At 35.8% G+C, this 72,089-nt stretch overlaps 1 protein-coding gene across 2 annotated transcripts; it reads left to right on the forward strand.

Moving 5' to 3' along the window:
- The first annotated feature begins 46,568 nt into the window (after positions 1-46,568).
- LOC120086883 (signal peptide peptidase) lies at positions 46,569-54,723 on the forward strand. Of its 2 annotated transcripts, none has more exons than XM_039043699.2 (12): positions 46,569-46,981; positions 47,228-47,348; positions 48,293-48,408; positions 48,518-48,669; positions 48,789-48,874; positions 49,524-49,651; positions 49,951-50,001; positions 50,751-50,837; positions 50,977-51,046; positions 53,682-53,818; positions 54,030-54,107; positions 54,307-54,723. In XM_039043699.2, exons 2-12 carry the CDS (start codon positions 47,309-47,311, stop codon positions 54,385-54,387), a joined length of 1,026 nt encoding a protein of 341 aa, XP_038899627.1. In that variant the 5' UTR covers positions 46,569-46,981; positions 47,228-47,308; the 3' UTR covers positions 54,388-54,723. The 2 variants fall into 2 exon arrangements, with proteins under 2 accessions (XP_038899627.1, XP_038899628.1); XM_039043700.2 differs by having other exon boundaries at positions 46,669-46,981; positions 47,200-47,348.
- The last annotated feature ends 17,366 nt before the right edge of the window (positions 54,724-72,089 follow it).

Consider the following 72,089-nt stretch of genomic DNA (forward strand, 5'->3'; position numbering starts at 1 on the left):
TTCGGAGATGATGGAGGGGAGTTGTAACTTCCCCTCCAAACCACCTCACTCTCTCTCACATAAAGAGAAGGGGGAGAACTTTTTCTGAATGATCATTAAAAATACTTCAACAAAAAAAAAGGTTTCTCTCAGCTAAAATTCTTCATCTCCCTCACTCAAAAACTCTCCCGCATAAAGAGAAGGAGAAGAATTTTTTCTAGATGATCATTAAAAATACATAAAGAAAAAAAAAAGAGAAAGGGTTTCTCTCTGCTAAAATTCTTCTTCTCCCTCGCTCAAAAACTCTCTCTCACAAAAGAACTCTCCCTTTCAAATAAGGATCTCACAATCCTTGTTCCTTATCCAGAGAATAGTAAGGAAACCGAGTGGTGGTGTCTTTTTTCGTGTGACTTCTCTTTGGTGAGTTCTAGAAATAGTTACGGTGTTCATGAGTTCAAGAAGAAGTTCTAGTGTTCATGAGTTCATGACAAATGAAAGGGTCAGCATTGAAGAAAGTTTTCACGGAGGTATTTCCCTTTCTTTTTTATCACATGCTTAGTATAATGTTTATCTTGTTTGCCTTGTGTTTTCTATGTTTCATCACTGTTTCCAAAATGTTTTTTACTAGCACACGTGTTTACGTGCTTCTGCTATGAAATTCCATTCCTTCACTATAAAATACAAGCTTAGATTAATTGATGGCACCCTAGCTCAATAGCGATGATTTACTTCTGGCGTGGATCCGTAACAACATCATCATCATCTCCTGGATCTTCAATTCTATTGCACAGCCAATTTTTTCTAGCATTTTCTTTGTTGAGTTAGCTCGAGCAATTTGGCTTGATTTACAATAAAGATTTCAAAGGAACAACGCTCCAAAAGTTTTTCAGCTCAAAAGAACGCTAGCAACATTGGCACAAAATCAAGATTCAGTTGGTATGTATTTTACGAATCTCAAAACCTTAATTGATGAGTTGGATACATATAGACCTGCCTGTACTTGTGGTGCTTGTTAATGTAGAGGAAATTACGAAATGGCTACTTTCTTGCAAACAAAGTATTTGATGGACTTTCTAATGGACTCAATGAGTATTTTTCTTGTGCTCGAGCGTAATTGCTTCTAAATGATCCAATTCCATCTGTTACTCGTGCATTTTCTCTTATTCTTCAAGAGGAACAACAACAATCCATTGGATCTTTTTTTTATTTCAATTTCGCCTGCGGTAGCACTTGCTGTTTCTTCCAATTCTCCGAAGAGTTCTTCTTCAAATAAACAATAGAAGAATATCCTATTTGCTCCCATTGTGGCATTTTAGGACACACTGTTGATCGATGCTATAAGGTTCATAGATATCACCTGGTACAAGTCTAAAAGTCTAAACAGCAGCAATGAAACAATAATACCAGTTCTTTGAATACTGCAAATGTTGTTCAAACAACCAATTCTTCCAACATTGCTCAAGCAAGCCCTATTATGAAAATTGCAAATGCTTTTTTTCAGGGCCGAACCATTTTGAATTAGATTCAATCTCAACTGTCTGTTGGAGCTTCTCAATCAAGAACCTCCTCATCTACCTCGCATATTGCAGGTATTAATTCCTCAAATTCAAGGATTGTTGATTCAGGAGCATCAACTCATATTTGCTATTCCAAAGACTTTTTTATTTCCTTAATTTCTTGCAATGTATCTATTACCTTACCAGATAAACTTTTCAAGTTAGTCATTATGGCATTGTTTGCGTCTCTCCTTCATTAATCCTCATAAATGTTCTTTATCTTCATAATTTTTCTTTCAACCTCATGTTAGTAATTGCACTTACGAGGGATCTACCAGTTATTCTTGAGTTCTCTACTAATGGTTGTATAATCCCGGATAAGTTCACTTCAACAAGGATTGGCAATACTAGATATACTCATGGGTTGTATTTGCTTGGTTTACTAAAATCAGTTGCTAATCAGAATCTGGTTTATGTTGTTATTGATGATAAAGTTGTTCTTTGACACCAAAGACCTGGCCATCTGTTAGTTCATTGCGTGAATTTTTTGAAAGCTTCTTTGAATTTGAAGTCTTCCTTTGATAAACTTTCACCTTGTAATGTTTGTCCCTTAGCCAAACAAAAACATTTACCTTTTGTTTACAATAATAATTTGTCTCTCAATGCCTTTGTTCTTATACATGTAGACATTTAGGGCCTTTTTCTACTACTACTCATGCCAGATGTTCTTTTTTTCTAACCATTGTTCATGATGCAACTCGTTTTACTTGGATGTTCATGCTTAAACATAAATCTGATGTGTTCTTTATTAACCCAATATGGAAAGCCAATCAAATAATTTAGGTCTGACAATGCTCTTGATTTTTTTTTTTACTGATTTCTTTAACAAGAAAAGAGTTCTACATCAGTTTTCTTATATCAGTTGCCCTCAACAAAATTACATTGTGGAAAAAAAACATCAACATATTCTCAATGTTGTCTAAGCATTATATTTTCGGTTGGGAATGGTGTCCTAAATCTCCTTGTAATCTCGTAGTTTGTAAACGCTGTATAAATATATTGTTATTAAGAAAATAAGTGTTATTTTATAAGCATATACTCAATCTAATAAACTAAGAATCGAGGTTATTTTATGTAATTTATACAAGTATGTAAAGACATACAAGTGGATCTTGTTTAAATGATACTAAATGATCTGTAGTAGATGGATAAGATTTGGTACCTTATCCTGGTGACACTACAGATATGGCCCGCTTTGTAGGTATTACAAGTATTGTAAAGTGCTACAAATAATCTGAACCTGATCATTCATGTGGAGACATGCGAGCGGGGTATCCTATATAAAGAGTTTGTATAAGACCGGATCACGAAATGATTAGTCTCTTTATATAACACCGTTAATAATAGAGACTTACATTTCACTCGGATGATCATAGGTGACATGACCTGAATCTTGAATGAGTTGTGAACTCCTGCTTATGAAGGCGGTCCTTTAATTTATATGGGCGAGAGTGGCCAGATTGCCAACTCAATAAGCCTATCATTTTGGGGATTCGTCTGATTGGGGAGATGGGAACTCAGCTATACAAGATGGAATTCACTCCTTCCCCGATGCAGGGGCAATAGATAAATTGCCCCCTTAAGAGTTGATTCCGAATCTTGAATATAATGGCCACACCCTCTCCTGGCCCAAGAGGACTTGGTCATAGTGGGACTGTGACTTATTATTCATTAGAGAAATCGGTGGTACTTAAGAAGTTAGATGTAACTATAGGGGAAAAACAGTATTTTGGCCTAGCTATACTTACGAGCAATTTGTGAAGGGTCATCATAATATTGATTGGTTATATCCAATGGACATACAAATTTATCTGTAGTGCAAAGAGTGCAGCTGTCGATCTTTAATGGAGTGACCGACAGTTAACAGATGTTGGATAATTTAATTAAAGAGTTTAATTAATTATCCAAATATCGTTGGAGCTTCAATCTACAGGTCCATAAGGTCTCTACTGTAGCTCAACTGGGATTTAATCTTTGGATTAATTTGAAGTGTTCAAATTGATTGAGGGAATTAATTATGTATGATATAATATTGTATTTGATACATTATAGGAGAAATTTAAATATGATTCAAATACCAATTATATGAATGGGATTCATGTAATTAAATATAAGTATGATTTATATTGAGAGGAATTCTAAATATCATTTATATGGATGAGATTCATATAAATGGATTTAATATAAATGTGATTTATATTAAATATCACTTATAGTTAAGAGAGAATAAAAACTATAGTTTATATTATATTTGATGCAATATACAACTATAGGCTATATGTTATATTTGATATAACATATAGTGTATATATAATAAAGTAGTTATTTGTTATTGATTTATTTAAAATTAATAAAAAGGGAAGGAGTTATAATTCCCTCCTCACATTCTCTCCAAATAATTAACAAGTGATATAGATGTGGGTGGATGAGATTCATTCTGTTCCAAGAGAATTCATACAAAGAAAAATTCTCTGAGAAAAACTTCCTCCAATCCTCTCCTTCTCCTTCCCTCTACCAAGGATTCAAGCAAAGCCCACAACTCCTGCTTGAACCCCTTAATCCCATAAGAAAATACGGAGGGTTCTCGATTAGTAGTGTTTGTGCGAGAAGAAGAAGTTCCAAGAGGAAGGTATTCCGTTCGTGATTGTTTGAGAGATTCGTGAAGAAAGGTTCTTCAAAGGTGAAAACTCTTGAACTTATGTCTTTTTCAAAAGCATACTATAATTTATTGTTAAATACATTTCCATTGTTTGTTTGCTATAAATTTTTTTGTATTAAATAATTAATGGAATTCGGACGATCCGCTTCCGCTCAAGGATCTCCTCATGTTGAGATTTCCTTCATTTCCAATCCAGAGTGTCATTGTCCTTTTGAGGAGAGTGCATACTCATAGCTATCTATATCATAAATCGAACACTATCTCGTTTATTGAATTAGAAATCATCTTTTCAAATGCTAAATGGTACCATTCTAGATTACAGTAGTATGAAAGTTTTTGGAACTCTATGCTTTGCCTCAACATTGCCTCAAAGACGCCACAAGTTCCAGCCAAGGGCTATAAAATCAGTATTTGTTGGCTATCCTCAAGGAATGAAAGCATACTAACTTTATGATGTTGAGCAACAAAAAATTGTTTATTTCACAAGATGTAATGTTTTATGAAACTACAATTCCTTCTCATACTCTAACAGATCATGATTAGAAAGATGTAGATCTTTTTCCTAGTTTTGTTTTACCAAAACCATTTACTGAATATGTTTCTCAACAAGTCTATCACCAGTAGAGTAATGTTAGTCTTCAACATATTCCTGCTCCTATTTCTATTGATAATTGTTGTTTTAATATGACAAAAACAAAGGATTCTGTTATTGCAAAGTTGAAGCAATGAATTATTTAGTATAGCTTGTTGAGCCAAAGACAATAGAAATCTGTATTACAAAGAGGAACATAACAATATTTAAAGCTTAACATAATAATCCTCTAATAAAAAGTCCTACACTTGCTCCACAATTATAGAGTATGAATAACAAAGTAACTAATCCCTAAAAATAGAAACAACCTTTGACACAATTAACTTAAACAGAGTGGACTTGTTTCAATCCTAAAGCAATTTCTTAACACCCTTTTTGCTTTAAGAGCTGCAAACACCAAGTCTTGACCTTAGAAACTCAAACTTGCAAGCAAACAATGGTTTTGTTAAAATATCTGCAAATTGATTTTCTGATTTGCAGTAGACAAGAGTTACATCTCCATGTTTCTGTACTTCCCTTAAGAAAAATAACTTGATGTTAAAATGTTTAGTCTTCCCATGAAACACACGATTTGAGAGATAGCAATAGCAACTTGGTTGTCAACAAGAATCTCTGTGCTTTCTTTTTGCTCAAAATCAAGGTTAAATAAAAAAATTTCTTAGCCATAAAGCTTGATTAACAGTAGTTGTTGCAGCAATAAACTCTGCTTCGGCAGTGGATTGGGCTACAGTTTCTTGCTTCTTTGAGCTCCATGAAAAAACACTAGAGCCAAGAGTAAAACTATAGCCTGAAGTGCTCCTCATATCATCAATTGAACCTCCCCAGTCACTGTCAGAAAAACCAACTAGCTTGAACTCCTTGCTTCTTGTGAACTTGATACCAAAATCACTTGTGTCTTTTACATATCGTATCACTCTTTTGGTAGCCTCGAGATGTAATTCACTTGCACAATGCATAAATCAAGATAAAATACTTACAGCATTCAAAATGCCTGGCCTTATTGCTGTGAGATACATCAAGCAACCAATCAAACTTCTAAAATATCCTTCATCAACTTTGACAGCACCATCTTCTTTGCATAGCTTCTCCTTTTGATTCGTTTGAGTTCTTGTTGCCTTGCATTTATCCATTTGAAACTTCTTCAATATTTCCTTTACATATTTTTTCTGGCATATGAAAACTTCATCTTGCCTTTGCTTAATCTCCATGCCAAGGAAGTATGATATGAACCCCAAATCTGTCATTTCAAACGTCTTCATCATCTCTTGTTTGAAATTTTGAATACGATCTGTGTTGTTTCCCGTAACCAGCAAGTCATCAACATACAATAAAACCATAAGAATTTCAGAATGTCAGTACCATTACGTTTAACATACAAGGTTGTTTCTGATAAACTTTTCACAAAACCCAAGTTTAGCAAATATTCATCAATTTTGTTGTACCAAGCTCTTGGAGCTTGTTTTAGTCCATAAAGAGCCTTCTTGAGAAGATAAACCTTATCTCCTTTATCTTCCTTCACAAATCCTTGAGGTTGTTCAACATAAATTTCTTCCTGTAGGACACCATTTAAAAAAGCTTATTTGATATCCAACTAGAAAACTTTCCAAGCTTTTTGTACAGCTATTGCGAGCAATAACTTGATTGTGTCTAATCTAGCAACAGGAGCAAAAGTGTCAGAGTAATCAACACCAAAGATTTGAGCATACCCTTTAACCACAAGTCTGGCTTTATGTTTGTTGATCGAGCCATTGGCATTAAGCTTGGTTCTAAACACCCACTTCACCCCAATTATCTTCCTGCCTTGAGGTCTATCTACAAAGATCCAAGTCTTGTTCTTCTCTATCATTGACATCTCCTCTTCCATTGCAACCATCCACCTTTGATCCTTTTTTGCTTCTGCATAGTCAACAAGTTCACACACAACAACATTGCATCTTTCATAAACATCTGAGAGTAACCTTGTTCCTCTCACAGGTACATCATCCACTGTTTCATTTTTCCAATCATCTTCTTCTTCAATGCTTGAACCAAAGAACTTGAGTTGCTCTGTTATGGTCTGATTCTTCTTCTTTACTTCATTCCAGCTCCATTCTTCATCCTCTAAGAAGTGGATGTCTCTACTAACAACAATATTTCTAGTTTGTGGCTGGAAAATTTTATAGGCCTTGTTGACAGTACTATAGCCTATAAAAGTACCTGATGAAGCTCTCCTATCAAGCTTGTCACGCTTGCTCCGTGGAATATGAGTAAAACACCAGCAACCAAATACTCTAAGAAATTTCAACGAGGGTTTGTAACCATACCAAGCCTCAAATGGTGTTTGTTCCTTCACTGCCTTTGTCGAAAGCCTGTTTTGAAGAAACATAGTCGTATTTGTTGCCTCTGCCCAAAACTTCTTTGGCAAATTTTTCTCATGCAACATGCATTTTGACATCTCCATGATGTATCTATTTCTTCTCTCACTAACTCCATTTTGTCGGGGTGTGTAAGGGGCTGTAAGTTGATGCTCTATGCCTAAATTTTCACAAAACTTGTCAAATTCATCGAAGTGTACTCCTTCCCATTGTCGAATCTTACAATTTGAATTTTGCAGCCACTTTCATTCTCAACTCTTGCTTTGAACTTCCAAAAAAATTGAGCTACTTCTAATTTAAACTTCAAAAAAAAAAAAAAAAAACAGCACATCCGGGTGAAGTCATCAATAAAGGCAATATAATAGAGACTACCTTTTAAAGAAGGTGTTCTTTGCGGTCCTACAACATCTGTGTGGATGAGCTATAACTTGCAAGTGGATCTCCAGGTTGACTTCGGGAATGGCTTCCTGTTTCGTTGTCCAAACTGACATGCTTTGCAGCTTGAGATTACATCACCAAGCTTGGGAACATCAAGTGCTAGCTCATTTTCTTTTAGTTGCAGCAAACCTTGATGATGATAGTGTCCAATATTCTTGTGCCAATCTGTGTGACATCTTCCTTGAGAAGAAAAACATATTGCTCCTTCTCTAAAGGATTGAGTCAGAAACTCTTTCCTTTCATTTTAACTTTGAAAATTTCCTTATTAACTGCATCCTTAATCAAACAATATTTATCTTCAAAAGTAACTTTAAAGCCTTTTTCAATAAGTTGACCCATACTCAACAATTATGGTTATTGTCGGGAACAAAGAGAACATCTTGTATATGCTTTGTACCTGTATAACTTGTAATCGCATCAATGCCTTTTCCTTTGACAGAGATGTAATCCCCATTGCTGATTCTTACTTTAGTGATGTTAGTTGGCTTCAAATCTCTAAACAATTCCTTGTCATAAGTCATATGATTGGTGCAGCCACTGTCAATTAGCTAGCTTTCATTTGATTCACTGCCCATGAAACATGTAGCCACAAACAATTGATCCTCCTCCTCCTCCTAATCAACAATCTTAGCCTCTTCACCTTGTTGTTGATTCTTGCTCCTGCAAATTACAGTTTCATTCCCCATTTGGTTACATTTAGTGCACTTGGCGTCTGGTCTTCTCCAGCATTTGAAAGGAGGATGACCCTTTCTATTGCAATGTTGACATGGAGGATAGGACCCCTTTTTAACTCCTACTTTGTTGTTGGCTGAGGATTCTCCATTAAGATTTTGATTCTTCTTATTGTTCCTTCATTCTCATGTTTGGCTTGCAAGGCTCCTTCAACAACACCATCTAGCCTCATAGCTCTTTTTTGCTCTGTGCTTATAAAGCATTGAGAATTTCTGTAAGAGTAATTTGAGTTAGATCCTTGGTATTTTCCAAAGCTGAAATAGATGCCTCAAAATTTTCAGGCACTGTTACAAGAATCTTTTCAACAATTCTTGAGTCCTTAAACGTAGAACCAAGTAATCTGATTCGGTTTTCTATGCCCAATAACCTATCAGAATACTCTTTAATTGATTTTGTTTCCTTCATCCTCTCCAACTCGAATTCTCGAATCAAATTTAACACACGCATTCCTTTAATTCTTGCATCTCCCTCATACTCTGACTTGAGATAATTTCATATCTCATATGCTAATTTTAGAGTCATAATCCAAGTGAATATAGTATATGAGATTGCAGCAAACAAACAAGCCTTTGTCTTGGATTTCCTTGTCTTTTTCTCCTTCTGCAATTTAATCTGTGTCATGGTAGGATTGTTTGGGAGGTCAGAAATTTCATAATCCTCTTCTACAGCTTCCATATATGCCTTCATATGAACTGCCCAAACCTAGTAGTTGTCTCAATCAAACACTGGTGGAGAAATTAAAGAAAAATTGGAACTTGCTTGAATGTCCATGACACAAAAAACACTCACTCATAGATCCCTCAAGAATGAGGCTCTGATACCGATTGTTATTTTAATATGAGAAAAACAAAGGATTTTGTTATTGCAAAGTTGAAGCATTGAATTATTTAGTAAAGCTTGTTGAGCCAAAGACAATAGAAATCTGCATTACAAGGGGAGCATAACAATGTTTAAAGCTTAACATAACAACAATCTAACAAAAAGTCCTATACTTGCTCCACAATTATAGAGCATCAATAACAAAGTAACTAATCCCTAAAAAATAGGAATAACCTTTGACACAATCAACTTAAACAGAGTGGATTTGTTCCAGTCCTAAAGCATTTTCTTAACAATAATATCAATCATAATTCTCCTTGTAATTTGGTTGAAGATGAATCATCTAATGTGAATGATGAACAACCTTCCAAAAATCCCAATCAAGTCTAACTCACTGTTGAAGACAGTAGTACTGCTCCTGTTGAGAACACTTCTATTATTCATAAAAGTGTTATTTCTCGGCCTTTGCCAAGAAGGTCATTGTGTGTATCCAAACCTTCTTCTTATCTACAGGCCTATCACTATAATTTGTTTACCATGACCCCGACAAACAAGCCTGCTTCTAGATATCTAATTGATCAATACCTTTGCTACAATGCTCTGTCTACAGAATATAAGTATTATGTTATGCAAGTCTTCACACACCAAGAGCCTTGTTTTTATCATGAAGCAGTTCAGTTTGATCATTGGAAACTTGTTATGAAGGCTGAATTGGAAGCTACGGAAGATAATAGCACATAGAGTGTTGTTTATTTGCCTCCTAGAAAGAATACCGTTGGTTGTCATCGGATTTATAAAATCAAACATAAAGCAGATGGACCTGTAGAACGTTACAAAGCACGCTTAGTAGCAAAAGGATACACTCAACAAGAAAATTTAGACTATTTATGGAATAGGTTTAGTATTAAGATTTTGATTCTTCTTGTTGTTCCTTGCATTCTCAACAATAATGTACAAAAAGACTATATTGCGAAAATGATTAGTTTGAAAACAGATCTTACTTTAGTTGTCTCAAAAGATTGACCATTAATTCAATTAGACGTCAATAATGTCTTCCTATATAGAGATATTTTTTAAGAGGTATATATAGATCTACCTTTAGGGTTCCAATTGAAGGGGAGAGGATGGTTTGTATATTAGCAAATCAACTTGTGGTCTCAAACAAGTGTCAAGACAGTGATTCGCCAAGTTTTCAAGTTCTTTTTTGTTATCATTGGGGTTTCAACAGTCAAAGGCTGATTATTCCTTATTCATAAAAGGAAAGTTGAAATCTTTTTGGCCCTATTAGTCTATGTTGACGACGTTATAATAACAGGAGCAAGTTCCCTTTATATTGACACTCTGAAAGTGACTTTAAGTAAGTATTTTCGTTTAAAGGGCTTAGGTTCCTTAAAAAAAATTCTTAGACTTGAATTTCCCCATTCTTCTTTCAGTCTATTTTTATCCCAAAGACATTATACCCTGCAGCTGGTTGAAGATTGTGGTCTTCTTGGAGCCAAGCCAAAAGCTCTGCTAATGGATCTACAACTCAAACTTGTTTCATGTGATCAAGGTCTCCTTATAGATCCTTCTGTTTGTAGAAGGTTAGTTGACCAATGTTATACCTCATCATTTCCATCTTCAAGGAAAACCACCCTGATCCCCTATAAAAAAAAAATGCCCAATTCTCCTTTGGGGGCTTCGACTCTCACATAAAGTTCTTGTTTCACCAATTCAAAAGTTGGCGAAGGTTTTTCAAAAATGAATATAAATTTTGCAGTCCATAAATTAAGCCAATTTATGGCAAAATCAACTCAAGACCATTTGACAGCAACTCATCATTTAGTGAAGTATTTGATAGGAGCTCTTGGGAAAGGAATATTGTTGCCAAAAGTTAAAAACTTTGTCAAACAAGTTTTTGCTGATGCTGATTGAGGTGCTTGTATAGACACTCATCATTCTCTAACTAGTTTTTATGTGTTTTTGGGCAATTTCTGGTTTCATGGAGATCTAAGAAACGGCAGACTATATCTCAATCATCGGCAGAAGCCAAGTATCGAGCTCTTATTGTTGCTTCTTGTGAGATCATTTAGCTTAGAAGTCTTCTTGATTTGAAGGTTGATTCTCCATCTCTATCACTTCTTTTTTGTGATAATCAAGCTGCCATTTATATTGCTACCAATCCTATGTTTCATGAAAGGACAAAACATATAGAATTTGATTGCCATTTTGTTAGAGTTCGTGTGGTTGATGGGTCAATCAAACTCTTGCCAGTTTGATCTTCAACTCAGCTAGCTAATGTTTTCACCAAACCATTATCAGCAATTTCCTTGTTCTCCTCATTAGGCAAGATGGGTGTTCAAGATATCTTCTCTCCATTTTAAGGGAGAGTATTATAAGTTTATTAACTGGTAGATAGGTCATTATTTAATTGGTTATTTTGTAATTTCTCAATGTTATCTTACATGTGTATGAATATGATCCTTTACTTCATTAATAATTGTGAGAGTTTTATTCAAAAGTCTCTTTCTTAATAAATTCAAACCATTTTTTTAAAATGTGTTTGATATAGTTATAAATCATAAAATTATAGAACACCAACTATTATTAATTTATTTATCAATATGTTTTATGTTAAAAAAAATTGTATAATTATTATTTTGTAATAGTATAATTTATAATACATATTTTAATTTTAAAAAAATGCACTGAGCTTATAACACAACATGTTGTATTTTAAAATATTTTTTAATCTTTATTTAATATAATTTTGTATTTTCTGAAATATATATATATGTCTACATTTTAAAAATTAAAATTCGAAATTTGGATTCAATGAAAATATAAAAATACTATTTTCCAAATTTGCACTATTTTGATCACATAACCTAATCCAAGTTGTTGCTAACCAAAAACCCTAAAGTTTAATCTATTTTGGTATCTCAAATTTAAAATTAAAAATAGTCCTTGCACTCTTTGTATTTTCAAAGTTGAAACTTTAGGCTTGTTTAGTTACAATTTTGTTTTTAATTTCCTATTTTGGAAGTTTATGTTTGTTATATTCTACCTTCCATACTATGTTCTTACATTTTTAGAAGAAACATTTGAATTATTAATCAAATTCTAAAAATATGTTTCTTTTACAAAAAAAAATTACTTTTTTCAATTTTCAAAATTTGACATTGTTATTAAAATCATTAGTGGAATGTGGATAACAAAAACAAAGAAACTTATAGGTGAAAATAGTATTTAAAAGTTTGATTTCTAAAAGAAAAAAATCAAATAATTATCGAAAGGTGCCTCATGTTCCATTAGACAAATATTTAAATCTAAATTTAATAGATCAATTAATTATTAATAATGTTTTAAAATTCAAAAACTAAATAAACACCAATCTTTTAAAAAAATCAACTTATTGAAGGGATTGGATTCTCGAAGCGGAAGCGTACGAGCGCCTCGTGTCTCAAATTTTGTTTTGCAAACTCAAGGGATACATTAACAACTATTAAGCATGCTTTTCTAAAGAATTTATAGATAATAAAAAGGGAAATGGAAACTAACCCTTGAAGAACCAATTCTTCACATTTTCACTCCACAGCAAGATCGCGAACCTCTCCCGTTCACAACAACACAAAATCTCTTCACGAACAGAAAAACCACAAACACAACAACCTCCTCTTGGAAAATACCACAACGGAAACCGTGTTATTCTTAAGATGAGAATCACAGAGAGTTGGACTGAAGGGATGGATTGGTGTTCTTGACAGAAAATTTGGTAGAGAGAGGAGATAAGTGCATATAGGCTTTCTATCTATTTTAGTTTCACGTAAAAATTGAATGAATGAAAACTACAGGAAGCTCAATGCTGCGATAAAGAAGGATCATTTCCCTTTACCTTTCATTGATCAAATGCTCGACCGACTAGCAAGGAATAACTATTTCTGTTTTCTTGATGGGTATGTAGGCTATAACAAGATTATGATTGCACTAGAAGGCCAAGAAAAGACCACATTTACTTGTCTATATGGAACGTTTGCTTTTTGCCGCATGCCTTTTGGACTATGCAATGTGCCGAGCACGTTTCAAAGGTATATGATGGCAATCTTCTCCGAGTATCTTGAAGACTCATTTGAAATCTTTATGGACGATTTCTCAGTCTATGGGCAAACATATGGAACCTGCCTGAAAAACTTGAAGAGGATACTGAAAAGATTTGAAGAGACTAATCTGGTGCTAAACTGGGAAAAGTGTCATTTCATGGTTAAAGAAGGAATTGTGCTCAGGCACATAGTTTCAAAGGAGGGCCTAGAGGTGGATAAAGCAAAAATTGAGGCCATTGAAAAACTTCCACTTCCAGCAAATGTGAAGGCTTTAAGAAGTTTCTTAGAACATGCTGGGTTCTACAGACAATTTGTGAAGGACTTCTCCAAAATAGCTCGACCATTGAATGTGTTGCTAGAAGCTAACAGACCTTTTGACTTTGATCCACACTGTCTCACCGCATTCAAAGCACTGAAGGAAACATTGACTACAACGCCTATTTTGATTGCACCCAATTGGACAAAACAATTCGAGCTGATGTGCGATGCCAGCGGATATGTGATGCGGGCAGTTTTAGCATAGAAGGAAAAGACAATGTTACACCCCATTGCATATGCAAGCAGAACATTGAACTCCACGCAGGTGAACTACACCACTACAGAGAAGAAGCTTCTAGTGGTAATCTTTGCGATTGAAAAATTCAGACCTTACTTGTTGGGATCCAAAGTTATAGTTCACACCGACCACTCGGCAATAAGACATTTAATGACAAAAAAAGACGCAAAGCCGAGGCTAATCCAATGGGTTCTCCTACTCCAATAATTTAATATGGAGATAATCGACCACAAGGGAATAGAGAACCAAGTCACTGACCATTTATCGAGGTTAGAGAATCCTGAAGTGGATCGCATTCAATCGGAGGTGAATGCATCCTTCCTGGGCGAGCAGTTGTTTAAAATTGAAGAACTACCCTGGTATGTAGATATCGTCAACTTCTTGGTCTGCGAACAATTTCTGGAAAATTACACAGCCTACCAAAAGAAGAGGCTCATTCATGAATGTAAATCCTACTACTGGGATGAGCCAAATCTTTACAAAAGAGGACCAGACCAGATATGGAGACTCTGTGTTCTAGAGATTGCTTTTCAGCGCATACTTTTTCAATGTCATGACTCATCCTATGGAGGACATCTCGGGGGACAGAACACAGCGGCAAAAGTTTTGCAAAGCGGGTATTACTGGCCAACTCTGTTTAAGGATGCACGAGACTATTTTATGAAATGCAATAAGTGCTAACGCATTGGAAACATTTCAAAGAAAAATGCGATGCCGATGAACATTATATTGGAATTGAAAATATTCGATGTCTGGGGTATAAATTTCATGGGACCATTTCCACTATCAAATGGTCATAAATATATTCTGTTGGCCGTCGACTATGTGCCCAAGTGGATTGAAGTGATTTCATGCGTCGCAAGAGATGTGGCAACCGTCTTCAAATTCTTACAGAGAAACATCTTCACTCGTTTTGGCACCCCACGTGCCATAATAAGTGACGAAGGAACCCACTTTGTCAATCATATCATTAACAAACTGTTGATCAAGTACAATGTCCATCATAAGATCGCCACCGTATGTCACCCCCAAACAAATGGACAAGTCGAGGTTTCTAGACAAGCCGAGGTTTCTAACAGAGAAATCAAATTGATTTTAGAAAAGGTGTTGAATCCCTCACGGAAGGACTGGGCCATGAAGCTTGACGATGCCTTGTGGGCATATAGGACTGCCTATAAAACACCCATAGGCATGTCACCGTATGCATTGGTGTTTGGGAAGGCATGTCATCTGCCGCTGGAATTAGAGCATAAGGCATTGTGGGTAGGGAAGAAGCTTAACTTTGATCTGAAGGCTGCAGAGGAGGAGAGAAAACTTCAGTTACTCGAGCTGGACGAATGGATACTACAGGCGTACGAAAATGCCAAAATGTACAAAAAGCGCACGAAGCGTTGGCATGTCAAACGACTATGTAAAAAGAATCTCCAGGCAGGTCAGAAGGTCTTACTGTTCAATTCTAAACTACGACTCTTTCCGAGAAAATTTAAATCGCGCTGGTCCGGACCATTCATAATTAAAGAAGTATTCTCGCATAGAGCGGTAGAACTAACAAATGAAGATGGGACCAACGCATTTAATGTAAATGGATAGAGAGTCAAGATGTATCATGAAGGAGATTTCCAATGGACCTGAGGAATCCAGAATGAAGAAGAAATATGTAGTCCCTGTGTTGATAAGCAACACACACTCATCAGGGATGAATCCTTTTTTTTAAGTATCTTTTTGATATTTTTTTTCATGAATCTATCTTACTTTTTGCATTATCACTACTCTTTATAACTACCAACTCTTTCTTTCATACTTTTTATCCTCTTGATATTTATCACTGATCGTAGTAAACGATTGTGATGGAGCAATGCGATAACTTCAAATACACGACCGGTTCAATCAGCCCATCGCAATCAAAGAATCAGCCCATCGTAGGAAAAGATGTGATCAAAAGTGATGTGGGCAACAAAGCAAATTTGGGGGTTGTGTCTTTCCTTGCCTCATCTTATTTCAATTTCGCACTTCTCGCATTTCAATTTAATATTGCTAAATTTTACTATCGCATCCTCTTAAATAGTTGGACTCAATCTTGAATTTTTTATTACTTTATTTAGTCATCGCATTCACCCCGTATCAATTATGACTTTAATGATGAAATTCGTGTCTTTATTTCTTAACATGTACTAGAGTCAGATTAATTTCAAGACAATCAATTCATGAAACATTTCTAAAATTTAGCGGTCTACCAGCTTTTCTTCAAAATGATTTTTACGAAATTTCCTAAGTCCATCGTATAAATTATTTCGTCTCTCAGTAATGAGGATATTGTTATGTGTTAAATTTGGGGGTGCTAGTATTGTTATTTTCAATCTTGTTACTTTTGAAAATTTAAAAAAAAAAAAAAAAAAAAAAAAAAAAAAAAACGTTGAGATCGGATCCTGCTCGAAGTTGGATGTCCGCATTATACCCGTGGGGGCAAACCAAAACAAAGGTGGGGATCGTGATCAACACATAAACCAAATGATCGCAACTCCGCTGCCAAATAAAGAGATGGGCATAAGTTTTGACTGAGAAAGAGCGCCTTGCTCGTAGTTAGATGTCTGCATGACACACGTGGGGGAAGCCAAAACGAAGGCTAGGCACTCGAATCAACACAAAATCACAAAACGAATATCTGAATCACGCAAGGGTCAAAATCACTTGAACACCTCGGTTGGAGAAAGTTTGAAATAAATCATGCGATGTCCTGGAAACGAGTAAAGTTTTTTTTAAGGTTAAGCTTGTGGTCCCTAAAGATTAGAAATATTTTAGGAAGAGATCAGGATAGAAATTAAGAAGGCATTGGTTCATGAAGTTTGAATAAGGCACCTTGAGAAGTCTAGGTAGGGTAAAGGCGGTTGAATTTTTAAAAGAAAATCTTTAGTTTATGCTTGATGACAAACATTGTTTTAAATTTGGGGGTGTGATAACTAGTAGAAATACAAGTTATTACAGCTCAAATAAGTAAAACAATGAGAGAATGCGATGTTAAAATAGGCAATATCATGTCTGAAAGCGCTAAGCTAAAAGGAATTGTGATCTCAAGTGCTCATCGCATAAAAGCAGTTAATTTACCTATTTTGTGCAGGAATAATGCGATGGCGCATATGAAATTACGATCCAAAGGCATAATGCGACAGCGCGCTTGAAGTTGCGATTGCGAGTCATGCGATCATGAGAAGTTTTCCTGAAAAGGTGATCGCATAAAGACATCGCATCAAGGCGACAGCATAATAAATCATGATGGGACGTAAAGCTGATAACAGTCGATTCCAAATTTAATTGACAAGTCGTTAATGCCGCCCATCATTGCAGTCATTTGTAAAAAAAGCAGTTTTACTTTGAAATCTATAAATACTGAAGGCCACCAGAGAGAAAGAGAGTTAGCTAGTCCATTCACGTACATACTTATACATATACATAAAGGCTGGAGAGAGTAAGAAGACAAGGCGAAGCCGAGAGAAATCGCTGTCGGACAGATCGAGAGACTGCTAGAAAGCAATACAAAGGAGAGAGGGCCAACCCTTGCGAGAGCAAGAATCCACATTTTGAACAGAGTTGAAGTGACAAATAACAGTGTAAAAGGCCACGGGAAGCAAGGCATTGCTTACCGGGCTTGTTATCTTTCAATTCCATTTGTTATTTTGTATTCAGTACTTTATTTGCAGAAAATTCAATCTATGTTCAATCTCTCCATACCAAGCATGAATAGCTAAATTTCTGAATGGGTTGAGAAGTACTTAGCTAGCATGACTTAAGATTTATATTTTATGCGATCATCTTGTCTTATGTATGCATCATTCACCCTTTGGACGTACTTGAGAAAGTAGTCTAAAGATAGAATCTAGGCTCGAGAGAGTCATATTAGAATCTAGGCTTGAGAGAGTCGGATTAGAATCGTATAAGCAAGAGTAGAAACTTAGACATAAGTTCTATTGCTATTTACACATCGCATGTGCCCTAGAAATAGGAAATGGTGGTATGCGGTCATCTTGTTTTATGTGTGCGTCATTCATCATTTAGACATACTTGAGAGAGTAGTCTAAGGATAGAATCTAGGCTTGAGAGAGTCGGATTAGATCGTATAGGCAAGAGTAGAGACTTAGAAATAAGTTCTATCGACTTTTTCGCATATACATCGCATGCGTCCTAGAAATAGGAATTATGGCATTCTGTATTGAGAAATGTAGCGTTGATATTTATGCATAGCATGATCACATAACTTGTACACAATCTTAGGAAGTATTAGCTAAACCCCTTCTCAACTCCTTCATCGCATACTTATTGTAACTCTACACTTTCATCATTTTGCATTCAACTCCGTCGCATAGAAAAAATCTAAATCAAAACACTATCCACTTCATTTATTTTACCACCGCAATATAATCAAAGGGTCTACCACATATCTACTTAGTAGTCCCTGTGTTCGACCCTGGACTTACCAGGAAACCTAAGAAGGCTTATGCTTAGGCTTTGTTAAGAGAACTTGCATGTTCATCATATAACATTCATCATCACATCATAATTTTACACATCACCTACCTTTGAGGGCGGTCCTTTGATTTGCACGGGTGCGAGTGGCCAGATTGCCGACTCAAACCTACCATTTTAGAGATTCGTCTGATTTGGGAGTTGGGAACTCAGCTACACAAGATGGAATTCACTTCTTCCCTAAAGTAGGGGTAAATAGATAGATTGCTCCCTTAAGGGCTGATTCTGGGGCTTGAACAATGTGACGCTACACACCTTCTCATGGCTCGAGAGGTGTCTACACATAGTAGGACTATGTTGTATTGTTTATTTGAAGAATCAGTGGTACTTAAGTAGTTAAATATAACTACAAGGGCAAAATGATAAATTGGCCCAGCTGTACTTACGAACATCTGTGAAAGGTTATCATACTGTTGATTGGTTATATTCGATGGACACAAAAATATATATGTGGTGAGAAGAATGCAGTTGTCGGAGTTTAGTGGAATGTCTGGCAGTTAACGGATAGTGGATCTCGTGGCTAAAGAGTTAGTCAGTTATTCACATACCGTTGGAGCTTCGAGCCATAGGTCCATGAGGTCCCCTTGGTAACTCAATGGATTCAAGTTGAGAATCAGTTTTTGGGTTAGTTTGAAGTGTTCAAATTGACAAGAGGGAGTTTGATTATATATGATATGCTTGAACTGGTCAATTATATATAATATAGTTGACATGATGTATGAGATACATTAATTGGAGGAATATGATATAAATATGATTTATATATCTAATAGAGGAGAAAATGTCTATGGTTCATATGTTGCATATGATATAATATTAAACCATAGGTTATAAATATAATAAGATTATATTTATTTTTTAATTTAACAATTATGGGATAATTGTGTCGACTTTTTCTCCGTAATCGAATGAGTTAATGGGAGATTGCATTCAATTTTCATAACTGAAGGATAAAATGAATATTGTTTTCATTTTGGAAGAGCTTAGATATTTGCTCACCGATTGAGTACACTGCCCATCACCTAGAAAACCAAGAGCATACAAGACAGCTCAAAGTTTACTAAACGATCGTATACTCGCATATTTCCTAAACAATCGCATAGTTTTACCTAAACGATCGTCTAGCTTTTTCTAAGCGATCGCGTGCCCGAGCGTTTTAAAAAACGATCATCTACACGATCAACCCTAGTTTACTACACGATCGTGTATCTTTTACTAAACAATCAAACAGTCGTCTATGCAATAGACTTTCGATATCTCCTACTTACTTAGTCATGGTAAGCGATCATTCCTTTCTCCTTCCCTCTACTAAATCCAGTAGAGCCCACACCTCCTGGATTCTCACTCTGAGAATACCGAGGTTTCTGAGTGGTTGTGTCCTCCATTAATGCCTTGTTCGTGAGGAGTCTGTTCGTGGGTAGACGACAATGAGATTTGGTGGACGATAGGCTTGATGATCTCAGCGACAGCGAGATTGGCTAGATTGACGAGAGCGAGATTGAAAGGCAAAGAAGAGTTTTTCAACTGGTATGTATTTTGCTCTTTTGTTCTTTAAAAGTTCAAAGCATGTCGTAATTTGTTGTTATATGCATAACTTGTATGTTTGATTGTGAATGCAGTATTTCTGTCACAATGAGTTTGGAACGATCTTGCTTCTACTCAGAGGTACTCTTTGATAAAAGTTCCTTCAAAGGGTTCAACACTAACACATGTGTCGATCTATTCCAAATTTCTAAACTATGTAAACATCTTTTACATATTATAAACAGCTTTTATGAGTTTTCCATGTCTCATATGGAATTTCAGAAGCACCTTGAAATTGGAATGTTGTTCAAAACAATTAAGACAACTAGGTATAGAAAGTTATCACTTGATTTCATGTTCTATCAAAATAACTTTAGAAATCTCAGACTCTCTGTATTCTTTTACCTAACAAGTCTTTTACACCTTGAACCTTTCAAGTGTTCTAAACTTATTACTTAGGTAAACATAACCATTTACCTTATTGTTCTTCAGTCGTTAAATATCTAAATATTTGAAATGGCCTTGAACTTGGGTTGGTTTTAATAGAAGTTGCTTTATAGAACAAATATAAAATGTAAATTTTGCTAATGAACATTTCATTTATAACAAAAGATTATATACAACATGTCCTTTATAAAAGATAAAACAACTTTTATTACACATTAATAACAGTAACTGGATTCATCTTTTGTCAGCAACTCCAAAATCTCCCACTGGTCTTTCTGAGATATTCTCCCACGTTTACAACCTAGAGCATTATCTCATAAGCAATCCTCAAGAACTAGTTTCCTTGCTTTGCTTTCTTCATTTTTTTCTCTGCAAGATATTGTGGGCAGTTTCTCTTCCAGTGCCCGTTCTCGCTGCAGTAGAAACATTTTCCTTTGTCTGCAGCTTTGGCCTTGCCTTTGCGACCAGTAGAAGTTTTCTTTTTCCCTTTCCTCTTGTTCTTCTTCAAGGGAATATTCTTATTCTTAGAAGAAGAAACAACATCAGGCTTTTTAGAGGACAGTCCTCTTTTCTCAGCAATAACAACATTTACCTCCACTTCTTGTCCTTTTGTTCTCAAAATGGACTGAAAAGCCTGTAGCTCATTGAGAAGTATATTCAGGTTGTATTCTATCTTGTCCATTAACGTGTTGGTGTGAAATTACAAGAAGCTCTTCGGAAGAGACTCTAGAATAAAACTGACTTGGCTTCTCTCTTCTATGACAGCTTCGTTTACATCTGCCACATTAAAAGGGACCATCATGTCTGCGACATGTTCTCTAACAGAGGCTCCTTCTTTCATTCGGCAGTTGTAAACGTATTTGATAGCATCATGCCTCAAGGAGAAGGACAGTTGTCCAAACATCCCACATAGAGATTCCATAATCTCTTTGGCAGTATACATGTTTTCGTGTTTCTTAGCCAGAACATCAGATATGCTGGCAAGAATGTAGGCACAGGCTTTCTCATTCGCCTTCGTCCATCTGTCGTATGCTTCTCGAACAGTTCGATTTGCATTTGAGCTAGGGATGAGAGGACACTTCTCTGTCAAAATGAACCTCAAATGTTCGATTTTCATTCGTCTCTACATACATGTTTAAGCTACAAGATAACCTTGGATGTTAGTCTATTGGTTTGTGGCTAATTCAACTAATTTTAAAATAAAACATCATATATTTTATTACCTAAGTAAAATGTTTGTACATTACAATTATAAATGGGACCCTACGAGATTTAGGGCATCAACAACAATAGTATCGTCCTGGATGCAACCTCCCTTCGAAAAGTGTTTACATGGGTCAATACCAAGGTGAATAGAGAAAGTGTTTATAGTAAGTGGGAGAAGGACGCATGTCAACGTATCCTACGGTCTTTTTCATTAGGTTGCACCATGAAATTTCTATGATTCGACTATGCGTCATTTTGAAGTGATCATCCCTTCGGAAGGCCTAATCATAGGGTTCAGAATATCGCAAACTCTAGTAATGGATAGGATTTCTTAGGTTAATCTTCAACATTTGTCTTTCCTTACGGTAGCTTGTTGAAGCGTATATCTGGGATCCGAAAATAGTAGGGTCACATTTACAAGATGAATTAAGCTAGTTAATGAATCCTTGGCCGAAAAAATGTAGCTAAGAACTATAGGATTAAAAGTTATTCTGGTATTAGTAATTAGAGATTGTCTTAGTTTAGGGGAAGGGTAGTTGATCACCCTTCGGAGGCTATTTCTCTAAACCTCTGAAGTATCTTTGCAAAAACTAAATCAATAGTTTAATTTAGGTTCTTTGATTGCTTGTCTTTGTTGAATTAATTGGATACTTGTTTTTGTGTAATGGGTTAAGGCCAATATGATTTATACAGTCAATTGTTTGTTATTCATTTCAGCATGTCTTCCATAATTATTTCCTAGGTTAAAAATGAAAAACTAATCAGTGAAAACTATTCGACGTGGAAATCTAACTTGAATACGATTCTAGTTATAGATGATATGTGATTCGTCTTAATAGAGGAGTGTCCTCCAATCCTGGTCCGAAATGCATCCCAAGCATTGAGCGATGCTTATGACCACTGGACAAATGCCAATAACAAGACCCCAGTCTATATCTTAGCAAGTCTGTCTGATGTTCTTACCAAGAAACACGATGTTATGATCACTGCATGTTAGATCATGGAGTCCCTCCAGGAGATGTTTGGACAACCATCCTCTCAAATTTAGCACGAGGCCTTCAAGTATGTTTATAATGCATGAATGAAGGAAGGTCAATCAATGAGAGAACATGTTCTTGACCTATGCAATGAAGGAAGGCCAATCAGTGAAAGATGATCTTAACCTAATGGTCCACTTCAATGCTGCCGAAATGAATGAGCAATCATCGACAAGCAAAGTTAGGTGTTCTTTATTCTATAATTTCTTTTAAAGAGTTTCCTCCGTTGGGTTGTATGTCCTAAAACTCGCAGTTTGTAATGTTAAACGTATTCTATTATCAATAAAGATGTTATTGACGTTTATTCAACAAAATTGTTATTGAATATGTGAATTGCACTTGTAAAGTCTAAATCCAATAAACTAAAGATTTGTGGCTATTATATGAATGAATTTTATGTGGAGATATAAGAGTGGATCAAGTTCCGTAAATAGCCAAAATGGTCTATAGTATATGAATAAGGTTGGGTACCTTATTCTGGTAACACCATCGGATGTGGTCCACTCTATAGTTGTTACAATTTGTTGTAAAGTGCTACAAACGAAGTGATCCTGATTCGTTCATGTATTGACATGAGGAGTGTGGGCGTTCTATGCAATGAGTTTGCATAAGATCGGACCAAGAATTAAGTCACTCTTACTTTATAACGTTGTTTACTATTTAAGACTGACTATTTCAAAGCGATGACCTAGGTAACTTGACTTTAATCCTGAGCTAATTATGAACTCCTGTTTATTTGGGATTATCCTTAGATTTGCATGGGTGAAGGTTGACTCAACAGCACTGACTCAATAAGCCTCCTATTTCAGGGGTAAAACCGGGTAGATAGTTGGAGACATAGGGTGCAAGACGAAATTCACTCCTACCCGCTTTTAGGGATAGTAAAAATGTTGTTCTCTTAAGTGCTGACTCCGAGTTTTGAATAAGGGGCCCCTCCTTCTCATTGGCTCGAGAAGGACTCAGTTAGTGATTGGACAAAAAATCAATTGTTCATTAGAGGATCAGTGGGACTTAAGGGGCAAGATGTAATCTCGGGGGTAAAACAGCTTTTGACCCAGTCGTTATTACGAACAACCTATGAAGGATTAACTTACTAATCATGGTTATATCGAGTGGACATAATATATCTACAGTGAGGGGAGTGGAACTGCTGGGCTTTAGTGGAATGACCCGGAAGTTAATGAATGGTGGTTAATTAGGTTACAGAGTTTAGGCGGTTGATCGCAGATAGTTAGAGCCCATGATCTGTAGGTCCATGAGGTCTCCCTACTAACTCATATCGGATTAAACCTTAGAATAATGTGACGAACAAATTTGAAGTGTTCAAATTTGGTTTTTGGAGCAAAGTGTTAAATATATACAATATATTTAACCTAATGTTTAATTGTGAATTAAACATAAAGAGAAAGAAAATAAGAGATATTAGGATTCATATAAATTAGCATAAGTGTTGGATTTAATATTAAATTAAATTATTTAATTAATATTAATTTAATTTTTAAAATTGATTATTAGAATTAATTTTGAAATTAAATGGATTTGGTCAAAATTGCATTATAAGTCAAATTGTTGACTAGGTCAAAAATGCAATGGAAGTCAAATGGTTGATTTTTTTATTTTTTAAAGTAAAAAAGTCAAATTTATTGACTTTAGACTTTGAGAGTCAAACTTTGACCAAGTTAGTGGAAAGATCCAACATTTATGAGTGGGAAATGCCAACTTTTGCATGGCTAAGTGTTGTCTTCATTTGAAAACACTTGTCCCACCAAATCCCACATTTTGGTGGAATTTTGAATGTTAAGTTCTCATCAAACTCAAAGTTGCATGTTTGCATGTATGGTCTTTAAAATGTAATGCTTTTGAAGATTCTTTGCCATAGTGGGTTTAGATGAGATTATGTGATAATTGCATCCTTTTTTCTCTCACAGCTTTGCTTTTTCCTCTCAAAATTAGTCACTCACCAGATTCCACCATCCCGTTCTAAGGCTAGAGAATAGTCGAAAAAACTCTCATGGTGGTCTACGAACCGTTCATGAGGAGATTGAAGCTGATTTGGAGAAGATTCAAAGACTACAAAGGTGGTATTCTTTTCCTCTTTTACTTGTTTTATTGCTTGCATGCTTATCTTTATAATTAACCTAATTATAGTAATTTAGATCCGTTTTTCTTCTGTTGCGCATATGTTCGTTCTATCAATTGGTATCAGAGCATGCTTAAAGTACTCAATTTTTGGTTAATTTATGCATATGATAGGTATTGATTCATGTGATGAATGTTGTGTGTGCTGAGATTGATAATTTCGGTTTTGGCATTCGTTTTTCTTCTTGGGTTGTAATAATTATTGTAATTGCTCGGTGTTTTATGGGTTTTAATGTGTGAAAAAGGGTATGTAAATTTATTAGAGTCATTAAAGTTGAATTTAGGTTGTAATTGCTCGGTTTTAGCAAAGAGCGCAGCTCCAATTTTTGTGAAATTTGGCTCACAGTCCCGAATTGGCCTCCCAGACCCTGTTCACGACCCGACCCGGAAAGCGTTTGACCCGAGAGATGGATGGCTGACACGTGTAGGCTGTCCCAGACCCGACCCGTTCATTGGTTCTCCAGCCCCATTCGTTGCTCCAGGCCCAGCTCTGCGTTGACGGCCCAAACGCCCGCGGGCCAGCCCCCGCTTTCGCCACGCGTCAGCGTTCCAGCCACCTGTCGACCCGATCCGTTCCTGACCCGCACGCCTGGTGGCGACTCAACCGGTCCAGATGGTCTGGACCGGTCCGCTTCAAGCTGGTTTGCCCGTTCCAGACCCGACCCGTTCATTGATTCTTCAGCCCCATTCATTGCTCCAGGCCTAGCTCTGCGTTGACGGCCCAAACGCTCGCGGCCCACCCGGCTTTCGTCAGCCCGTGTTGAAGCCAAGCGCCCAGCACCCCCCCTTTTGCCACGCGTCAGCGTTCAGCCGACTTGTCGACCCGATCCGTTCCTGACCCGCGCGCCTGGTGGTGACTCGACCGGTCCGGTTCAAGCTGGTTTGCCCAGTTTTAACCGGTTTTGGTCCCTTTTTGCTGTTTTTCTGGTTTTTCAAGGCCGGTTCGAGTTGGTTCGAAGTGTTTGGAGGCGGTTCGAGGCTGCTTTCTTCTTATTATTGTAATAAGTATAGCTTTTAGCTAGCTTAGGATGCTAAAATCGGTCCATTTTAGTGTGTTTATTTAATTATGCGTTGTAAATGTATGAATTAAATAATTTATCTATTATGTGCATATTGTATGCCATGTAGATTTAAAATCTCACCATAGGATAAGCATATAGCATGCATTACAAGTATATTATAAGCATCATAATCTATAGTATGCATGTGTAGGATTCCATGGCTTTTGATATAAGTTGTTATATTGATGCATGGAATGGATGTTTATATAATTGTTGTATAAAAGCATGTTATGGGTATAATGTATGTCTATTATTTTATAAGTTGTTGTAAAATTGGATTAAACATTAAAATCCATAACAGCGATAAAAGCATGCTCACGTAGGTTAACCACCTATTTTAATAGTTAAAATAGGTCGACATCTTGTAAAATACAGTTACAAACTCAACTGGTAAATAATTCTGCCTAAGGCTGGGGTACTTAAGTTGACAATCTACGGAACACCTCCTACCTGGGATTATGGCCGAATAATTGAGCGTTGTTAACTAGTTTTATGAGCACATGTGAGCGGTATGAGGTGTTAAAATTGATTTTTTCACTTAGACCTTGTAGGTTAAATCCAATTATAAGCGTTATACTTGGATAAGCACCTAGACTTAGGTTGTTTAATTAGCTGAAACATTCCTAAGTAAAGAATTACCCAAAAACAAGTAGAACACTCTAGTGGGAGTTTAATAACATATACGATATGTTGTTAGAATGCTTCAGTGGGAATTTAATAACGTATATGATATGTTGTTAAAAGAATTTAGTGGGAGATTAATAACATATACGATAGGTTATTTTTAGCTCTCACATTCCTAAGATTTCACACCGAGATTCACCGACACTTCATGTCACCCTAGGAGTGATCTCCATTCGAAAAGTGTTTGCATGAATTGAGATTAAGGTGAACAAGAGAAGTTGTTCACAGTAAAATCAAATACACAAGGTTTTGATTTTAATTCTCATGTCTCTAAAGAATTCACACCATGAGGTTCATGCAACACTTCGTGTCACACTAGGAGTGACCTCCATTCAGAAAGTGTTTACCAATGAGTCAATATCAAGGTGAATAAAGGGAAGTTGTTCATTGTAAAATCAAATATATGATACATTGATTTCAACTCTCACGTCCCTAGGAAGTTCACACCGTGAGATTCATACAATGCTTCGTGTCACACTGGGAATGACCTCCATTCGGAAAGTGTTCATATGGGTCAAAATCAAGGTGAATGGGGTAGTAGTTCATAGTAAGTGGGTGAAAGATGTGTGTCAACATGTCCTACGGTCTCTTCCATTGGTTTGGACCGTGAGATTCCTATGTTGCACCTATTAGTTAGCTTTATGCGACCCTTGCTAGTCGTTTAACAATGGTTATCTCCTCGGAGGGTTGTAACATGGGATTCGGAACAACTCAAACTCCAAAAATGGATATGATTTCTTAAGTCGTTTCCCAACTTTGACTCTCCAATTCGGCAGCATCGTTGAGGCCGTTAATCTCTGAGATCTAAAAATTGAGGGTTACACTTACAGAATTACTAAGTGTTAGTAAGTTCTTGAATGGAAACGGTAGCTAAATGACTATCAGAATATGAGTTATTCTAGAGATAGTATTTAGTCAAGAATGTCTTGCTTTAATGAATGATTATTTGGCTGCCCCTCGGTAGCACTTATTCTGACTCACTATAGTATTGTTGCAAATAAAATAATGAAATTTGGATACATTGTTACTTTGCTAAATTCGATTGGGTTTAGAAGCAATTCACAAATTAGAATTTGTTTATAATTTTAGCATATTGAATTCTTCAAATTTACTCGCTTCCGATACTTTTAACGGTAAATCAACATGGAAATCGAATATGTTAGCAGTTGATGATTTAGACTATGTTTTAACAGAGTAATGTCCTCTATCTCTCAATTCTGCTACTTACTATAAAGCACAACAAAGTAAATATGATTTATTTGTCATTGAGACGTGCTTGGTGGAAAATGATAAGTTAACCTGGATAATAGATTCAAGAGCTGCTAATCATATCATTACTTTTGCTCAGGAAACTAGTTCTTGGAGATAACTTACAGAAGGCGAAGAAACCTTTAAGTTAGGGACCGAGGAGGTTGTTTCGGCTAAAGCAGTGGGAGATATAAAGTTATTTATTGGAGATAGAGACATTTTTCTTGAAAATGTCTATTACATTTTTTTTATGAAAATGAAGTTAATTTCTAACTTGTGTTTGCAAGAACAAAATTACAAAGTTTCTTTTGAATATAATGAATTGTTCATTATCTCAAAAAGTAATATAGTATGTTCTGCAAATCTAGAGAATAACTTATACGTGTTAAAACTGACTGAGGTAAAAGCCGTTTTGAATATAGAGATGTTTAAAAAGCTGAAACTCATCATAAGAAAAAGATAATTTCTCTAAATGCCTATCTTTGGCACCTAAAACTAAGTCACATTAATCTCAATAGGATCGAAAAATTGGTTAAAATGGACTTCAAAACCATTTAGAAGATAGCTCTTTACCGCCATGTGAATCTTATCTTAAGGGTAAGATGACCAAAAGATCTTTTACTAGAAAAGGTCTTAGAGCCAAAGAACCCTTAGAGCTGGTATATTCAAACCTTTATGGTTCGATGAATGTTAAAGCGAGAGAATGGTATGAATATTTCATCAGCTTCTTCGACGATTATTCAAGGTATGGCTACATTTACCTAATACATCATAAGTCTAATACACTTGAAAAGTTCAAGAGCTGCTAATCATATCATTACTTTTGCTCAGGAAACTAGTTCTTGGAGATAACTTACAGAAGGCGAAGAAACCTTTAAGTTAGGGACCGAGGAGGTTGTTTCGGCTAAAGCAGTGGGAGATATAAAGTTATTTATTGGAGATAGAGACATTTTTCTTGAAAATGTCTATTACATTTTTTTTATGAAAATGAAGTTAATTTCTAACTTGTGTTTGCAAGAACAAAATTACAAAGTTTCTTTTGAATATAATGAATTGTTCATTATCTCAAAAAGTAATATAGTATGTTCTGCAAATCTAGAGAATAACTTATACGTGTTAAAACTGACTGAGGTAAAAGCCGTTTTGAATATAGAGATGTTTAAAAAGCTGAAACTCATCATAAGAAAAAGATAATTTCTCTAAATGCCTATCTTTGGCACCTAAAACTAAGTCACATTAATCTCAATAGGATCGAAAAATTGGTTAAAATGGACTTCAAAACCATTTAGAAGATAGCTCTTTACCGCCATGTGAATCTTATCTTAAGGGTAAGATGACCAAAAGATCTTTTACTAGAAAAGGTCTTAGAGCCAAAGAACCCTTAGAGCTGGTATATTCAAACCTTTATGGTTCGATGAATGTTAAAGCGAGAGAATGGTATGAATATTTCATCAGCTTCTTCGACGATTATTCAAGGTATGGCTACATTTACCTAATACATCATAAGTCTAATACACTTGAAAAGTTCAAGGAAAGGGAGAAGTTAAGAACTAATTAGGTAAAAAGGTTAAAAACACTTTAATCAGATCGAGATGATGAGTATGTGGGCTTAAAATTTCATGATTATTTGATAGAACACGAAATTCAGTCACAACTCACGGCACCTGGCACACCTCAACAAAATGGTATTGCAAAAAGGAGAAATAGAACCCTGTTGGACATGGTTCGTTCTATGATGAGTTATCTCAGTTGCCAAGTTCCTTTTGGGGTTACGTAGTAGAAATTGCGGTGTATATATTGAACATTGTTCCCTCGAAAAGTGTTTCAAAAACACCTTACGAGTTTTGGAGAGGACGTGAAGGTAGTTACGTCACTTCAAGATTTATGGATGCCCAGCACATGTGTTGGTGCAAAATCCAAAAAATTTGGAACGTCGTTCAAAGTATTGGGTTTTATGTCCTAAAACTCGCAGTTTGTAAAATGATAAACATTTTCTATTATCAATATACTTGTTATTGATCTCATAAATTGTATGAAAGTCTAAATCCAATAAACTAAGACGCAGGACTATTTATGAGTACTTGAACTTTATGTGGAGATATAAGAGTGGATCGGGTTCGAGTAAATAGTCAAAATGATTTATGGTACATGAATGAGGTTGGGTACCTTATTCTACTAATACCATCGGATCCTGCCTACTCTGTAGTTGTTACAAAGAGTTGTAAAGTGCTACATACGATGTGATCCTAATTCGTACATGTTATGACATGAGGAGTGGGGGAATCCTATGCAATTAGTTTGCATAAGATCAAGACCAAGAAATAAGTCACTCTTACTTTATAATACTGTTTACTATTTAAGACTGACTATTTCACCTAGATGACTTAGGTAACTCGATCTTAATCCTGAGCTAACTATGAACTCTTGTTTATTCGAGATTGCCCTTAGATTTACATATTGAGGGTTGGCTTAACAGTGCCGGCTCAATAATACTCCCATTTCAGGGTAAAACCAGATAGATAGCTAGGGACATAGGGTGCAGTAAGGAGTTCACACCTATCCGGTTTAGGGATAGGAGAAAGGTCGTTCTCTCAAGTACGGAATCCAGGCCTTGAACAAAGGGCCCCACCCTCTCTTTGGGCTGAGAGAGTTTGGTTTGGTGATTGGATCACAAACCAGTTGTTCATTAGAGGACTAGTAGGGACTTGAGGAATAAGACGTAATCTTGGGGAAAGAACAGATATTTGACCCAGCCGTTATTACGAACAATCTGTGAAGGGTCAACTTGCTGATTATAGTTAAATCATGTGGACATAATATATCTATAGTGAGGGGAGTGCAGCTATGGGCTTTAGTGGAGTGACCCATTAGTTAACGAATAGAGATTAATTTAGTCTAATGAGTTTAGCCAATTAATCTCAGATCGTTAGAGCCCATGATATGTAGGTCCGCGAGGTCCCCCTACTAGCTCGTAATGGACTAGCTCTAGAATAGTGTGATAAGTTAATTTGAAATGTTCAAATTAGAATTAAGGGAATTGGTAATTATATGAGATATAATTATGTTTAATATTAGAATTAAACGGAATAGGAGAATTTATATATTTAAATATGATTTAAATATATAAAGATGGATATGTGTTAAAATTAATTTAATATTTGATATTATATTAATTAAGTTTTATTTATTAATTAATTAATTTATTAAATTAATTAATTTTTCATTTTTAAAATCAAGTAGATTTTTTAAATCAAAATTTGATTTTTGGATAAAATTGAAAATTTGAAAAACTAAAACACTTAAACTAAAACACTTGAACTAGCTCACACATGAAGCAATATATTTGCTTTATCTTCTCCAAGCATGAGCTGCAACTCATGCCGCTCTTCTCTTTGCATGTTGATCTACAATATAATGAGAAGATTGGAGTGAAATCCGGGAATGCAATCTACAGAATTTTGAGAGAAAATTCGATTTGAAGAAGGGTTCTTCAACAAAGGTTGCTGCAATGAGCTTTTCTCCTTTATCCATTGATTCAAGCTTGTTTTGAGTCCCACAACTTAATCTAGAGCACCAAGAGAATAGTGGGAAAGATCTTGAGGTGGTCTACAACAAGATATGAAGAAGATTGCAGCTGGAGAAGGGGTTTTGAAGAAGTTCTACAAGAGGTATTTCTTGAAACCCATTTTTCTGCAAAAGCATGCTTTATATTTTGCCAAAATTAGTGAATTTGAATGCTTAGATGATCTTTGTGCTTTCGCTGCAATTGATACAATCCTACAAAGGTATACCTATTTGTAGGCTATCCCAAATAGACAATAGGTGGTTTCTTTTATGATCATAATGATAAAGTATTTATGTCGACAAATGCAACATTCCTGGAGGAAGATCACATATCATCAACCTCGCAGTAAGCTAGTATTAAATGAGATAACCAGAGAAACTACAGATAGATCAACAAGAGTTGTTGATCGAGCAGGTCCTTCAACAGAAGTTGTTAATGGAACTGGTACTTCACATCTTTCTCAAGAGTTGAGAATGCCTCGATATAGTGGAAGGGTTTTGCAACAGTCTGACCGATACATGGGTTTAACTGAAACTCAGGTCGTCATACCTGATGATGGCTTATAGGATCCATTGACTTTTAAACAAGCAATGGTGATGTGGATAAAGTAGCCTTTTTAGTTCTCTATGTTGATGTTATTATACTCATTGGGAATGAAGTAGAATTTCTTGCTGACATTAAGACATGGCTAGCCATGCAATTCTGAATGTAGGATTTGGGAGAAGCACGGTATGTCATTGGGATCCAAATTGTTCGAAACTGCAATAACAGAACGATAGCCTTGTCTTAGACATCTTATATAGACAAGATGTTGTCTCGATATAAATTGCAAGATTCCCATAAAGGTATGTTGCCTTTCAGGCATGTAATTCATCTGTTTAAGAAACAGTGTCCTAAGATACCTCAAAAGGTTAAGGTTATGAAACGAATTCTATATGCATCAGTAGTAGGGAGTTTAATGTATATCATGTTCTGTACTCATCCCCGCATATGCTATGTAGTTGGAATTGTTAGCAAATATCAGTCCAATCCTGATATGATCATTGGACTGCCGTTAAAAACATCCTCAAGTATTTTCAGAAAACAAGAAACTATATGCTCGTGTATGGTGCTAAGGATCTTATCCTTACTGGATACACTGATTCTGACTTTCAAACCGATATAGATTCTGGGAAATCTACTTCGAGGTTAGTATTCGCTCTGAATGGAAGAGCTATAGTGTGGAGGAGTATCAAGCAAAGTTGTATTGTTGACTTCACCATAGAAGCTGAGTAATTACACTGAGGAGACGTGATTGTCACGCAGATTGCCTATGAAGACAACTTGGTTGATCCATTTACAAAGGCCCTCTTGGCTAAAGTGTTCGTGGGTCCCCTAGTGGGACTATGACTGCGAAATAGATAGAACTAGGGCAAGTGGGAGAAGTATTGGGTATTTGATGCCTAGTTTATTGTATTTATTCTCTCATTACTCAACCTTGTATATCATCCACTGGAGTTTTAGTCCAAGTGGAATTTTGTTGGGTTGTATGTGTCCTAAAACTCACAATTTGTAATGTTAAATGTATTTTATTATCAATAAAGATTTTATTGACGTTGATTCAATCAAACTGTTATTAAATATGTGAATTGCACTTGTAAAGTCTAAATCCAATAAACTAAAGATCCATGGCTATTATATGAATATATGAATATATGAACTTTATATGGAGACATAAGAGTGGATAAAGTTCAGTAAATAGCTAAAATGATCTACAGTATATGAATAAGGCTGGGTACCTTATTTTGGTAACATTATCGGATGCAGCCCACTGTAATTGTTACAATTTGTAGTAAAGTGCTATAAACGAAGTGATCCTAATTCGTTCATGTATTGATATGAAAAGTGTGGGCATTCTATGCAATGATTTTTCATAAGATCGGACCAAGAATTACGTCACTCTTACTTTGTAACATTGTTTACCATTTAAGACTGACTATTTCAAAGTGCTGACCTAGGTAACTTGACCTTAATCCTGAGCTAACTATGAACTCCTGTGTATTTGGGATTATCCTTAGATTTGCATGGGTGAGGGTTGGCTCAACAACGCCGGCTCAATAAGTCTCCCATTTTAGGAGTAAGACCGGGTAGATAGCTGGGGACATAAGAAGCAAGATGAAATTCACTCCTGGCCGCTTTTAAGGATAGTAGAAAGGTTGTTCCTTTAAGTGCTAACTCCGAGTCTTGAACAAGTGCCCCACCCTCTCATTGGCCTGAGAAGGACTAGGTTTAGTGATTGGATCAAAAACTAATTGTTCATTAAAGGATCAGTGAGACTTAATGTTGGGGTTTGTGCCCTAAAGTCTCATGTTCCGTAGTTTGTAAACAACTTTGTACGAACACTTGTGATGTATAATATAAATGATATTTACTTCACTACTTGACTTTGAACATTTAGATTTTTTCATTTTACCAGAAACCGATAAACTTAATATCCATGGTTATTTGTATGTAACTTAAGCATGTATATGGTGACATACAAGTGGATCATGTATTGAGTGATAACCAAAATAGTTTGTAGTATATGGATATAGGAGGGAAACCTTATCCTGGTAACGCTACGGATGCAGCCTGCATTGTGGAATGGTCACAAGTGTTGTGACTTGTCACCGATGGTCTGATCCTGATCATTTGTGTACAGGACATGAGAGCGGGGGCATCCTATTCAAAGAGTTTGTATAAGACCTGACCACGAAGTGTTAACGTCTCATTATATAACACCGTTCGTAACTGAGACTTCATTTCACTAGGATGACCATAGGTAACATGATCTCAATCCTGAGTGAGTTGGGAACTCCTACCATTGAGGGCGGTCCTTTGATTTGCATGGGTGCGAGTGGCCAGAACGCTGACTCAAACCTACCATTTTGGGGATTCGTCTGATTTGGGAGCTGGGAACTTAGCTACACAAGATGGAATTCACTCATTCCCCGAGGCAGGGGTAAGTAAATAAATAGCTTCCTTAAGGGCTTGAACGATGTGGCGCCATGTGTAACGGTCATGCTTGTCCAGGGCCTATTGCCCATGGCCGCATGCCCAATCCAACCCCCTTCTAGCATACTTTCATATCCTGTTTTGTATTAGCTTAGTTAGCTTGCTTTCTTTACATTTTCATTGTAAGTGACCACTCGCCCTTTTGCATATGCAAGGGCGCCAGTTGGCTTTTTGTTCAGAATGCACTATATGAGGATAAGACTAACCATCACTTCCTCATACCCGGAGTAGTACTCTATAAAGCCGTTGTTGTTGCTTATTGCTTTCTAGTCTACTACAATCTTTCTTTCTTTATTCACACTCACAAATCTTCTTACGAAAACCTTTTCTCTAAACCCGTTTTCTAAAACCGTTTTCCCTAAAACGGGGGTGGAGGTTGCAAGAGGCACTCGGTGTGCCATCGGCAGTCCGTATTCGAGTTGGCTGGCTTGTTCGTGAGCGGGAACAAGTGCCGCACAATCGCTAAGAGAAGCTTCCGAAAGAGCGATTGTGACAGTTGGTATCAGAGCCAGGTTGGCTTATAGAGGGAAGATCAGTGATCATGTCGGCGACGAAGAACCTGAACAAGTCCCATGTGGACAGATTGGTAGAGATGGAAGAAAAAATGCTCTACCTGAGAGAGGTCCCAGATAATGTCCGTTTCCTTGAGACTCGGCTACAAGAAGTTGCCGAGAAAGCCGATGGAATTGATGCGGTGGTAGGCCGCCTAGACGGATTACCCGTCAGAGAATTGATGATGAGGGTAGAGACCCTCGAGACCAAAACAGTACGGTCCGGCAGCTTTGAACGAGGCGATAGCTCCTCGGGCTCTGTTGCCCACATAGAGGAGCGTGTCGAAGAGCTGGACAGCTCCCAAAAAGCAATACTTCAGATGGTAACCGATTTATCTGAAGACTTTCGATCGGCCCTGGATGTCGTCAGAGCCGAGATAGCGGATGTGAGTGCTAGGGTGAATCTCACCATCCGAGCGGTAGGGAACCAAGCCCCACCTGGGGGAGCAATGGCAGTGAGCAGAATAAAAATCCCAGAACCGAAACCCTTCTGTGGGGTGCGAGAAGCGAAAGCCCTGGAAAATTTTATCTTCGACCTTGAGCAATACTTCAAGGCGACGAACACAGTGACTGAAGAGTCAAAAGTCACAATAGCAACGATGCATCTAGTTGAAGATGCGAAACTGTGGTGGAGATCACGATTTACAGACATACAGAAAGGACGCTGCACTATTGATACTTAGGATAGATTGAAACAAGAACTTCGTTCGCAGTTCTTCCCTGAAAATGTCGAGATCTTGGCTCGACGAAAACTCCGAGAGCTAAAGCAAACAGGTAACATCAGGGACTACGTAAAACAGTTTGCAGAACTCATGTTGGACATACGAGATATGTCCTAAAAAGACAAGGTCTTTTGCTTTGTGGAGGGGCTGAAACCGTGGGCGAAATCAAAACTATATGAACAGAGAGTACAGGATCTCCCCTCTGCCTATGCGGCAGCTGAACGGCTATACGACCTTAGCACTAACTCACAAGATGTGAGGAAGCAATCAACTTCCTCAAATGGGGGAAACAGAAACAGCCGTTCCAGTCCTCCCAGACCTGGGGGAGGAGACAAGAACACAGGGGGGGAACGTAAATCATCCCAACCGAGATCAGGAAACAACTGGCGGGGGCCGCCACAACAGCATAACAATTACAATCGCCCCTATCTTGTTTCATATGTACACCGACCGTAGTCCAAGCCAGTATCAAGCAGCCAAATGGGGTGAGAATGATCTCAGCCCTCCAATTGAAGAGGGGCCTGACCCACGACGAACCCACGTTCATGGCCATCCCGATAGAATCAGTTGAGTCCACTGAAGAGGAGATCCCCCAAGACGTTCTATTTGTCTTGGAAGAGTATCGGGACGTCATGCCGAAAAGCTTGCCCAAGTCCTTACCCCCACGAAGGGGGATTGACCATGAGATTGAGTTGTTGCCAGGGGCAAAGCCGCCTGCCAAGAATGCATATCGGATGGCCCCGCCAGAATTGGCTGAGCTTCAGAAACAGTTAGACGAGTTGTTAGATGCAGGATTTATCAGACCGGCGAAGGCTTCTTACGGAGCCCCAGTACTGTTCCAGAAGAAGAAGGATGGGAGCCTTCGGTTGTGCATCGACTATCGGGCCTTGAATAAGCTCACAGTCCGCAACAAATATCCCCTTCCTATCATTACTGACTTATTTGATCAGCTTAACGGTGCTAAGTATTTCTCGAAGCTGGACCTACGGTCTGGATATTATCAGGTTCGAATTGCTGAAGGAGACGAACCTAAGACGACCTGTGTCACGAGATATGAAGCCTTCGAATTCCTCGTGATGCCCTTTGGCCTCACCAATGCTCCAGCAACGTTCTGTACCTTAATGAACCAAGTGTTTCATGAATACCTCGACAAATTCGCCGTAGTGTATCTTGATGACATTGTGGTCTATAGTGCCTCGCTGGAGGACCATCGACATCACCTCCAACTAGTCTTTGAAAAGCTGAGGAGAAATCAGTTGTATGTAAAGAGAGAGAAGTGCTCATTTGCCCAAGAGCGCATAAATTTCCTCGGCCACGTGATTGAGTGTGGTCGGATTGGTATGGAAGAGGGCAAGGTGGCCGCGATTAGAGACTGGAGGGTACCATCATCCATGACCAGACTACGATCCTTCCTCGGACTAGCCAACTACTATAGGCGGTTCGTAGAAGGATTCTCGAGAAGAACAGGGCCATTAACCGAACTGTTGAAGAAGGATAGCCAATGGAGCTGGACTCCTGAATGTCAAGCCGCCTTTAAGGGCTTAAAGAAAGTGATGATTGAGGGGCCGGTCCTCGGAATTGCCGACGTGACCAAGCCATTTGACGTAGAGACTGATGCTTTTGACTTCGCGTTGGGCGGTGTTCTCCTCCAAGATGAACACCCCATCGCGTATGAGAGTAGGAAACTAAATGATGCCGAACGGAGGTATGCCGCCTCCGAGAAAGAGACGGACAGTATCTCTTGGGGGCCAAGTTCGTGGTCAAGACCGACAACAACTCCATTTGTCACTTCTTCAACCAACCGAAGTTGTCGTCGAAACAGGCACGGTGGCAGAAGTGTCTAGCGGAGTTCGACTTCCAATTCGAACATAGACCGGGGAAAAGCAACCAAGCGGCTGATGCTCTTAGCCGAAAGAGCAAACATGCGGCCCTGTGCATGTTCGCCCGCCTACAAGCAAGTACGTTGAGTGCAACAGTACGAGAAACTGTCAAAACTCACTTGACAAATGACACAGCGGCGCAGGCCATCTTACAGTTGGCCAGAGAGGGGAAGACACGCCAGTTCTGGGTGGAAGATGATCTACTATACACCAAAGGCAATCGCCTCTACATCCCCAGATCCGGGGAGTTACGAAGGTCGCTGATGAAGGAGTGTCACGACACACCGTGGGCAGGACATAATGGTTGGCAGAGGACTTATGCCCTTCTGAAGCAAGGCTACTATTGGCCAAGTCTTCGAGACGATGTCATGCAATTTACCAAGACTTGCCTTGTCTGCCAACAAGATAAGGTCGAAAGGGCGAAATTAGCGGGTCTGCTGGAACCCTTACCTGTGCCCTCTAGACCATGGGAGAGTGTATCTCTCGACTTCATCACCCATTTGCCCAAGGTGGGAGAGTTTGAATCGATCCTTGTTATCATCGACCGGTTCTCGAAATATGCCACTTTCGTCCCAACGCCGAAAATGTGCACAGCCGTGATGACTGCTCAGCTGTTCTTCAAACACATCGTGAAATTATGGGGTGTCCCCGTGAGCATTGTTAGCGATCGGGACGAAAGATTCACTGGGACATTCTGGACAGAATTGTTCAAAATATTGGGATCATCACCGAATATCTCCTCTAGCTATCATCCCCAAACTGACGGCCAGACAGAACGCTTCAACAGTATGCTCGAGGAATATCTGCGTCACTTTATCGACGCTAGGCAGAAGAACTGGGTCCAGTTGTTAGATGTGGCTCAGTTCAGCTTCAATAGCCAGCAGAGTTCCGCGACTGGAAAAACGCCCTTCAAAGTGGTGTGCGGCAGACAGCCACTCATGCCACACTTGGTGGACCACCCTTATGCAGGCAAAAGTCCTCAGGCACATAACTTCACTAAAGAGTGGAGCAAAACCTCTGAGATAGCTCGCGCCTACCTAGAAAGAGCATCGAGGAGGATGAAGAAGTGGGCTGATAAGAAGCGGAGGGCCCTTGAGTTTCAAGCTGGGGACAAGGTCCTGATCAAGCTACGACCGGAACAGTTTCGTTTCCGAGGCCAGAGAGACCAACGGCTAGTAAAGAAATATGAAGGTCCAGTGGAGGTAATTGAGAAGGTCGAGAGAACCTCATATAGGGTTCAGTTACCCTCATGGATGAAGATTCATCCTGTCATCCATGTGAGTATCCTGAAGCCCTATCATCCCGATCCCGAGGATGAACAACGAAACATGCTAAGGCGCCCACCGGTCACGATGAAGAGTTCTGCTGAGAAAGAAGTTGCACAAATCCTGGATAAATGTACGCGCCGTATTGGAAGACCCAGACGAGAACTGACAGAGTTCTTAGTGAAATGGAAGGATCTCCCCGACGAAGAGATCAGTTGGGAGCGGGCCGAAGACTTGAAGAATGCAGCTCCAGGCATCGCAGGTTTTGAACAAGGTCGGTTGACGGGGACGTCAACCAATTAAATGGGGGAGAATGTAACGGTCATGCTTGTCCAAGGCCTATTGCCCATGGCCGCATGCCCAATCCAACCCCCTTCTAGCATACTTTCATATCCTGTATTGTATTAGCTTAGTTAGCTTGCTTTCTTTACATTTTCATTGTAAGTGACCACTCGCCCTTTTGCATATGCAAGGGCGCCAGTTGGCTTTTTGTTCAGAATGCACTATATGGGGATAAGACTAACCATCACTTCCTCATACCCGGAGTAGTACTCTATAAAGCCGTTGTTGTTGCTTATTGCTTTCTAGTCTACTACAATCTTTCTTTCTTTATTCACACTCACAAATCTTCTTACGAAAACCTTTTCTCTAAACCCGTTTTCCCTAAAACGGGGATGGAGGTTGCAAGAGGCACTCGGTGTGCCATCGGCAGTCCGTATTCGAGTTGGCTGGCTTGTTCGTGAGCGGGAACAAGTGCCGCACAATCGCTAAGAGAAGCTTTCGAAAGAGCGATTGTGACACCATGCACCTTCTCATGGCTCGAGAGGTGTTCACACAAGTAGGACTATGTTGTATTGTTCATTAGAGGGATCCGTGGTACTTAAGGAGGAAGATGTACTTACAGAGGTATAATGGTAAATTGGCCTGCTGTAATTACGAGCATTTGTGAAGGGTCATCGTACTAATGATTGGTTATATCCAATGGATATAAAAATATATCTATGGCAAGAGGAGTTCAACTGTCGGTCTTTAGTGGAATGTCTGGCAGTTAACGGATGGTAGATGTCATGAGTAAAGAGTTTAGTTAGCTATTCACGTACCATTGGAACTTCGAGCCATAGGTCCATAAAGTCCCATTGGTAGCTTGGATACAAGTTGAGAGTTTGTTTTTGGGTCAATTTGAAATGTTGAAATTGACAAGAGGGAGTTTGATTATATATGATATAATTGAAAGAGTTAATTAAATATGATATAATTAACTTTATGTATGAGATACATTAATTTAGAGGAAATTGGATATAAATATGAATTATATCTAGTAGAGGAAAATATTACAATTAATATATGATATTAATTATATGTTATGAATATGATAAGATCACATTCATTAGACGGTTATAAAGGAAATGGGAAGGCACCTCTTCTGTTCTAAATAACGGATGAGTGCATTATACGATATTGCTAAGCGATCGCATACCGATTACACCGTCGTGTGCTATTATCTAAACGATCGTATAGACGATCGCTTAGTTTTTCCTACGCGATCGTTCGGACAATCGCTCACTCTTTTCCTACACGATCATTTACCTTTTCCTACACGATCATTTAGACGGTCGCTTACTTTTCCTACACAATCGTATACTTCACCTAAACAATCAAACACTTTGTCTATGCGATAGACGACCGCATCTCCCACTTGCTTGATCGTTGTGTATAGTCTCTCTTCCTCCTTCCCTCTACCAAATCCGAACAAAGCCCACACATTGGATTCTCACTCCAAGAATACTGAGGGCTCTGAGTGGTGTTGTTTTCTCCATTTCCTTCTGTCCGAGTGGTGATTGTTCGAGGTAGATGGTTGGGCTTCAGACTCGCTGTGAAGAAGAAATCTTCATCTGGTATGATTTCTTGATCTCTTTAGCATTATGAAAGTATGTTTGAATGTATATGCGGCAATTCTGTCACAATGAATTGGAAAGATTCGTTTCTATTCGAAGGTACTCTTTTCATGCTAAGCAAAGACCAAGTTCATGTTAAGAATTAGTGAATTAAACACAAGCAAAATCTATTATCAAATTCAATTACATACAAGAAGAAGAAAGATGAAGGAGGTGAAGGAGATGAAGAAGAAAGAACAAATAGATCTTGAGGCAGAGGGATGAAGGTGCGGTGGAGAAGGGAGAGCGAGATCTAAGGAGTGTGAGGGTTGGTGGTGAAGGAACTCTTATTCAAGAGTACCTACGAGCGGAAGCGGATCTTTCCAATTCATTGTGACAGAATTATCGCATATACATTCAAAACATACTAATATGCATTCATAATGCTAAAGAGATCAAGAGATCATACCAGATGAGGATTTTTCCTTCACAGCAAGTCTAAAACTCAACCGTCTACCTCGAACAATCACCACTCGGACAAAAGGAAACGGAGAAGACAACACCACTCAGAGCCCTCGGTATTCTTGGAGTGATAATCCAAAGTGTGGGCTTTGTTCGGATTTGGTAGAGGGAAGGAAGAAGAGAGTCCGTACACAACGATCAAGCAAGTGGGAGATGAAGTCGTCTATCACATAGACAAGATGCTTGATCGTTTAGGTGAAGTATACGATCGTGTAGGAAAATGTAAGTGATCGTCTAAACGATCGTGTAGGAAAAGGTAAGCGATCATCCAAATGATTGTGTAGGAAAAACTAAGCGATCGTCTATATGATCATTTAGTAAATATCGGGAGCTAAACGATCGCTTAGGAAAAAATAAATGATCGTTAATAGCGCGCGATGCTGTAATCGGTAAGCAATCTCTTAGCAATATCGTATATGTAAGCGATCGTATAGTCACTATCCTATAGACACTAATTTTCTAAACGACGATACTATCTTTTTCACAATGTCCACACGCCTATGACTCTTGCACACCGTCAGCTATTTATAATGCACTCATCCGTTATTTTGAACAGAAGAGTCACCGTCCCATTTCCTTTATAACCGTTCAATGAATGTGATCTTATCATATTCATAACATATAAATTAATATCAAATATTAATTATAATATTTTTTCTCTACTAGATATAAATCATATTTATATCTAATTTCCTCCAAATTAATGTATTTCATACATAAAGTTAATTAATCATATTTAATTAACTCGTTCAACTATATCATATATAATCGAATTTCCTCTTGTCAATTTGAACATTTCAAACTGACCCAAAAACCGATTCTCAACTTGTATCCAAGCTACCAAGGGGACTTTATAGACTTATAGCTCGAAGCTCCAACAGTGCGTGAATAGCTGACTAAACTCTTTGGTCACGATATCCACCATCCGTTAACTGCCAGACATTCCACTAAAGACCGACAGTTGAACTCTTCTTGCCATAGATATATTTCTATGTCCATTAGATATAACCAGTCATCATTATGATAACCCTTCACAAATGCTCGTAATTACAGCAGGCCAATTTACCATTTTGCCCATGTAATTACATCTTCCTCCTTAAGTACCACTAATCCCTCTAATGAACAATACAACATAGTCTTACTATGTTTGAACACCTCTTGGGCCATGAGAAGATGCATGACGCCACATCGTTCAAGCCCCGAGATCAGCCCTTAAGAGAGCAATCTATCTACTTACCCCTACTTTGGGGAAGGAGTGAACTCTACTTGTGAAGTTGAGTTCCCAGCTCCCAAATTAGACGAATCCCCAAAATGGTAGGTTTGAGTCGGCGTTCTGGCCACTCGCACCCATGCAAATCAAAGGATCGCCCTCAATGCCAGGAGTGAAGGATCTCATATCGAAGAGTTTCTTGAGCGTGTTCGGATCACTCTAATCTCACAGTGACCGAAATACATATTATACATTCAACACAAACAGTTATGCAAACAAACTTAATTATCAGCATGCCAAGAATAATATAAACAACAAGGAAAAGAGTTCCATACCAGTTGAAGACGTTTTTCACACTTCGAAACTCCAAGTAGCAAAAACCCTCCACGTGATCTACCAACGCCCAACAACAACGTCAACAGCAGCACGAACGACCGCAAACACGAATGTTGCGTGAAAACCCAAAGGGTGGTATTTGGTGAATTTGGTAGAGGAAAGAGGAAACACGAATCGTGTAGGCGATAAGCAAGTGGGAGGGAAGAAAGTCACTATCGCATAGCAGAAATGCTTATCGTTTAGGAGGAGCTACATGATCGTGTAGGATTTACTGAACGATCGTTTAGGAAAAGGTACACGATCGTTTAGTAAAATCAGCATACTATAAGATCGTTTAGAGAAGCTATCTAATTGTGTAGGCGACAGTGTGCGATCGTTTAGCGCGAGGTGGACGATCGTTTAGGCAGAGAAGAGCTATCACATAGTCTCTCGATTTTCTTAAGCGATCGCTTAGAATGTTCACCAACGCGCGCTCTCAAAATCTTTTTGGTGATTGACTGACGTGCGATCAAAATGAAAACCTTTTTCATTTTAATTCATCGGTTACATTAACCGATGCTCCCCACTAACCCACGTCCGAATGTGAAAATTGGATTAATTATCATATAATTAATCAATTAATTAATAATAAATATAATCATATTATATTTTTATCCTATAGTTAAATATCACATATCTACTATAGTATTTTCTCCTCTACTTGATATAAATCATATTTATATCTAATTTCCTCCATAATAATGTATCTCATGTATTTAGCCAATTATATCATATATAATTAACCAGTCCAATTATATCATATATAATCGAACTTCCTCTTGTCAATTTGAACATTTCAAATTAACCCAAATACTAGTTCTCAACTTTATCCAAGCTACCCAGGGGACCTAATGGACCTGTGGCTCGAAGCTCCAACGGTCTATGAATAACTGACTAAACTCTTTAGCCACGAGATCTACCATCCGTTAACTGTCAAGCATTCCACTAAAGACCAATAGCTGAACTCTTCTTACCACAGATATATTTATGTATCTATCGGATATAACCAAATATGAGTACGATGACCCTTCACATATGCTCGTAAGTACAACTGGGCCAAATTACCGTTATGCCTCTATAGTTACATCTCACTCCTTAAGTACCATTAATTCCTCTAATGAACAATACAACATAGTCCAACTATGTGTGAACACCTCTTGGGCCAAGAGAAGGTGTGTGACGCCACATCGTTCAAGCCTCGAAATCAGCCCTTAAGTGAGCTATCTATTTACTTACCCCTGCCTCGAGGAAGGAGTGAATTCCATCTTGTGTAGCTGAGTTACCAGCTCCCAAATCAGACGAATCTCCAAAATGGTAGGTTTGAATCGGCAAACTGGCCACTTGTACTCATACAAATCAAATGACCGCCCTTAATGGTAGGAGTTCCCAACTCACTCAGGATTGAGGTCATGTTACCTATGGTCATCCTAATGAAGTGAAGTCTCTGTCATGAATGGTGTTATATAACGAGACATTAACACTTCGTGGTCAGTTCTTATGCAAACTCTTTGTATAGAACGCCCCCACACGGATGTCCCCAACACGAATGATCGGGATCAGACCATCTGTGACAATTCACAATACTTGTGACCATTCCACAAAGGGGCTGCATCCGTAGCGTTACCAGGATAAGGTTTCCCTCTTAAATCCATATACTACAGACCATTTTAATTATCACTCAAGACATGATCTACTTGTATGTCACCACATACATGCTCGAGTCACATACAGATAACTGGGGATTTTATGTTTATTGGCTTGTGGTAAAACAAATAAAACAGTTAATTGAGCAAAAATACAAGATGTGAAGTAAATATCATATATTAACAACACAAGCATTCGTACATACTGTTTACAAACTACAGGACACAAGACTTTAGGGCATCAACCTCAACAAGGAGTTCCCAACTCACTCAGGATTGAGGTCATGTTACCTATGGTCATCCTAGTGAAGTGAAGTCTTAGTCATGAACGGAGTTATATGACAAGACATTAACACTTCGAGGTCAAGTCTTATACAAACTCTTTGTATAGGATGCCCTCGTTCGCATGTCCACTACACGAATGATCAGGATCAAACCATCTATGACAAATCACAACATTTGTAAAAATTTCACAAAACGGGTCGCGTCCATAGTGTTACTAGAATAAGGCTTCCCTCCTATATCCATATGCTATAGACTATTTGTAAAAATTACTTAAGACATGCTCCACTTGTATGTCGCTATATACATGCTTAAGTTACATAAAGACAACTAGAGATATTAAGTTTGTTTATTGGTTTGTGGTAAAATAAAAAAACATCTAAATGTGCAAAGTCAAGTAGTGAAGTAAATATCATTTATATTATACATCACAAGTGTTCGTACAAAGTTGTTTACAAACTACAGGGCACGAGACTTTAGGGCACGATCCCCAACAGGTGGTAGGCAACAAGTGCAAAAGAGAATAGAGATTAGGGTTTGTTTTACAAATTATATATATAAGTCGGGTCGGGTCGGGTCAGGTTGACCTTGATTATAATTTGAAGAACCCAAGACCCGACTTGAAAATCAATTTTAAAAATTTTGTTTAACCCAACTCAACCCAACCCAAAATAAAATCTAATCTAATCTAACCCTTATGATCAGGTAGGCCAGGTTCGTTGGGTTACCGAGTTTTTTGAACAACCCTAAACTGAATATAACTCAATTATTTAATGAACATATTTTTAATTGAGAGATATGAAGTCTGAGTTCTTCCATCGTGTTGAACAAAGGGTAAAAAATATAATTCGAGGCTCACACTAGATTACTATATCCCGTCTCTAGATCATTTGCCCCACCGTTTTAGTTTTAAAGTTGCCAATGGTTCGACCACAATTTTGCTAGAAATAATCAATTATTTTAACTTTTAATTAAATCTCTTTACTCGCTTAATAAATTTGTATGATTTAAAAAATTAATTTTTGTATAGACGTCTAGAAAATACACAAATATAAACACTAGTCATTATTTTGATATAATCATGAAGGTTGAATTAGAATATGTAACTTTAACCACATTCTTATCATTTTACAAGTTAAACAGATTAAGGAAGAAGAAAAATGTGAACATAACATAAAATTTTAAATTAATTTTGAATTACTTATATGCTAAGTTTCCACAGTCAAATTATAGTTATTAACACAAATATAATTGAACTAATATAGACTAAAATTATCAAATAATAAGTAATCGATTTAAATATTATCGTACATATTATTGATTAAAAAAAAGGAAAAAAAAATCAAAACACAGATATTCATTATTTTCTGTTTATCAAGAAAGAAATCAAAATATAGCTTAATATAGCTTAGTCGGTTACTATATCTCTTTCCTCAAAGATTCAATGTTCTTATAAGAATTAAAGACTCGAAACTAACAAATAATAAGTGATGATAATGGTAAAATATTAGTAGATATACCCATATTATCTATCAATAACATTTTTCCTAATAACTAAATTTTATCCTTTATATACAAAAAAATTCACAAATAAAAAAAATCAAACGATTTATAAAAATAGCAAAACAAAGGTTGATAGACGACTTTTGTTAGTATCTATCAGTCAACTTCTATAAATTTCTATCTTCTATCAATATCTATAAAAAATATTAAAATTTACTTTTTTTTTAAGAAATAGTTTTCATATTTTTCTATTTTTAAAATTTTCCTTAATTTTTTTCTAGTACCAAAAATAATTAAATTTTATATATCTAAATTGACACTAAATTAAAGTTTTATAAGAAAGAAATAACGGTTAACTGGGACGTCACGCTTCTGAAATGACATGTCAAGCGAGAAGAAACTGTATCCGACGTGGCGAAATGTGAGTGGATAAAAATCAGCAAAAGACGTGGCTTCATTTTGGTAGCTGTCGTGTTATATATGCAAATAGAATACGAGGAATAATAATAAAAAATAATAATAATAATTTTATGATATAATTTTATCGATGGATTTATTATTTTACTTTACTTGTTTTATTGCCTAAATAGTACGTCCAATCACAAACAACCGCTCGCATCATAATGCGATTTCTGAACCAATAGGAAGACGCCACGTTTCAAAAGAAACGCCTTTCCGTCACGTTCCGATAAAATTCCAGTCGTCGTTGAAGGTCAGACGATTTAAAGTAACAGTCCGGTGGATCGACGTCATTTTAAATTTCTAGTTTTACCCTTTCATTCCTTTTTCATTTTTTTTTTCTTCCATTCGTCGAGTTAAACCCTAAATCTGAAAATTTTGTGGAAAAAAAAATTCCTTCTCTTTCTTCGGCGAGCTCTCCGATCTGCGTGGTCAAACCCACTCGAAGTCTTCGAGCCGCCGATGATTGGTACGGTCGTTTGTTCATTTTTCCAATTCAACGGTTTTCTCTATTGATGTTGCTGATTCCATTTTTTGTTTTGTTTTTGTTTTGTTTTCTGTTTTTAATTTCTGGCTATTTGGTTATGCACATAGTTTGAATTGCGCTGCGAAATTGCGGCATTTTGAGATTGATGATTTGATGTTTGGTTTTGGGTTAGTGTAATTGATGTTTTGTTTTTTTCTCAGTGTAATCGTGTTCGAGTTTTGATTGCAGAGGGAGCAATTGCGAGACAATTATCTTAGTTTTGCGGATTGACAGTGTTGGTGAAAGGTGTTTAATTGAGAACCAGCCAACATGAAGAACGCCGAGCGCATTGCGAATTTTGCTCTAGCGGGTGGGTAACCAATTTATTGTACTGATTTTTCGCTGCTGTAAAATACGAATGATTTAGGTCGGTGTGAGTTAATTGGAGATTTTTGTTCTTTTCTGTTTATTGTTTATAAATTCAACTGAAATTCTATGAATGTCGAGCGTATGAGGAATTGTGCCCAATTCTTTTAGCGCTGGATGTTTGGGACTGGGCATATTATCAATAGAATTAGCAGACCCATATAAGTTCAATCACGTTCGTATTATCAATTGCTTAATTAGATAGCTTATATTTGAATGACCAATTTTCTTTATTCTCCTTAAGGTTCTCTATTAACCACCGGTTGGAATCTGATAGGTAACCTGTCATTTTATATGCTAGACGTAATTTTGGTAGTTATATCATATGGTATGATCATAGATTATATTCGACTGATCGACATCTGTAGTTGCTTGGACTCCTTTGCAAGATCCGTATCTCTGGTAGTCTGGGACTTAGATCTAGGTATCTGTAGTTTGTACTAGAGAGTAGACAAATCGTGTCTATAAGCTACTTGTGTTTTTCTTACTTGTCAGTTATCAGTTGGTTCGTTAATTGCTGTCTGGAAATCACATACAATTAAAATCAGCAAATGAGTATTTCCAGTATTTTGGAATCATCATGGCAAGACATACATTATTGTAAAATGTGGCTTTGTGTTATTCTGGGAAGACTCAGTAACTCACTTTGGAAGCACGACTATGTATGAATATTCGTATATCTCGATGGATCTCAATGAACTCATACTTGTTTTCTATCAAATAGAACTAAATACAATGATACCTTCTAGAAATATAAATTTGTAAGAATAATATTTCCATATTGCCATCTTACAATTTAACTGTTATGTAAATCATTAGTGAGACTGGACATGTTATCATAAGCTCCAATGTATGGATAAGCCTAACCTCTTCTACTTTGTCGTGCAGGATTGACATTAGCTCCACTTGTTATGAAGGTTGATCCTAATGTGAATGTTGTTCTGACTGCTTGTCTAACTGTTTTTGTGGGTTGTTATCGGTCTGTGAAACCCACTCCACCTTCAGTAAGTGCAACTAGGAAGTTACTTCAAGTTGTTTATTGCTTCCACTTTCTTCATTCCTTGTATGATTACAAATCCATTTGCTTACAATGTCTTATTATCAAACGTGCAGGAGACAATGTCCAGTGAACATGCCATGCGTTTTCCCTTTGTTGGGAGTGCAATGCTTTTATCTCTTTTCTTGCTTTTCAAGTTTCTATCAAAGGACTTGGTTAATGCAGTCTTGACATGCTACTTTTTTGTGCTTGGGATCCTTGCTCTTTCGTATGTATTCAAATGTCTTTGTGTTTGCTCTTAAGCACTTCTTGTTGCTGATATAATTAAGCGTGCTGCTCTGAATTTAATTTTATTAATGATTATCCTCCTTTCATTCTATCTAATAGAGCGACTCTGTTGCCTGCTATTAAGCGATATCTGCCAGACCATTGGAATCAAGATGCTATTGTGTGGCGCTTTCCATTTTTCCGTGGTATGTGGTTTTGTTTTTGCTTGATGTAGTTTCATGGAAATGAGAAAATTTCCAAGTGTGCGTATGTGCTGTTTTCCTTTGGTTCCATATGTTTGTCGTGGTTGTGGCTATTTCATTCTTTAGGCTGCTTTTTCTCCTATGAGGAAACCTAGGATCTTTTGTCCATCTTGTTTTTTTTTTTATTCTAGATTTTGATACAAGCCTATCCTCTAAGTCTTATCACTATTTCTTCCTTTAAATTTTCAAGTCTAATCTATTTTGAAATGAAATATGGTCAGTAGGTTGTTTTGGAGCTCTTTTTTGGCTTTGAAGAATTTATTTTGCCACTTTTCTTATTAAGGAAATTGAAGTTTAATGGCTTTTGTTATAGTTTTCCATATGAATGTATCTGTTTGCCAGGTTTGTACAAAGATTTTAATTTATCTTTTCTCCCTGGAAGTCCATAGGTTAAACGCCAAGTTCGTTGGAAATATGGATAATGGTTTTTTGTTGTTCCGCGACCCATATGATTTTTGGAATCTTGTTCAGTTATAACTTTATTTTTGTTTTGGATTCTTCTGTTTCTCTCATGATTCACCTGATTTGATCTGCTTGACCTTATCTCCTTTTATCATGCAGAATGATATTTTTCCTTTCATTTCTTACACAGCTTTGGAGATCGAGTTCACCAGGTCTCAGGTTGTTGCAGCAATTCCTGGAACCTTTTTTTGTGCATGGTATGCTCTGAAGAAACACTGGTTGGCTAACAATATCTTGGGCCTCGCCTTTTGTATCCAGGTACAGTAGCAATCCTTTTAAATAAATTACACTGTAGCCATTGGTTTGAGCAATCCTCTCTTCTTTAATTCCTTAAAGGACGTGGATGGGGGTCCTTTGCTCTGACTGGCAAGATTTTTGTTGGGTTTAATTCGAAAATTAAATCATCAAGTATCTCTAAAATTAACTATCGTATTTTTGTGTGGATTTCTTTTGTACATCAGAGAATGTCTTTAATTGATTTGATATCCATTTATACAGCAGATTACACGTGGTTGAGCACATGATGAAGTAATTAATTCTCTGTTTTCCATTTGCAGGGAATTGAAATGCTCTCTCTGGGTTCCTTTAAGACTGGTGCCATACTCTTGGTAAGAATTGGAATTTAAGGATTTGATATGAAAGTTATGATAATTCAAGAATCAAGATTAATTGGTTACAGTTGTATGGAATACTTAGGGCTTTAAGATTGGAGAGTGTGAACTTCACTCCTTGTTTAGCGTTAGGAATTCTTAAACCTACTATGGCCGGGTCCATGACTAAGAAATATCAGTTCCTTGATGGCTTGACCTATTAGGTCCTTCCACCGTGGACTCCACGACTAAACAACTCCCTAAACTAAACAATTCCAGTCTTGCCCCAAACATTCACTTAAGGTGTTTTATAAGACATGCTACTAGATAATCATCCTGCTCTTTGGCATAGCATGCTTTGGAATTTGATTATGGAACATTAATATTCTATGTCAAATGTGTTGTGAAATAGTGTAACACAATATCATTGGTTTAGGTGTGATGTGATGCCAACTTGATTTATTTTCTGTTGGTGTGATGTGATGCCAACTTGATTTATTTTCTGTTTTTTCAGCGACCACGATGTGGCATAAATGCAGGATCTTCTATCAATATAGTGACTGATTTTTTTAGAAAACTAACATGACACATATTTCACTCCACCAAATCTGTCTATGAGTTTGATGTTATCTCTTTGATATGTTTTGGTCTATGCATTCTATAAGCCCCTAGATATTTCGACTTGTCTCTTTGCACACATTCTGATCAATTGTGTATTTCCCCCCTGTAATTAATTTTACTTTTTTTTCCCTCTAATTTTCCCATAGGCTGGATTGTTTGTATACGATATCTTCTGGGTTTTCTTTACTCCGGTGATGGTTAGTGTTGCAAAATCCTTTGATGCACCCATAAAGGTTTGTACTCTTGCTAAACTTGAACACTTGTTGTTCTCGTCATATTTTTCTTTTCAATGACACTTGTTGATGACACTTCATAGAGAAATGTGACTTGGGCTGAGCCTGTCTAATTATGTCTTTCTAAATTTATCTGCAGCTTTTGTTCCCCACTGCTGATGCTGCTAGACCATTTTCCATGCTTGGACTAGGTGACATTGTCATTCCCGGTGAGTTTTGAATGTCGATCTACATCTGTTGGATTTGTGGTATGGTAGGCCATATTTGTGGTGTGTTTATCCCCAATTTAATCACATTTTATTTGTCATCGTTACTTCTGTCATTTAATCTTGATACTAGGTGAGGTGTGGGCAGGAAATTAAATATAACGTCAGTGTAATGAGATGAATGGTGGTGTATATAATTGAACTTCCTCCCTTTTTATTTCTAAATGTTCTAATTTGGACCTACAATTTTTTTTTTCATGTCACCTGCCAACAATACTTTCATCTTCGCACCTCCCTGATGCAAATTAGGATCTACATGTGCTGTTCATATAGCTTTCCAACTGTTCTCAAACCTTAATATGTCTAAATATAAGCTGTCTTTGTTGTTGACTCATATTGGCTCATCAAAGCACACAGTAGACACACTGAGTTATTATCAGCGGGAGAGAGAGGTGATATTGAAAAGCTTACCCTTCTAATAGTTGTCAAGAAACATATAAAATTGTACTATTGATCGTTGGTTGAAAAAAAAAGGAAAAAAAAAACTTGGTTTTAGTTTATGAAAGAAAATGATATCTTTTACTGCAATGACTTTTGTAGGTGATTATTAAAACGTGCTAGAATGTTCAGATTTGTCTTAGATGTTTTGTATGAGTCTCAGCTACAATATTTTGGTGGCTTAGCTTTTCTGGAAAGTGGGAGGTCACTGTGTCCTCGATAAACCATATGCTGGTTTTGTGGTGGTCGTGGCTTCTTGGAGATCCACAATAAATGTTCTTAAAGAGACCTTTGTATTCCTAAAAAGAGCAGGACACTGCCTAGAGGTCTTACGGATTAGAGATTCCTATGCCTAAATCAGGAAAGATCAAAAGGGGAAATACCTCCAATCTAAGAACGATTGGTGTTCTTATCCTGGCTACAATTTTGTGCAATGCCCTGTTTCGAGCTTTGGCCTTGTCTTCCATTGATAATGGTGTATGCGTGTTTAGTATGCAGTTTTTGGTTGAGCAGATATAAACTTTTTTTCAAAGCAGAAACAGAACTTTTCATTGATGAAATGAAAAGAGGTTAATGCTCAAAATAGAAAGATAGAAAAAAGCAAAATATAAGAACATAGAATCTTAGGATCAGTAGATGCGCCCAGTATCTCAACTAGCTTGACACATCTATAGCACTCTCATCACATCCCTATACTAAAGAAGTCCTTCAAATTATCTTGGGACCATGATTACATGGAGAAGATAAAATCATTCTAATTAAGACATATCCTGAATAGAGTAATTTTCAAAGAACTTTGATTGGGAGCTCCATAAGGATGCTAGTAAACGAGTAGAATCAAGACGATCTGTCCAAACCAAGGGTTTATCATAAAAAAACTTAGAAACAAGGCCTTAACTGCATTTGACCAAAGAATCTGTGCTTTAGAAGACAGCAATGGGCCAACCAATACTTGGGACATATTTTCTTGAAATGACCGTCCAAAAACCCAAGATAAGTTGAAGTAGGAGAATAACTTCTACCAGCACTTGCTTGTATAGGAACAATCAAACAATAAAGGCTGTAAATCTTCTCCATGCTAGACACAACGGACAAATAGAAGGGGATAAGCTTTGATTCCTTAGTTTATGCTGTAGAGTGGCTGAGCAAGTTAGAGTCCCCAAAAACAGAATCCAAATCAGCACATTGACTCCTCTGGGACTCTTAGATTTCCAAAGACCACGGTAAATTTCTCTATCTAAAGGGGAGGAAGAGTTTAAGAATTTTGTCAAAGATTTTACCGAGTATCTTCCTGAGGAATCCAAAGACCGTATCTGAGCATCTGAAGTATGATAAATTTGGCTGTTTTCTATTTTACAGAGAAGCTACTGGAAGTTGCTATTTCCTCCTCTTTTAACTGCCTACGGAAGATTAAATTCCAAGAATCGGTGGTTGTATCTCAATGATCATTGATACTGCCATTAAGTAATGAGACAATGCAAATTAATCTAGGAAAACACACCTTAAAGGAGGTCTCCGAACACCAAGGATCAGACCAGAAGTAAATATTTCTTCCATTACCGAGTTTAAAACATACAAGGGAGCCAAACTTATCCCGTATCTTTGAGATACTAATCCACGGGCTTCTCAAACTTAAACCATGCTTACCGCAGGTATGCCAATAGTGTGGGGCAGAACCATGAATGCTTTTGACCATCCTACACTTTGGTGAGTCTTGCTCCTTGATGAATCTCCAATTCCACTTAATAAGAGTGCTATGTTCCTACCTACACCAATGCCTCGTTTTCTAAAAATGAACCTTGAAGCTGCTTGATATAAGTGTTACCTTGTGTAGATATAAATCACTTTTTTGAGTAGATATAAATAAGTGTTACCTTGTGTGATTATCGAATTTATCATCTGAAAACGAACTTTGAAGCTGCTTGATGATTAGCATAACTTGATTCTCCTTGTTTTCTTTTTTGTGCATAATTTCACATCTAAGCAGGCTTTTTTCCGTTTCTTTTCTTTCTTTTTTTTTTTTTATTGGTGACTTGTTATCGATTTTATCTGTCTTAGTTTTGTTAGCATTCTTACTTTTGCAATTCGTGGAAAACTTTATTTCACGAAGGGAGTATTGATATTGTTTTTCTTCCTCTAGGCATCTTTGTTGCACTGGCTCTTCGATTTGATGCATCCAGGGGAAAAGACGGTCAATATTTTAAGAGTGCTTTTATGGGATACACGGTTGGTTTGGTCCTTACCATAATAGTCATGAATTGGTTTCAAGCTGCTCAGGTGACGTTTGCATTCTTGTTCCACTTTTTATGTCCAGTACACCTCTGATTAAAATGATCTCCTTGATGGTGTAATTGTTTTTATTAAACATATTAATATTTTAGTGCTTTGCTTAACTATGTATGTATCAAGGAGTTGATGACTTGCATGTCTTGATTCTAAATCTTCAGTGAAATATGTGGCCTGATCTTTGTCTGCTTTCTTATTTCAGCCTGCACTTCTGTATATTGTGCCTGCTGTTATTGGATTTTTGGCTGCTCATGTCATATGGAATGGGGATGTGAAACCGGTTTGCTCCCTTTTTTGCTTGCTCTCAAATTTTATCGATTTGATGGTTGTTTTCACTCATTCATATATACTAAGAACATCACCTGTCCCGTCGCATGTCGACACCCCACCCTGCCAAAAATTTAGCTTACAGGAATTTCATGGTCTGGTTCTGGCAAAATCAGTATTGAATTGAGTTCTTTTGTCATCCTTTTGTGCAGTTGTTAGAGTTTGACGAGTCGAAGACTGGTATGTCATCTGAAGACGGCGGTGAAGATGATAAAGGAAGCAAGAAGGAATGAATTTGGAGAAAGGTGGATTGGGGTGGGAGGCATAATTTTCCATGTGATGAGCGAGGAATGTGGCTAGTTGTATGATGAGAGAGATCATCATCTCATCCCCTTCCTGTAAGTTAAAAGCGTTTAACATTGAGCTAATTTATATGCAAAACTTTGCCTACAGTTGTATCCAAACAAACAGATTTTGAAATGAGGTAGCAGCAAGTCCTGTCCTGTCCTGTCCTCTTTTTAGCTCTCTTAGTTTTCATCTCATCAGAAGAAAGCTTTTATTGCAACTGTGCCCCATTTGGTTGGGGTTTCTATAGCAAATTTAAATATTTTATAAAGGGCCTTCATCTACTTTCCTTTTCCCAGTTAAACTACTTTCTTTTACTTTTTATTTTTTTAATATAATATGCAGCAGGAAAGATATTCAGGTGAAATCCACGGCCAATATAAAGAAAGTTCATCTTTAGAGTTGAGTCTCTCAAAGAACACAATTTCTATTTCAAATGGATAATAAAAAAAAACTGCCTATTACAAACCTAAAGTGGCTGTATATAACCTTACAAGAAAATATAAAAATAACTAATTAAATACTAATTAATCTAAATTATAACTATATTAAATATTAACTAAAATATATAAATTATTCTGTAGTTTTCCTCATCCATTTATCCATGATTTCCTTGTTAAAAAAATATTTATCCATGGTTCAGGCGTCTGAAAATTTTTCTTTTTTTAAGCCATTTGCAAGATTATTTTCCTTGATCAATAATTAATTTTACAGAACTTCTACACTTCCCCAGATAACTACTATACATAAAGTTAGTTTTAAACTATCTTTTTTCTTTTCTTTTGTTTTTTTTTAAGCCTTTTTCTAAGATAAGAGGAAAAAGTAATGAGCAAATTGATCTTGTAATTTTGTGAGGCATATTGGAAAAATATGCTTTAGTGGCCCAAATGGAGAGATATTTATAAAACAAAAAATTTTAAGATTCAAACATTTAACTGACAAATTCCAAAAGTATTTGTTATAGAACTCTTCGAAAGGTTTAATATATTAAATTAAAAGATTAAATTAAGTTTCAGCATTCCCTTTGATGATTACAATTTTTAATTAAAAAAAACGTTTGCATAATATTGTAAAAGGGTAGGAAAGGTCAAAAGTAGGCAAATTCCACCTTTCTACTCTAGTGTTTGATATGATGTGGATTGAATTAAATCGAGTTGGTTTGTTTTTGTCATAGCCCCGACATGTTTTGATTTATGTGTGTAATTGATGGGCTAAATAAAAAGGATTAAAATGTGTGCAATAATAAATATTCACCCTCGAGTTATATTTGAACTCTTTGTAGTAAATAAAGTCTACTTATGTTTTTCTTTTGGGGTTAATATTGGGATGATTGTGTGCTCTATTGTTAGAAGTGGAAAACATTTTGGTCCTACAATATCATGAATACTACGATATTATGAAGCTTATGAGGTACAGTTATCATTACCTTTTTTTAGTGGATCTTCAATTTTTTTTTTCTTTTATATATATAATCAAAGGAGTCGGTCTTTAATTATTGGTGACCTCATTTAAGGCATTGTCAACGGAAAAATAATGAAGACCCTCTAAAAAAAATTTGGTTTTTAAATTGTTCTCTATTTTTAAAAGTTTGGCCAGCTTATAAAAAAAAATATCTTTCATAAGAGTTAAAAAAATACTTTTATAGTTAGTTTTGAATTTTCAAAAGTTTCAAAAATACTTTTAAACTTAAAGAAAGTTAAAAAAATATCCTTAATATTGATATATGAACAAAAACCATTAACACTTGAAAAATAGGTCTAAACTTTTTAAAGTTGCACTGGTATCCTTACCTCAAAGAAAAAGTTAAAATTGTTCTTATCATTCATCTACACCCCATCACTTCCTTCTTCCATCTTCTCTCTCCCTTGCTTCAATTCAATGCTTCTTTAGCTTCTCTATTTTTCTTTTGAGGTGTACATGGGTTAGGTCGGGTTGAGTTGTTAGGTTATAATTTATTTTTTTCTTTAAATTAAAAGTATGTAAATTTATTTATAACACATGACTAATAATTAAAATATCATAAAATTCAAATGTTTAAATATCAAATATTAATATATTACCAATTTTAAATAAAACAAATATCATAATAATTTTAAAAGAAAAATATTAAAAATTCACAAACTAATCAATACAAAGTAATAAAACTTTAAACAAAGATAAATAAATAAATAAATAATATATATATATATAAAAGTCGGATTAGGTTGAGTCAACCTAACTTTTTCTTTAGCCAACCTGCGACCTAACCCAACATAAATAGAAAAAATTCAATCTAACCCAACCTAATCCAAGAACAAAACTAATCCAGCCCAACTCTTATATTTTGGGTTGGGCAGTCTGGTTTGGATTATCGGGTCATTTGAAGGCTCTTATTTTTTCTCCTCTTACTCTTCTTTTTATTTATAGTTTGACCTTTGTTTATCTTGTAAAAAAAGAAAGAGAATAATGGAAGTAGGTCCAAAGTTAAACTTAGGACTTAAATGTTTTAATATGGTTGCATGTTAGTAGTTGAGCATGTGTTAATAGCCAAATACGTCCTTTTTTTTTGGCTATTTATGGTTTTGGTAAGTTGGAGATTTTGATTTTTAAATTTTGTGAGATTTTGTGGGATCTTATACTTTAACTTGAAGTCTTGGTTTATATTTTGTTTTGAGAAAATGGATGTAAGATTAATTAGACAAAAGGGAAAAAACGGGAGTGCCTATATGGAAAAAAAAGATATGTATATAGTTTATTTAAAAATTGGTGCTTTTTGAAGTCAAGAAAACTTCAAACAAATTGATTGCTATACTAACGATAGGAGCATTAACTTTTTTTTTTTTTTTTTTTTATTAAAGCTAGGAGTATTAATACAACTTTTGGAAGTTCAAGGATATTTTGAGTATTGATGGTAATATATTAAAAGTAAAGATATGTTTGAAGTTTTTTTTTTTTTTAAAAAAAGTTTAAGCATATTTTTTAAACTTTTGAACTTTTAGGGGTGTTTTTGAAATAAAATACTAAAGGTTTCTATCTAAAACTAACGGTAAGGTATTTTTATATTTTTTTTTAAATGAAAGTTAAGTGTGTTTTCTAAATTCAATGATATTTTTGACATAAAGTACAGAGTTTAAGAATATTTCTGTATAATTTAGTCTAAACAAATAAAAACAAGATTATTTTGCAAACCTAAGAAACTAGGAAAAATTCAATTTTAAACCCCTAATCTTGTCACTTTATATTAATTTCCAAAGTTCCAATTTCATCCCATTGTGATTGGACTTTAGAATAATTAGTTAAATATTGCAGTTCTATTCTATGTTTTAATTTCATTATTTTCTCACTAATTTTAACATAAAATAAGATAAAATCTTATACGCTCATTAATTTCAATCGAAAACTGTGTCTAAATGTCACTCATAAATTTTTACAAAAATTGATCTCTGGTATGATTTTTCTTTGAAATATGATTAAATCATGTTGTACATATATTCTTTATTTTATTCAAAGCATATTATAATATTATTTTTTAACAAATTCTTAAACAATTTATGGTAAACATTGCAGAACTCTTTAAAGTTAATCATGTTTTTTTTAGTTCCAAGTTTAGATTGCAACATTCTGAACAAAATTGTTTTCATTTTATTTTATTTTTAATAATAACAGTGAGATTTGAGGCTAAACCGACGAGACCCCTTTTTGCAATTATATACAACTTTGTGTGGGCCATTTTCAGAAGTGTAAAAGATGACCTTTGGCTTTCAGCTTTCTTGTCGCTTTTTCACGTCCCATTGGCCATTTGGCTTTTGATTGAGAGGAAACAGTTAACACGTGTAATACGTAAATTATTAGCCATTAAATTTTTATGCTAAAATTATAAATTTTAGGTTCCATCGGGTTACTATTCTATTTTTTTTTATAATGATCTGTATCTTTCTCAAATATAATTGTTGAATTTTTAATTAAATTTTTTTAAAAAATAAGTTTTTCAAAGTTTTTTTTTTTTCAAAATTTAGCTTGTTTTTTTAAATTATTGGTAAAAAGTAGATAATAAATAAATAAATTTGGAGTAAAAATAGTGTATAGACTTAATTTTCAAAAACAAAAACAAAAAATCAAATAGTTACAAAAATCAACCCAAATTTTAAGTACTAAAAAAATAGCTTTCAAATTTTTTTTTTTATATATAGAATTTGACTCGGAATTCAATAATTGTAATCAAGAAAGATGTAAATCATTATAAGAAATGTAAGTTTAATTTTTTTTAAAAAAAAAAGAAAAAATCAAATGGAGAACTAAAATAATTATGAAAGGGTGCTATTATTTATTAAAGCTTAATTAATATGAAGAACCAAATTATTATTAATTAAAGTTGAAAAGTCTAAATGATTGCTCTCGTAAAAAGTTTTTTGGGTAAAAGTATTTTATCTTTTATTTTCTTGTTCTTTTCCCGATAAATCCAACCACGGCCTTTAGAGCCTTTGTCGGCTACTTTTTTCCATTCGAATGGGCCACCTTTTGCTATATATATATATTTTTTAAAATTTATATTAGTCATTCAAAGTTACTTTTTTAATCAAAATAGATTAAATATTAATAATAACTTTCGTGAAAAAGAATAATATATATATATATATCTTGACAGGTAGAAAAAATTACCTTTTTGGTCTTCAAATTTTGAAGAATATGTGTTTGGTCCTTGAATTTTTTAGAATAGATTCATTTGGTCCTTAAATTTTCAAGTTATGACTTTTTAGTCTTTGAATTTTTAAAAATAAGTTTAAAAGTTCCTTATATTAATTTTTTACTATTATTTTAAAGTAAAAATTGATTTTTCTAAGATTACATCTTCTCTCTAAAATTAATTTTAAACATATTTTATAACTCAAAATTTCATATAATCATATAACGTGAAAATAAAAAATAGTTCAGGAATCTTTTAAACCCATCATTTAAATCTTGGACACTAAAAATGTACATTTTCAAAACTTAGAGACTAAATATATCTATTCTAAAAAATCGAGGACTAAGAATGTATATTTTGAAAACTCAAGGACCATATGCACCGATTCTTTAAAATTCAAGACTAAAAAGATAGTTTATCGTAAAAGATATTATCCTATATATATCGAAAACATGTGATGTTATCATTTTAAATGATATTCAAATATTACTTATCTTCTAAGTTAAGCATTAAGCATTGCAGAACTTAAGTTTTATGTGTAATTTGATATGATTAGAATCGTTTTTTTTTCTTTAAAAAGATTGTAAAATTATTACATTAAGATTTGAGATTAAACGAGAAGATAGTTAGACAGGTTCAGCCCTTTGCATGGATGGAATTCTTATATACTGATCCAGTTGTGTGGGCCATTTTCAGAAGTGTAAAAGGTGACCCCTTTCGGCTTCATCATCTTAGAGGTTTATCTAACGTCCCTTTGAGCTGGAAATTTTCCTATGCTATAGACAAGTTTATAGTATGAACAAGTGAAAATAGTTCCTATTGAACTAGAAAAATTCTCAGGTCATGTCATTTACCAAATTAATGAAAAAATTACAAATTATCAAATTTGAGACCAATTAAAAGTTGACCTACGTCTTAAATTGAAGTTGAAGACAAATTTCGATGACGCCATATGTTTTCATCACAAGCATTGGATTGAGTAAAGTTAACTTGGCCTAATTTGATATTATAATTTGGCCTATAGTGCAGTTATGCCCAAAATGAGCTTAATTTAGCCCAAATGCCAAAGTAGGCCCAAGTCTAGTTAGTTGGGTCCAAGGGTTAGGCCCATGGACCAATCAAGCCAAGCCCACGAAACCTATCAGAGAACTCTACAAATAGATGAACTCTCTTCATTTGTGGGGGTTGGCAATTCTACACTCTAAGAGAGCTGGAGAGAATTCTCTACAATCAGAAGACTTCCTGACTTCTGAAGCTGCACATCCCTTGAAGACACAAGTCTCCTGAAGATTCGAAGTTTCTTTCAAGACTTTGACATCAAGAACATCACGCGTTCCACTTTTATGAGTCAAGCGTACACATTCAACCGAGAGAGAATCAGAGGATCAAATACTAGAGATCGAATCGCATTGCATCAAATCAACATCAACACTAACACAAGTTCAACTCCATGAAACAAGTTTCTCCAGAAACCTTAAGCAAACAAATTGGCATGCCCAGTAGAACCTCTCTACCTCTCATCTCTTTCTCATCATCCAAGTCAACAAATTGACAAATGGCACCAAAGAAAGTCGCATCCAAAGCTATCGTCGCAAGTGACACTTATACGGGATCTGTCACCTGCAATCGTTCAAAAGATATAATGCAAGAATAGGAATAAGGTTTTGTCCTCATAAAGAAAATATGGGAACAACTGACGGAATCTTCTAAAGATGGGATCTTCATCAGAGAAAATCCTTTGTTTGACAACTATGCTCTTACTTTCGATCAATCAGAGAAAGCACACTTTGATATAGTGTTTGTCATGATGGTAGATGTGACGGCCGAGTCGGCCATAGCGGAGATGGAGAGAAAAATAAATTTCCTAATGAAAGCTGTAGATGAGCGAGATCATGAAACTGCTGCCCTAAGAGAATAGATGCAGGCCTGTGAAGCTGTTGAGTCGAGTCAAACTCCTGTTGTTAAAACTAATGACAAAGGGAAGGTCTTGTTACAGGAAAACCTATCACAACAATCAACTTTTGTTGCCTCATTGTCGATCCATCAACTGCAGAATATGATCACCAACTCCATCAAAGCTCAGTATGGAGGCCCATCTCAGACTTATTTTATGTACTCCAAGACGTACACTAAGAGAATTGACAACCTGAGAATGCCTGCTAGGTACCAATCTCTAAAGTTCCAGGAGTTTGATGAAAAGGGCAATTCGAAACAATATGTTGCTCACTTCATCGCATGCAAAAATGCAGGAACCAGAGGAGACTAGCTAGTCAAGCATTTCGTTTGTACCTTGAAAGAAAATGCTTTTGATTGATATACTGATCTAGAGCTAGAAATGATTGACAGTTAGGAACAGCTGGAAAGAGAGTTCCTCAAATGCTTTTATAGCACTAAGAGTATCATCAGCATGATGGAGCTGACAAACACCAAGAAGCGGAAGGGAGAGCCAGTCATCGACTACATCAATCGTGGAAAGCTCTAAGTTTGGATTGCAAAGATAGACTCATTGAATTATCCGTAGTAGATATGTGCACCCAAGGCATGCACTGGGAGCTTATCTACATCTTACAGGGGATAAAACCTCTTACATATGAGGAGTTGGCGACACGTGCTCATGACATGGAGCTGAGCATCACCAATAGGGGAACTAAAATTTCCTAGTTCCTGAGGGGAGAAAGGACAAGAATGAAATCAAGGGCACTAAAAAGATTGTGGATAGTGCGACCAAAGAATCTATGATCATTCATGTAACCCTAATGAAATTTTCCTCTAAAGGAAAACAAACAAAATTTGAAAAAAAAAAACACAATAAGGGCGAGAAACGTCGCCCAACTCTTAAAGAAAGATAGGAAAAAGTTAATCCATTCCCTGACTTTGATGTTGCCGACGTGTTAGAGCAGTTATTAGAGAAACAACCATTCAACTGCCAGAATGCAAGCGCTTGGAGCAGTTAGGGAAAGTTAACGACCGCAACTACTGTAAGTATCCCCAAGTCGTCAGTCTCCCAATTGAGAAATGTTTTGTGCTGAAGGAGCTGATCCTAAAGTTAGCTCGCAAAAAGAAGATTGAGTTGGACCTTGATGAAATAGCTCAAACAAATCTCGTTGCAGTCGCGGTGACTTTAAGTGTTCCAACACCGTCTGCGTCTTATGATCAAAGAGAAAGCATGATCCAATTTGGAACCTTTGAGCTTATAGTTGTTTGGTTTCAACGAGAGATTCAAACAACAGACTCCTAGAAGAAAGATGAGCCTGTTGAAGATGATGGTGAAATGTGGATCCTTGTGACTCGTTGAAAGAGAAGAAAGTTGAGTTCCACCCAAAAAGAGTTGCACTCATATCGAAGTTATAGAAGAGGAAATACGACACATAAAAAGAAAGGCAGAAAGAAGGCATGGAAGCCTAAGCTCATACAAGAAGAAGACGAGAACTTCCTTCAACTTCGAAAATCGATAAATTTGGCAGAATTTCTCCCAAAAAGCTTATTCGATAATCATCCAAAAGAAGTATCAAAAGTTATTGCATGCCACACGGTCAACATAATAGAAGTCGACAACAATCATATAACTACGAAAGAAGTCAGCAAATCAAAATAAATGGAGCAAAGAATATATGTCTTCGATCGTATCAATCCTTCAACTATTCGATCTTTGGTCTTCCAAGATTGAGTATGACCACGATAGAAGAAGGAAGCCAATTTCCAACGTCTACTTCCAATTGAACTTCAACCTTCAAAAGACTAAGTATCTCCACGTCAAAGAAAGATCGACCTTCAACATCTGCTTTTGATTGTCTCAAGATGACAAGCAATCAATATTAAAAGAAAGATGAAAATCTTAAAGGCAAAACCATTTCATGAAGATAACAACGATGAGAAGATTCACAGCATGTCCCTTCACGCATGAAGAGGAAGTTGTCTGTTGATATAAATACAGAAGGTTCCTTGATGGTGAAGCCAAAACTCATCATACTGATGAATCCTACAAATAAAGAGGATGATAAAAACCATGATGAAATAATAGCTTCTGGAGTTTAAATGTAGAGGCTCCTCATCGCAAGAGCCTAAACTGCATGTTGCTCCTGGACGCATGAGCTTAAACGGTGAACGGCAAAAAAAAAAAAAAAAAAAAATTCGGAACTACGTTATGACTTGATCCCTGTCATTGTAAAGAGTACGTAGGTTGCTTGAAGGAAACTTTAAGTTCAATCCAGACAAAAAGAAAAAAAAAAAAAAAAGATATTCCTCCTGAACTACGTCATGACTTGATCCCTTTCTTCAAAGGTACGCAGGCAACTTAAAAAAATTTAAGTTCAGTCCATAAAAAAGAAGTGGCAGAAATCACCCTATGTGTAACGCTACACAAAAAAAATGATGTTGTTCGTCTCTACTAAGGGCAACACAACAAATCGAAAACGTTCATCCCTATTGGGGGCAACAAAATTAACTGAAGATGTTCATCCCTATTGGGGGCAATACAACAAATTGAAGATGCATGTTGCCTGCACGATGCTACACAGGTTGGATGTGTACAATAAGGTTATCGCTAGAAAATTCAATCATCTTTTCACTCACTTAAATAAAGAAACAGTGTTGGGCGTTGCTTGCTTCAAGTTTGAAGCATCACTGAAGCACCACTCGTCTATAGTTCAACTTTTCACCTTCATCTATAGATATTCTTCAAGATCAAAGTTCAGAAGTTTTTTCGATGCTTCTTTAAATTCGGTTTAGAGGCTTCACTTGAAGGAAATCAGACATGAGGATTTTCAAAAGTAGCGGAATGATCGTTCCAAATTCCATTTGAAATTGAACATACACAATTACAGTACACAAACGGAAACTAATAGGTCATGCAATAACTAGAAATTACAACATGCTTTAAGATATAATCAAGGGATAAAGTATCATACCTTTGAAGACTCGTTCTTCAAAATCCCTCGATCACGAACGCTCGATCTGTCTCCAAGATAGCAATACACGAACGCTCGAACACAAAGACTACAACACAACATGATCAAAAGGAACCATCACACGAATAATGCGAACACACAACGAACGACCTCCAAAACCTCAAACTCAATCGAGTTGAGTGAGGACACCACCATAATGGTTACCTTGGTATTCTCGGTGTGATAATCTAGGAGTTGTGGGCTCTGTATGAACTTAGTTAGAGGAAGAGACTGGAGGAACAACAATAGTGTAGACGATTGAGCAAGTGGGAGATGAGAAGTGTCTATCATATAGACGAATGCTCAATCGTGTAGAAAAAGGCAGCCTATCATATAGACTGCTCTGCGATCGCTTAGCTATGACCAGCTCAGTGAACTATCGTATAGTGACACTCCACGATCGTTTAGTTTCTCTATGAGCTATCGTTTAGTGAAACAATTTCACTTGACAACATTTCCGTGAGTTTCTTTCCGAATCAAGCAACTCTTAGTTTTAGGAAAACATTTTTCCTTTTATCTTACGGTTACCATAAAACCACCAATAACCTCCCACTCAATTGGTTATTAGAGAAAAAGAGATAATTATTCAATAATTAATATTATTATAAATATATATGATAACTAACTTACCATATTATATTTATAACATATAGTTTTAATATTTCATCTTATGAAACATATAAACCATAGTTCTTTTTCTATTTTATGGTACTTAATGTAAATCACATTTACATTAATCCTCCACTTGATGTATCTCATATATCACACCGATTATATCATATATAATCGAATTTCCTTTTGTCAATTTGAACATTTCAAATCAACCCCAAGAACTGATTCCCAACTTGAATCCATTGAGCTACCAATGGGACCTTATGGACCTGTAGCTTGAAGTTTTAACGGTACGTGAATAACTGACTAAACTCTTTAATCATGGGATCCACCATCTGTTAAATGCCGGACACTCCACTAAAGACCGACAGTTGCACTCTCCTTACTATAAATATATTTTGTGTCTATATCAACCAATTAACAGTGCGATAACTCTTCACAGATCGCTCGTAAGTATAACTGGACTAATTTACCATTTTTCCCTGTAGTTACATCTAACTCCTTAAATGCCACTGATCCCTTTAATGAACATAAGTCATAGTCCTACTATGACCGAGTCCTCTCTTCCAAAGAGAAGCTGTGACTACTATGTTCAAGACTCGGAATCAACCCTTAAAGGAGTAATCTATCTACTTACCCCTACTTCGGGGCAGGAGTGAATTCCATCTTGTGTAATTGAGTTCCCAGCTCCCAAATCAGACAAATTCCCAAAAAGGTAGGCTTGTTGAGTTGACAATCTGGTCACTCTCACACATACTAATCAAAGAACCGTCCTTAAAGGCAGGAGTTCCCAAAACACTAAGGATTTAGGCCATGTCACCTATGGTTGTTTAGGTGAGATGTAAGTCTCAAGTATCAATGATGTTACATAAAGAGACGAATCATTTCATGGTTCGGTCTTATACAAACTCTTTATATATGACACCTCCACTCACATGTCTCCACATGAATGATCAGGATCAACCATATGTAGTAGTTCACAACATTTGTAAACCTTTACAAAGGGGACTGTATCCGTAGTGTCATCAGGATCAGGTATCCCTCCTTAATCCTTATACTACAGATCTTTTTAGATTATCACTTAAGGCATGATCCACTCGCATATCTCATATACATGCTTAAGTTTTCATACAATAACCATGAAGCTTTGTTTATTGGATTTGGGCTGTAAATGCAAAATAAAATAACTCTTATTTTATTCATAACAATGTGTACAGTCTACAAACTACTAGACTTCGGGAGAATTAGGATACCAATCCCAACAATCTCCACTTGTCCTAATACCTCGGAGACTAATGTACAATACATGAAAAATACAAGTACAATATATAATAAACTAGGGCATACTCCATACCCCAGTATCAAGTCGCTTCTTAAAATTTAAGTTTGAAAGGATTTGTCAATTCTCCATCTTCAAGTTTAGAGGTTTCGTCGATGCTTATCCATCTTCAAGTTTAGAGGATTTGTCAACCTCATTTGGTAGCCATTTTGTTTTTGAAAATTAAGCCTATCGACACCATTTTCAACTTCGAATTCTTCATTTGTTATCTATTTTTTACCAATGGTTTAAAAAATCAAGCCAAATTATGAGAACTAAAAAGACGTAGCTTTCAAAAGTTGTTTTTATTTCTAGAATTTGACTAAAAATTCAACCATCGTATTTAAGAAAAATACAAATTATTATAAAAAATATGGATGGAATAGGTTTTGATTTTCAAAAATATATAAAAAAAAAAAAATGAATTGATTACCTAAATTTTTACATACGCTGAAAATGTATTGATTGCTTCCTTAAAAGTCTTATGAGCAAAATTATTTTATCTTTTCTTTTTTTTTCTTTTTCCGACAAATCCAACCACATCTTTTGGACTACCAGGCCCTTTAATTATTATTATTTATTGCTTTGAATATGCCACCTTTTGCTGCGGTGGATTCATAAGGTTAAGAATATAAAATGTGGTTTGAATAAAGTTAAAATTGATACCGTTGTAACCATTTTATTTTTTATTTTTATTTTTGAAATTGAGTCTATACACATTATTTATACCTTTAAATTTCTTCATTTGATATCTACATTTCACCAACAGTTTAAAAAACCAATCCAAGTTTTGAGAATGAAAATAAGTAGCTTTCAAAAAAAAAATTTCTTTTTATATTTTAAATTTGGTTAAGAATTCAACAATTGTATTTAAAAAAGATGAAAATTATTGTAAGAAATGTGGAAGAAATAGACTTAATTTTCAAAAACGAAAACAAAAAAACCTAATAATTATAATCATAATTTAGTTCCTATAATATGACGAAATCTTTATAAATAATCTCTACATGATCTTTATAAATAGTCTCTATCGTAAGAATTATTTATGAAAATTTTATTAAACCATATGAACTAAATTTTAATTATAAACTTTGAGATATAAGTTCTATTTTTTTTTTAATAAGAGTGAACAAAATTGCAATTTAACCCTCAACTATTTCGGATACTTTTAGTAAATTTTATATTTAGTCTTTTAAATTTAATTTTTAATCAAAACAGGTTAAAGAATAATAATAATTTTCATTAAAAAAAAACACCACATGACACATGTTTTCAAAATTTATGGTGGAAGTTCTAATAGACAATGTTATGGCAATTTTGGATTAAAATGATAAAATCGTCTTAAAAAGACAATTGAGCTAAACTAGCACAGAGACCACAGGAATAAACCTGAATAATGAGAAGAGAATGGGTTGACGCCCATGGCGGGCATGACCAAACCACGTGGCTCAAGTTAATTGACTCCCTTGAACTAAGAAACCATAAAGTAAGTCTAAAATGTATTCGGATATCAAATCTTAATAGGATAAGCAGACCAAATTCTATAAGAAGGCTCCAAGGGCCTTAGAGAAACCAAGTAAGTTCTCTCCAATTACAATTTTATTAAGTTTTAAGCTTTGAATCTCTTCTAACTTAGACATCTAAGTATGTGTAGCAATTGTCACATCGGTGTAAAGATAATTCCTTTTGTTTTGCAAGTTTTTTTATTCTCCAATTAAATAAATTTATTATTGTTGTCCATGAAGAGAATTTAGACAAAATTTCGACATCAATAGTTAATTACAAAAAATTGAAAATATCAACATCATAGTACTAATTAATAGTGACTAAATTTAAGATATGAAAGCAGATTTGTAAAAATTGAATATTTGAAAGTATATGAATTAAAATTGAACAAATTTGAAAAGAAAGATATTGAAGTAGTATTTTAGTCCAAACTTTATTGGATATTACCAAGGTGATGATTAAGTGCTATCGTTTTAACTTTTAAAAAGTATAATTAAAAAACTGAATGGATTAGTTTTGAAAATATTACATCAGAGTATCACGAGCAAAGATTTCGTGTTTGCGTTCTTATATTGATTCCGTTCATATTCCTACCTACTACCTTTTTTTATTAAATTATTTATTCATAGAAACACGATTAAAAAAGTCGAATTATATATTGCGACATTTTATGGTTCCCAATCTACTCTAGTATTTCCCAAGTGATAATAATAATAAATAGTAACACAAATTTAAAAAAGTTAAAAAATAATACCTAGTAGAAAAAGAAACCCCGATAAATGTTCATTATGGTTCAAGTATTTTTCAACTTTAGGTCATTTGTTGTATACGTTATAGTTAAATTTCACTCCATGTCAATAGGATTCATGAGGGGAGTTCAAAGGACCCATCATGACAAAGTCTAGAAGACTCATGGAGAGCCTAAAATGAGTTCAGAGGACCTATGGAAGAGCTTAAATGGAGCTTAGAAGACTCATGAGAAGGTTTAAAGAACCCATAGGAGAGCTTAATGAGGATTAGAGGACCCGTGGGAGCTCAAAAGGAGCCTAATGGTAGCTCAGAAAACCCATGGGGGTGCTTGGAGTGAGAATTTAGAAGGATTTATTAGGTGGCTTAGAGTGAGCTCAAAAGACCTATGTAATATCCTAAAAAAAGCTCAAAGGAATCATGGGGAGTCGAGAGATTCCATGAGGTAGCCTAGAGGAAGCTAATAGAACCCATGAGGGAGCCTAAAGGGAACTTAAAGGACCTATAGGGGAGTCTAGAGGGAGCTCAGAGGGTCAACGAGGGAGCTTAGAGAGACTTAGAAGACCCATAAAAGAGCCTAGTGGTAGCTCGAATGACACATGAGGAAGTCTAGTGGTAACTGAAAGGACCTATGAGAGAGCTTACACTACAAGAATTTGGACATTTCCCGACGATGGAAACCGTCAACAAAAGCTTAAAAAATCGTCGGCAAAACCTATCCCGACAGTAATCCAATCTCGAAAAAATCATTGGGAAAGCACCTTTGGGGAAACCTTTCCCAATCCAAAAAAGTCGTGTCATAGGAAAAAAAAGATATCTCGACGGATCAAATGAAACCTTCGGGATGGGGTCTTTTTGCCGACCTTAAATGAAACCTTCGGGATAAATTTTTTCTCCCGATGGTTGTAATTAATTACAACCATCCAGAGATGTCAATTTATGCCGACAGTTCCTTTTGGCGACGGGATAAGTCATTTCTCTTGACGGTAAGAATAAATTACAACTGTCAGGAGAAGTCAGCTTATGTCGACGATTTTTTTGGTCGTCGGGATTTTTTTTTTTTTTTTTTTCAAATGCTATACCTGTTTGAATCTTACAAATATCAAATAAACTATAATAATTTCACAAATAAACATGTTTGAATCTTAAGTATTTGTCAAGTAAACAACTACTAATACTATTTTTCTTAAATATAATATAACATCCACAAATCCTTAACTCCGAAATAACATTACATAATAACAAACTACCTATAAAACACAATTTTACAACCTAACTAAGCTCGTCGGGAAGTACATCTTCAACACAAATCTCAAGATACCTACAAAATACAAATTTAAATAAGATTAATGCTCAATAGACCATATATCAATCTCAAAATGAATATAAAACTTAAAACTCAACTAAGAACATTAATGAATTGAAACAAACCAACTCGAATTTACATATTTCAATCTCAAAATTAATATAGAACTTAAAACTCAACTTAAACTTAATCATAATTATATATTTATCCCTACACCAACTTTAAACCTAATATAATTAGTTTACTACCAAGTTGAAGAGCTCATACCTAACTCGATTTATCTTTCATGAGCTGTAAGGCCTACCATTGTTCCTATGCGAACAAAAATATATGTTATACAACAATACGTAAGTTGTGAAATGAAAAAGAATATCAGATTTACATGATTATTCCATATCATTAAGATGATCTTCTTATCTTACTTAATTATTATCTTCCATTGTGCAAAACAAAACAAACAAATCAAGACATATACAATACTACAAATTTACAACCTAGGAGAAAAGAAAGTACCAAATATATTATTGGGCAATCACAATGAATATATATCTACCATTTCCATACATACATCAATTACTAATGCAACAACAAAAAGAAGTCAATCACACTAAAAAGTGAAAGAAATAAACAAGTAGAAATTAAATTACACTCATCAAGAAAAAATGTTTTAACGAAGAAAATCATCCAAGAACATCAATGGCAACCAATAAGTTTCACAAAGGAATTCCAGCATCAATTTCTACACAAACAAGAACATAAATCAACAAATCAACAAAACAAAAATACGGATTATTAAACAAAAAACAATTCAATCAACAACAAGCGTAAAAATGTATAAGCAAAAAAAAAAAAAAACGATAAGCACATAAATGTACGCGTTTGAACCGAACAACGACCAAAACAAAGCGATAAGCAAAAATTACTATAGATATCACCAAAACCATAAAAACTCACCAAAAAATCACCAGAAAACATAACAACGAGATGGAGAAGAATCAACAAGCAATAATAACTGCAGAGATAGATTAAAAAGGAAAAAATGGAGTAAGAAATGGACATAATAATGAAAATGAAGAAGAGATCGAAGAGGGAAAGGTCACTAGCAGCGAACGACGAACAACAGGGAGGAGAGGATGACGAATGACGAAACAACAGGGAGGAGAGGATGGGGATCTGGCAGCGAACGATCGCAATTGGTGTCAAAGACGATCTGTGTGACAGTTGATTTGTGCGGGGAGGAGAGAAATAGACGTTTGTGGTTAGAGAGAAAATGGGAAAGGTCACAGCGGTGGGGAAAATGAAGAGAAGAAGGAAGGTTATAATCAACCCTCTCCCGATGGTGGAAAAACCGTTGGGATAAGTAGTTACCGTCGGAATAACTAATTTATCTCGACCCTAATCAAACATCCTTCGGGAGATAATTTATTCCCGACGCCTCAATACAAGAGTTGGGAAAAATGGGTTATCCCAACGGTTTTTCTTTTGTCGGGAAAAACCAAAATTCTTGTAGTGTTATAGTCAGCTCAGATGACTTATGGAATCCTTAGAGTAATTGAATTTGAAACCGTCTATATTCTCAATAGACAGTTCATAAAGGAACTGCTGAGGAATTGAGTGGGTGATGCACTTAACCATCGGTTACACATTAAGTGGTGGTAGTATAACCATCCAATGAATATTAATAGCAGTTCTGAAAATTAGAGGGTAGTTATGAGCTCAAACATAAGTTACACATTAACATCCTATATAAACGACCAAAGCCATTGGTCAAAGGTATAGCTATTACCTTAGTATTTTTTATTATCAAGTTACTTACAAACAAACTGACTTGAGCATCAGAGTATGTGTGGCTTGACACCACACTAGTGCTCAAATTCTATTGTCTTGCATGCAATTGAACTATTTTTTCTCGAAATACAAATTACGGTTGATCTATTCTTCGACATCAATCGTATACTTTCAAAATGATCATATTGACTTTTGTACTTTAAACTTTTATTCATTTTATTTTTTTTACTTTTAAAATGTTAACTTAGTCTATTATTTTTTTTTTTTTAAAAAAAACACATATATCACTCTTGTCTATTCATTTTTATTTTCTTGCTATTTTTTCAATCAATTTTTTTTTTAAAAAAAACAATTCATTCACTAAAATTCTTACAACGTAATCATAAATTTGTTTCTTTTTATACCACAAGTGAGGCAGTAAAATCGAACTTTAGATTTCGAGGTTGATACTACAAGCACCATCAATAATAAATTTGTTTTAAAAGATTTTCATCCTATAATATACATAAAGTTAAGTTAAAATTTTAAAAATATGAACAAACACGGCTACTTTTTAAAAGTAGATAGACCTAATTAGACTTCTTAAAACTTAAAAGTCCCACCAAAATTTATATCTTTAAATTACTTTATCAAATTAAATAAGTTAAAAAGTACCTAGATAAGAAAAAAATAATTCTAATAATAGACAGTAAAAAGAATTTAAAAGTCAAAAAAAAAAAAAAAAAAAAAAGAGAGAAAGAGAATAAGGCTTGACCACGCAATTG

This window comes from Benincasa hispida, chromosome 9 (genome assembly GCF_027475165.1).
Source record: "Benincasa hispida cultivar pf3 chromosome 9, pf3_genome.v1.1, whole genome shotgun sequence".
Lineage (NCBI taxonomy): Eukaryota > Viridiplantae > Streptophyta > Magnoliopsida > Cucurbitales > Cucurbitaceae > Benincasa > Benincasa hispida.

Bases quoted from the DNA above. Each gene is read 5' to 3' on its own strand.
- LOC120086883 (XM_039043699.2), top strand. From the start codon at position 47,309: ATGAAGAACGCCGAGCGCATTGCGAATTTTGCTCTAGCGG. The intron at 51,047-53,681 runs GTGAGTTTTGAA...TTCTTCCTCTAG, and splicing joins AGGTGACATTGTCATTCCCG to GCATCTTTGTTGCACTGGCT. The intron at 53,819-54,029 runs GTGACGTTTGCA...TTCTTATTTCAG, and splicing joins ATTGGTTTCAAGCTGCTCAG to CCTGCACTTCTGTATATTGT.